Below are 72,089 nucleotides of genomic sequence, written 5' to 3'. Positions count from 1 at the left end.
GATATTAATAGAGAACAAACAATGTATTTACCTATATATATATATAACTCCGCTGTACCGGTCCCAAGCCCGGGGCCTCATTATGCAAGTGATGAGGAAGGAGGAGGGGGAGGAGTAACAACCTCGTTTAAAAAACCAGAGTTCACCTGGCCCAGGTGATAGTACTCTGTCAGGGCCCCTTGCTAGGGTTACAGCGAAGACCTCAACGGTAGTGAAGGCGGAGAGAACGAATCTCGGTACGGTGGAACTAGCGGAAGAGGCACATAATACAATAAATCCACCTTGCGTCTGACTTGTAACAAGCGGCACTGTGGTCGGCGTCTGTTCACCAGAGGTGCGGCCGTAATACAAATTCTGGAACTAACCACTCCAGTCTTAACCACTGAGCTTTTCTGAGCTCAACCCTTTGATTCTAAGTACTATTATGGAGCGTTTGAGTAATTACAAAATTACCCCAGGTGGTAACAAATCCTCCGCCATCAGTGGCGCAACTAGTCTATCGGATTCTGGGGAGACTAGGCTGAAACGCTATATCCCAAACCAGAGGAAATCGAAGTCTTTTGACCGACTCATGCCCAAGGTCGAAACATTTTTTGGCACTATCAATATTAACTCTCTCTTGACACCAGGAAAACTCTATAAATTAGGAGACACACTAAAAGAACAAAATATCAAAATTTTAGCCCTGCAAGAAACAAGGTTGCCTGATGAGAATACCATGGATTTTGGAAACTACCGATTGTTTAAAAGTAAAACAGACAAAAGAATTCTTAAAAACACTCCGCATCTGGGTGTTGCATTCGCAATTTCGCAAGACATTCTTGGCTCCGTAATCGAAGTAAATCCAGTAAACAACAGACTAATGACAATTTCCATGAAATGTGCAAATAAAATGTACTGTTTAATTAACGCACACATGCCTATCAACCAGGAGAATAAAACAAATCCAGAAAAAGTAAATAAGTCATGGGAAGTGTTAGAGAATACAGTCTCCAAAATTCCTCAAAATTATGTAAAGATTTTAATGGGTGATTTTAATGCGCAGTTAGGGAAAGAGAGAAAATTTAGAAAAACGGTCGGTGAATTCCCTGCACATAAATGGACCAATCAAAATGGAAAGAGGCTGGTAGAATTTTGCAGAAATTTCAATCTCAAAATTATGTCAAGTCATTTTAAGAAAAAACCTTCAAAACAAAAGACATGGCGATCACCTAACAAGGACATAGGTGAATTCCAAATTGACCATATTGCAATCTCGTATCCATGTCACAAAGAAATTTTAAATGTTCAAGTTCGTAAAGGCGCCAATATTGACTCAGACCATTACTTAACCCGTGTGAAACTAAAGCTAAAACCCCAAAATTTCAACAAAAGGACACCATTAATCCCCAAATTTGACACCAGTAAAATCCAACCATCATTATTAGCAGACGAATTTGACAAAACAAGTGCACAAAATTGGGAACAACTCAAACACAAGATTATCAAAACAGCTCAAGATCAAATTCCTTTACGAAAACACAAGAAACATGCTTGGTGGAATGAAAACTGTGATCATGCAATTAAAGCCAGACAAGAGGCATTTAAAGCATGGAATAGCAACAAGACAGAAGACACATATGATACATTCATGGCAACTAGAAAAGACACTTCAAAACTAATTAGACAAACAAAAAGACAATATGAGAACAGTCAACTCTTAGAAATTGAAGAAGATTTTCGGAAATACAATACCAGAAATTTTTATAAAACTTTTAAAACCAAAATAAAGGGGTACCAACCCCAGAATCTTTGCTTCAAGAAGGAAAATGGACAGTTGGCTCTTAACAACCAAGAAAATTGCAAAGAACTTTCTAAATATTTTAAGAATCTTCTAAATTGCCCCGAGCCCACAGAAAGATTTCCACCAAAAATTCCCCAACAATGCAATCCAGTTTCACTTGCACCAAATGAAGAGGAAATCATTAAAGAAATTCATAGGTTGAAAAACAACAAAGCATCTGGTGAAGATGGAATTGTTGCAGAACTTTTAAAGGCAGCTGGTCCAAAAACCGTTAAAGAAATTACTTCAATCATGCAAAACATTTGGCAAACTGAAAAAATTCCTGATGAATGGAAAACCGCCTTGATTCACCCACTTCATAAGAAGGGAGACAAAACTGATGTTAATAATTACAGAGGAATTTCTCTTCTTCCAGTCACATACAAAATCCTCTCTCAATGTCTTCTGAACCGAGCACAACAGCAACTTGAATGGAAAATTGGCGAATATCAAGCAGGTTTCAGGCCAAATAGATCTTGCACAGAACAGATTTTAGTCCTCAAACTAATTCTCAGACATCAAAAAATTTACAATAAAAAACTAGTTTGTACCTTTGTAGATTTTAGAAAGGCTTATGACTCAGTGGATCGTGAATCTCTTTTCCAAATTGTGAAAGAACAAGGCCTGGATCCTAAAACCACGGCAATTATCAGAGACACGCTAACTGGTACAAAATCAAAAGTAAAGTTCAGAGGAGAAATTTCAGAATCCTTTGAAATAAAAACAGGCGTGAGGCAAGGTGATGGACTCTCTCCGTTGCTATTTAACTGCGTTCTAGAAAAAGTAATACAAGAGTGGCGCGAACGAAAATTGGAGTTCAAAATTGACCAACCAGTGAAATTAGGACGAACAAATATTCGAATAGACTGTTTGGCCTTTGCAGACGACTTGGTTATTCTAACGCAGGACATCCAAATTGCTCAGAAACAAATAGAAATCCTTAAAGAAACAGCAGAAAGAGTAGGTCTCCAAATCTCATTTGAAAAAACACAGTATATGACTAGCAACAAACTGGCACCCAAACTTTTGGAAACTAAGTATGGAAAAATCAAAAGAGTTTCGCAATTCAAATATTTAGGTGAAACAATCTCAGAGACTGGTCTAGAAAAAATTGGAAATGAAATTCGTTGTCAAAAGATGGAGACAGCTTTTAGACTTACAAAAGACATCTACAACAAAAAATGTCTCTCGAGGTACTCTAAATTGAGACATTACAACACGGTCATAAAACCAGAGTGCCTTTATGGGGCTGAAACGCTAATTTTAAACAGAAAAAAGGACATTCAAGAAATCCAAAAAAGAGAAAGAATAGTAATCAGAAAAATTCTAGGTCCAAAATATACTGAAGAAGGAACATACAGGCTAAGAGCAAATAGTGAAATTCAACAATACACCAGCATATATTCAGATATGAAAAAACGCAGATTAAAATTTTATGGGCATATTAAAAGAATGGATGCTACCAGACTAACTAAACAAGTAGTGGAATTCTACGAAAATCGAAGTAAAGCTAAATTTGAGACAATAAAATGGATTGCTGCTATAAAAGAGGACATGAAAGAGGCAGATATAAAACAAGATGAAATTCAAGACAGAAAATTATTTAGGCAAAAAATTCATGACTGGGTAGTTGGTCAAGCTGAAAAACCAAAGAAAACTGGAACCACATGGTCTGATGAAAGGAAAAGAGCTCATTCCGAGAGAATGAAAACAATTTGGGCAGAGAGAAAGTCTAAAAGAAAATAACTGAATGCCCCGTGATTGTACTTCGCGTGGTCCAGTAGAGCCCAAACGTGAATAATGATAATATATATATATATATATATATATATATATATATATATATATATATATATATATCAGTTCATGACAAATTTCAAAACTCCGCCATCTCTCTCCCCACATCCACCACTGCTGGCGGCTCACCTCCAACTGCGCAACGCTACGCGCTGTTAACAGCCAGCTGCCGCTGCCCAACACTACAATGGCAGACAACAATGCCACAGACTGCACACAGCATAGCCAGTGATTTTCATACAGAGCGCTACATAACGTTGCCAATAAGAAAACATAAACAGCCTACTTACAAATTGTACTGGCTCGCTCAGAGTGCTGACCTGAACACAATGGGACACTTGCTGATCTAATACAATTACATTTTCCTGAAGATAGTTATGTCTCAACTTTATCTTCGATAAGTACAGAAGCTAAAGCAACGAATTAAAATTTGTGCCACAGCTGGGAGTTGAACCCAGGTCTTCCTCTTACGAGGCATATGTGCTGCCCACAACGCCACCATAGCATTCCAACCGCCATCCCTACGTGGACTACACGATTCCAACGCCCTCCCTAACACAAACTTCAGTCCATACCTTCAGTCCATTTTCCCATTTTCAAATCTTTAGTACTGCTGAGGCTCTCCAACATTTGAATAGCGGCTTTGTACGTAATGGGGAACACACGCGTGTGTCTCAGGTTAGGTGATCCATTGATCTGATAGGATTACATTTTCCTGGAGGCATAAGAGTCTCAACTTTATCATCAATAAAATGTAATTCCAGAAATGTAATTCCTGAGATACAAGCATGGTTGTCCCATTACATACAACATGGTGGTGTTATTCCAATGTTGGAGAGCATAACCAATACTGATGATTTAAGAAAGGGAAAATGACGGAAGGTGTGAACAGAGGTTTGTGTTAGGGAGGGCGCTGGACTAGTTTAGTTTGTGCCGCTGTAGTAGCCACAATGGTATGGTGTTGTTGTGCTTAGCCGGCCGCGGTGGCCGAGCGGTTCTAGGCGCTTCAGTCCGGAACCGCGCGACTGCTACGGTCGCAGGTTCGAATCTTGCCTCGGGCATGGATGTGTGTGATGTCCTTAGGTTAGTTAGGTTTAAGTAGTTCTAAGTTCTAGGGGACTGATGACCTCTGATGTTAAGTCCCATAGTGCTCAGAGCCATTTGAACATTCTTTTTTTTTTTTTTTTTTAAGTGCTTAACGCGTCTGCCTAGTATGCAGGAGATCAGGGTTCATGTCTGGGCTTTGACACAAATTTTAACTCTTTGCTTCAGCTTCTATCTTTATCGAACAATGGAACAATGGAATCACCTGGACATTAAGACACCTCATTGAAAGTGTCCCCAGCAGATTGGAAGCCATCATAAAGGCGAAGGCTGAACAGAGCTCATTTTAATGGCCATTATCAGGTGTCCAGATACTTTTGATCAGGTAGTCTAGATGATATTTATTGTCATGTAAGAAAAGTTTCCCTCTGTTTACCTGTGGCTGTGTGTCCACTGTTATTGGATCCTTACACCCCTTGACAGGTTCTCAGTTTACTTACAAAATCGTCTACACACTAAAAACTTCATTCTGCTGTAGATTTCAGGTAATTTAGCTCTCTCTCTGAATAGAGGTGAAGAACGAGTGAGCGTCGCTTTGTCGTTGCAGAGCGACTGTTGACAGCAGTGCAGCCACGCCGTGTGCGCGAGCATGCTTCGTGAGCACAGTAGCACCAGTACAAGCGACGGCCTGTACCCACTGCGCCTGCTTGTCTCAGTTGCAGTCCACACGGTCAGACTCATTTGTCCCCTCACAGCTGGTTACACTGCGGTGTGCCAGACTTGGGAACACTGTTTTTAGTTTCTATCTCTCTCTCGAAGAATGTGTTTCTTTTGAAAATTATCAATATTGGATGTTAACGTGATACCAGTTGCATTTGTTTTATGTGAGTCATAATGAAACAGTATAGTGCAAAACAGTCACACTGTACCTACACTACTGGCCATTAAAATTGCTACAGCAAGAAGAAAAGCAGATGATAAACGAATATTCATTGGACAAATATATTATACTAGAACTGACATGTGATTACATTTTCACGCAATTTGGGTGCATAGATCCTGAGAAATCAGTACACAGAACAACCACCTCTGGCTGTAATAACGACATTGATACGCCTGGGCATTGAGTCAAATAGAGCTTGGATGGTGCGTACAGGTACAGCTGCCCATGCATCTTCAACACGATACCATAGTTCATCAAGAGTAGTGATTGGCGTATTGTGACGAGCCAGTTGCTCGGCCACCATTGACCAGACATTTTCAGTTGGTGAGAGATCTGGAGAATGTGCTGGCCAGGGCAGCAGACAAACATTTTATGTATCCAGAAAGGCCCGTACAAGACCTGCAACATGCGGTCATGCATTATCCTGCTGCAATGTATGGTTTCGCAGGGATCGAATGAAGGGTAGAGCTACAGGTCGTAACACATCTGAAATGTAACGTCCACTGTTCAAAGTGCCGTCAGTGCGAACAAGAGGTGACCGAGACGTGTAACCAATGGCACCCCATACCATCACGCCGGGTGATACGTCAGTATGGCGTTGACGGATACACGCTTCCAATGTGCGTTCACCGCGATGTCGCCAAACATGGATGCGACCATCATGATTCTGTAAACAGAACCTGGATTCATCCAAAAAAATGACGTTTTGCCATTTGTGCACACAGGTTCGTCGTTATCACAGGCACCCCTGTCTTTGATGCAGCGTCAAGTGTAACCGCAGGCATGGTCTCCGAGCCGATAGTCCATGCTGCTGCAAACATCGTCGAACTGTTCGTGCAGATGATTGTAGTCTTGCAAACGTCCCCATCTGTCGACTCAAGGATCGAGACGTGGCTGCACGATCCGTTACAGCCATGCGGATAAGATGTCTGTCATATCGACTGCTGGTGATACGAGACCGTTGGGATCCAGCACGGTTTTCCGTATTACCCTCCTGAACCCATCGATTCCATATTCTGCTAACAGTCATTGGATCTCGACCAACGCGAGCAGCAATGTCGCGATACAATAAACCGCAATCGCGATAGGCTACAATCCGACCTTTATCAAAGTCGTAAACGCGATGGTACGCATTTCTCTCCTTACACGAGGCATCACAACCACGTTTCACCAGGAAACACCGGTGAACTGCTATTTGCGTATGAGAAATCGGTTGGAAACTTTCCTCATGTCAGCACTGAGCCGTGTGTACTTCCATCTTTCCACGGCTCGTTTCCTGAGCGTCGTGTTGATCCAATATTTTTGGTAATCGACAGTGTTTGGGCGCGATCGGGCTCTAGCATCTCGTTGCTGTCTTTTATTGTTTCGCTTCTATTTCGTTTTCCGCGGTTGTTCAGGGTTGATCTTTTATGAAGCTCTTTCGTTTGAACTTCCGCCCGTAGTGTACCCACTATCGATTGCGAGTTCTGTCTTTGGTGTACTTAGAAACCGTAGGTTGGTAACGCGACCGACTTACGTGTTTACTGCAGCAGTCTCTTTGGCCTGTACTATTTATAGGTGAGCGCGGTCACGCTGGAGGAGGTTGTCGCGCAGTGGCCTACGTGTCTGCTTTGGTGATGTCGATATCCTCCCTTCCGCGTACGGGTGTTGTTATCGAACCCGCACTTCTACCCGTGGAGGAACGCCGGCCTGGTTGGGCACCTCTGTTCGCTCTTCACTGGTTGTTCGCGGGAGGCGGATGGCAGTCTAATCATCGCCTGCGTCGACGAAGGCAAAGAAACAGTAACCATCATGGGGCGGTGGAGCAGCCGTTCGGCGAGGGTTGAGTCCGGGAGCAGTTCGGCTGGGTCGGTGTCTGCCGGGATGACTGGGGACTGCTCAGAATTGTGCACAGCAGTCCCGGACGAACGACGAAGTGCGCCGAGGGAAAGGAGAAAAGAAGTGTGAATGTTTCAAGTTGATCGTCCTTTGGGATTGAGTTCATCCAGTCGTCTTTCCCGCCTTGTGGCCACCGCTGTGGCAATCCTCTGTTCTGTTCACTGGTGCAATTCTGACAGTGCAGATTCCTCCACGCATCGTTGCTAATCGGTGTAGTGGTGTATTTTGGTAGTTATTTGTGTGCGTTTGCACTTCTTTGTTTTGGTAGTTCATCCTCCCGCCCTGTGGTTGCAGAATTTCGGGTGGGGAGTTAGTTTCTTGTCTCCCAAGATCTAGTGCTGTATTATTAAAGTTAATTCTAGTTCAGTCTAGTGTTCTGTTAATCCCTGGGTATAAGTGTCCGCCATACTATTTGCGCTGTATTTATTCCAAGTGAGTTGCACTGACAGTAGTTGGGGGTTCGAGTCCTGTCACGGAGCTGATAAGGGGTCACATTGGTTTCGGCTTGTCAGTTGGAGGGTGTTGCCTTAGAGGTTTGTTAACATTGGCATGTCAGCGTTGTCTAGCGCTACCTGGACCTAAAGAAGAACATTGTGCTGATTAGGGAATGTTGTTACACGTTCTTGTTTTCATTTCGATACCTGTATTTGTGAAGGTAACCGCATGAAGTAAGATCTGTTCTGAAGCTATGCTGGATCTTGTTCTCTTGGGATTTGTTTTGATCCCGACTATTTGGGTGTCAGGAATATGGAACTGTGTTGTTAATCTTTGGCTTGAACAGCGGATACGCGGCTAGTTTAGTACGTGTGTAGTGGCATGGCGTCCTCGTGAAGGCGTGCCCGCTTCTATTTGCATTAACTATCTCACCTGTCGCTTATCTGCTGAGTGATTAAGCTAATGGGAGCACCTATCCTAAAAGCAACTAGCGCACTTATGTTATGGTGGCCCTCGTGCCTATTTTGGTCTGGAAGATTGTATAAACAGGCTTACATGCTCCGTATCGAACTTCTGATGTTTTTTGAGTGATGGTGGATTATTAAAACTGATTATAGTGCAAACGTTTGTATTTTACCAACAGTGTTTATAAGTTATTAATGTGATTGGCTGGAATGTAATACGAAAGTTTTAGGATCATAGGTTGTCCAGGTAGAAATTTTGAAGCCATGCTGTGTTGTAAATTCATGTATTTATGTTTTATATTGCAATGAGAATTTAAATGTGGTAAACCCACGCTTGTGATTAATAATTAAAGATTTAAGTGCGTTCACTTAGCGCTTACTTATGTGTTGTGTTATTATTATTTTTAAAAATTATAATAGGCGTTTTAGTTTCTTAAAGCCTTTCCAATTCGAAAGTGGTGGCCCTCCCATTTTGGGCAATTGTAAGCATCGAAGCAGTGTTTACGTAGTTGGTGTTATGTATTGTATGTTATGAATAAATTATTTGTGTGTTAAATCACGTCTGATATGACAATTCCTTGGCCTCGTCCACACCTTGGTCGTAGTCTTTTAATATTAAATGATCAGACCACCGTTCCAAGCACGTTGTAGGTGTCGCCACCGGCGCCAACCTTGTGTGAATGCTCTGAAAAGCTAATCATTTGCATATCTCTGCATCTTCTTCCTGTCGGTTAAATTTCGCGTCTGTAGCACGTCATCTTCGTGGTGTAGCAATTTTAATGGCCAGTAGTGTACATTAACCGGAAAATCGGCGCTAAGTGTTGTACGGTATGTGCACCCTGGAAAGCAAGTTTGAGACAGAGGCAGCAGAATGAGTCCGTTAACTGATGCGGCACGCAGCAGTGGTGTGTAGCGATGGGACACTTTAACGTGACCCCTGTGCGGAGGAAGCTGGGAGCGATAGCTTGCGGTTGGTTGCCGGGACGCGCCCCGTCTCCTTCTTCCACGGCACGCAACTTGTATCGTACCAGTAAACCACCACTATTTTAAAGAATCGAGCTCCCATGTATAGAACAGCTTCAGACTTCTGAGTACTTTATCTGGCGTTTAGTTTGTGAGTGAGCACAAGTTTAGAAAAAGTTTGAAATTATGTGTACAATTTTTGCAAGTCGGTAAGTGCTGGCATTCTCAAGTACTGGATAAATATAACCTGAATGAAACTTCCTGGCAGATTAGAACTGTGTGCTGGACCGAGACTCGAACTAGGGAGCTTTGCCTTTCGCGAGCAAGTGCTCTACCATCTGAGCTACCCAAGCACGACTCACGCCCCGTCCTCACAGCTTCACTTCTGCCAGTACCTCGTCTCCTACATTCCAAACTTCGCAGAAGCTCTCCTGCGAGCTTTTTCACTCACCCTGTACTCCGTCCCTCCATGTGCAGAACTCACTGCAGTGCTGCCCTCTTAGGTGCACATCACAGCACAAGCTCAACAGCCGTCTTCGTACGGTGCATGCACACTAAGCCAATGCAGACCAACGAACGACAGCCAGTGGATTAGGTCGAACGTCGAACACTTTGGCGTTCCATCTCTCATCCTCATTAAACCAAGTGGTGGGAGCCAAGGAATTCAGCCATGTGGAATTGTATTTGGCTCTGATAACTTGTCGAGGTTGCTCCCATTTTGCTATTGTTATGAAGTAACATTTAGATTACAATTTCAACGGCTGATATTATGAGGGAAGAAGAGGATTTAGCAGTCGACGCATTTCCAGCGTTTATTTTACTGCAAGAAGTTACCATCAAAAATTGGAGAAGAAGAAACGACGCTGGTGGACGGCCTCTCTTTTAAGAAGTAGGCAGCATTGTGGTGGACCAAAGTCAATGTCTGAGGGACAAAATCAATGTCTGACCTTAAAGCTGAATTGGAATATGGGCTATTTCATAATTATTTCCGAATGAAATCTGTTGATATCTAATTATTTTTGAATTGTGTAGAACCTAAAATTTCCGTATACAACACATCTTTTACATGATCTGTACCTACAACAAAAAGATTAGCGATTATTCTGAGATATTTAGCTACTGCCAGTTTAATATAAGCCTTCAAAGTACCAAACAGCTCATCTGCACGAATGTTCCTGAAGTTTGTTCAGCTGTTATTCGAAGCCCAACTGTAACTGTGAACTTAACCTTGAGTGAGAAGTGTGGGCTTTGTCGTAGGTTTGCGAGTAGTAGATTATAGTGTGTGATTTGTTCAAAGTATTTTCACGGGGGAGGGGGGCGGGGAATGCAATTGGGAAGCCAGTGAGCATTCTAGTCAGATCCTCTCCTGGAATTGCAGGAGCGTAAGATCTGTGCCTTTCAGGTGCACTTGCAAAACGCAAAGGAGGGAATAGATACGATGAGGGAGAAGGGCGCTGGGGAATGGGAACTGCCAAATGGCAAGAAGGCTGCCAGGAAAAAGGATATGTTCAGGTAGTTGTATTTTGTGTGTTAGCGATATGTTTAACCAACTGTCAGTGTCAAGAGAGAGGAATCTCTTGCAGCTGTAGGTGTAGGAATCATGCAGCAGACCTCAGCAGTTCTGATAGAAAGAAGGTTCTGCTGTTAGGTAGTTCTCATAGCAGAGGTGTGGACAGCAGTTGCATGAAGTGTTGGGGAGTGAGTACCATGTCACTAGCATTGTAAAGCTTAGTGCAGGGTTGACTCAGCCGACTGTTAACATAGGGGAATTACGTAGAAATTTTACAAAAGGGAGTCATGTAATGATTGTGGCTGGAGCAGGAATAGCCTCGATATGGACAGGTGATGTGGCATAGGTGGTGACCTGGAAAAGATAGCAACTCAAACTTGTGGCACAAATGTGCATTTCGTGCAACTGTTTCAGCGTCAAGGTCGGCCTAATCTTAATACAGTTGTCAGGTGTATTGACATGAGGCTTGAAGGCACTGACTGGCAAAGCTTGTAGGTGACAGCGTAGTGGGGGATGGTGGGATCAATCATGGGAATATTGCTGTAGTAGTTGTTATTAGAGCTGCACCTTTTTTAGACTGAAGTCATCTGGTAGGTATTCCTGCTTAAAGGAAGTCTCTCTAAATAAAGGACCCACTTTCAACAAAGGTTAGGTATTCAAGTAATGAGAGAATTAGGACATTTCATCAAAATATACAAGGAATTAAAGATTATGTTAGTGAACTTATAGTGCTTTCAGATGTTGACTCTGATATCATTGGTATTTCAAAGAACTTCTTAAATAATGTAATAATTCAGAGGCTTCCTTTACCAGAGTACAAGTTAGCAGCCTTTTTTTCAAGGAGTTCTTTGCCGTGTGAGGTAGTGGCCACGCACATGAAAAACGGTATTCCATTTGAGTCCATTGATGTTTCAAAGAACTGCACGGAACAGGTATTCGAATGTGGTGCAACTGTGGTTGAATTTAGTTGAATTAAACTTCTGATAGTCGTTATTTATAGGTCCCCTGATTCTGATTTCAGAACTTTCGTGGTCAAGTCAGAGAGGGTTCTTGGTTCACTTTAAAGGAAGTACAAAAAATCTGTTGCATGTGGTGACTTCAGTATTAATTGTGTAAGCGAGTGCGAAAGAAAGAGGATGCTGACGGACTTCCTTAATTAATATCGCCCTACGCAAACTATTCTTTCCAGTGAGAATGCAGGGGAACAGTGGCACAGTCACGGACAAGATTTTTGTTCATGCTTCGTTACAAGAGGGACATTGTGTTAGCGAAAAGGTGCCTGGCCTTTCATAGCATGATGCACAAATTTTAACGCTAAAAATTGTTTGTGCCGAACTACATATTAAATACAATTATATAGAAAAGCTCATTCAGTTGCACTAGAGGCCTTTTTAAACCCCATTAAGGAACAAGAGTGGCAGATGTTTACAGTGCTGATAACGTAGACCATAAGTAAATGCTTTCTTCATCACCTTTATCATGCTCTTTGAAAGTTGCTTTCCATTAGAACATACAAAACAGGAGGCTGGCATTAACTGGCAGCCTGAGTGTATGATTAGGGGGATAACAATATCGTGTAAAACAAAGTGGGCATCATATCAAAATGTTAGGAGCAGTCGCAGTCGAGCTGCAGCAGCCCACAGCAAACCCTATTGAAAGGTGCTTAAAAGGTTATTAGGAAAGCAAAATGTATGAGTTACACAAATAGAATAGCTAATTCTCCGAATAAAATTAAAATCATATAGCCAGTCGTGAAGGAAGTGTCTGGTCATCAGCACCAGATTGAGGATATAAAGTCAGGGCACAGCAGAAATGTTTCAGTTACTAATAAGTCGGATGTATGTACAGTATTTAATAATTAGTTTCTGAATGTAATAGGTGAACTAAGCAGAAACTTAGTTCCTACAGGGAATCATTTAACTCTCTTACAAAATAGCTTTCCAATACTGTTGTCTGAAATACATTATACTGACAACGGGGAGGGTGAGTCAATAATTAAATCACTAAGGACTCTCATGGATATGACGAGGTGTCTAGCAGAATACTAAAGTACTGCTCTTTTCCTTTCGGAATGGTCAGTTTTATGACAGATTAAAGTACTCATAAGTGGAGCCACTTTATAAAAAGGAGAAAAGGAAACGTGGATAATTTGAGATATATTTCTATACGATCGGTGTTTGCTAAAGTATTGAAAAGGCTCCCTATATACAAGGGTAATTGATCATTTCGATTCACATAATTTGCTGCCAACTGTACAGCTTGGTTTTAGAAGTGGTTTGACAACTACAAATGCTATATTCCCTTTTCTCTTTGACACTGCACGGATTAATTAAAAGGTTGTGAACGCTAGACGCCTTCTTTGAGTTTACAAAGGCGTTTGATTGTATTGATCACAAAATATTACTGCAGAAGTTGGACCATTATGGAACATGGGGAGTAGCCCACAATTAGTTCACCTTTCACTTTAAGAACAGGCATCAGAAGATCATTCTCTGCAGTACTGAGATGTGGAGACCCAGAGGGCCACAGTTAAATAAATGGGTGTGCCCCAGGGTTCGGCGCTTGGGCCGCAACTGTTTCTTATTTATGTAAGTGAGATGTATTTTAGTATTACATGTAATTCTAAAATACTTCTGTTTGCTGATGACACCTGTTTGGTCGCGAAGGATGTTGTGTGCATCAAATAATGCACTTGTGTGCATCACATAATGCAGTTCAAGACATAAGATCATGGCTTGTGGAAAATAAATTGATGCTAAATCACAGCAAGACTCAGTTTTTACAGTTTCCAACACGCAGTGCAACAAAAACTGACATTTTGATTACACAGAATGGGCGCATGATCAGTGAAACTGAACAGGTCAAACTTCTAGTCGTTGATAAAGATAGTAAGCTGTCGTAGTAAGCCCATGCCAGGATCTTGTTCAAAAAGCAAATGCTGCCTTATTTACCATTAGAATAGTATGTGAAATGAGCGACAGTTCAACACGAGAAGGAGTCTACTTTGCATATTTTCATTCTATTATGACGTGTAGTATTATATTTTGGGGTACCTCTTCTGATCCAGAAAGGGTGGTTTTGGCTCATAAATAAGCCATTGGAGCATTATGTCGTGTAAGTTCATGATCCTCTTGTCGACCCTGTTCAGTATTCTGGGAATTCTGACATTGGTCTCTCAATACATATTTTCTTTAATTTCATTTGTTGGTAACAATGTCAGCTTATTTCCAAGAGTTAGCAGATTTCATTCAGTTAACACTAAGCAGAAATCCAATTTGCATTTGGAACGCACCTTCTTGACTCTTGTGTAGAAAGGCGTGTAGTATTCTTCTGCGTACATTTTCAATAAGTTACCACAAGAATTCAAAAATCTTAGTAGAAATTTATGCACTTTCAAATCTGAACTGAAGAATTTCCTCGTGGCTCACTCCTTCTATTCTGTCGAGGAATTCCTAGAAAAATTAAAAAATTAAGCCTGTTCCTATATTGTTATTGTGTTTATTTAAACTTGTGGCTTGTCCATGGAGACTTGATCCTCAGTTTGATCCTACAGAACACGACAAGTAAAATAAAATACCTTGAGGTAAGTAACAATTTTTGTAGTGTTTATTAATATTACTTTGATTCAGGTAACGGAATATACAAAAGTAAAATAAAATGTTTTCACTTACCTGTGTTCACTGTATTTTTACAGCGAATTTATCCTGCATGAAGTGCATACTGCTAAAAGCAAACTGTGCCTGCTTGTGGGTTTCATCAGCTCTACTCCCAGTTTTGTTTCTCTTCGTCGTTCATGGTGAAAAGATATCTATAAAGACTCCAATTTCCTTTCCACTTTGTGCAGATTACTTCCTAACAGCTTACTTATTTCCGTCTAAGTCTCTAAGTTTTTTGAGTTGTTTTCGTAATCGCAGTTCGTATTGTTCTACAAACATCCCCGTTCATGGTAAAACTATCAGCTTTAATGCTGTCTCCGTATTCCACTCGATACTCTAGTATTTTTAAACACAATGAATATACACCCGTTCAACAGACACAGCATATCGCTACTGAACCAACGAACATTCGAGCTGACATCCACACCAGGAGAGGACCCCAAAGACCAGTACACCGCTAACGAGGCGGAATTGCACCCGTCGGCTCTGATTTGCCACCAGTACATACCTAGCAAATCACAGCCAGTGAAGTAGTTGGTTATCATTTCTTGGCTTACGTTGGCCTAATGCATACACACCGTCTACCAGCACCAGGCCATGCCATGTCTAGTTCTTAAATTGGAACACAGCACGAGTAATTGGGAATGCTAGAAAAGTCTGTTGGGACTTTCGATGATGTGTTCTGAAGAAGACGACACCCATTCTTTGTATGACGCCTAAAAAGAAGTGCAGTTATGGATGTTACTGTGTGAAATGTGTTTAACAGTAAAGAACTGGATCTTGTGTTGATCATCAATGTACAATAAAACAGAAAATATTGTGAAGACATTCTAACTGATCATGTGGCATGTACCCAGGAAGAAGTATTTGGCATAGGAGCACTTAGTAATTTTGTATGGTTTACATGAAAATGTCAGGAAGAGAACAGTTGCACCTGTTTCTGAGGATCCTATGTCCTTCCACGTCGATATATTTATTTTTTGCGATATTACTGTAAGTTTCTCGATTACCTTCATCACAGATTACTGCAGCTACCACTGGTTTAGCTGTATCCAACATTTTAAACTAATCATTGCCCACTGCCAAAGGTTACTGATATCGTGATTGTTGTGGCTCTTCACACACAGGCAGGCAGTTGAGTTCAGTACAAGCAGTGTGTGTACTTGAGCCAGCAGTGTTTGGGTGCACTCGCTAAACGCCTTTCAGGCTAATTATTCGCAATGAATTCTGACTTTCATAAAGTTTCGATGTAAAACAACTAATGTTGTGTGGTGACATGTGGGATGTTGCTAAAACTCAATGTAGTTAAATTATTTTAAATGAGTGAAAATTTCGTTAGTAAACTATACAGTTTGTGATTCACTAACAACTGCTCTCAATCGAGTACTTCATTGTCCACTTCCTAAAAAGTAGCAGCAGAAGTTCCTGTTAGTAGAGAGATGTAAGGCAGTATCATTTAATACTTAGGTACCATACTATGAGACATCGCCTTGTTTGTTGTAAGTTAACTTTGAACGCTGATTTTAAACCTTTCCACATAAGATGCCTGTTTTCATTTCAACTTTCCACTTGGATTGGTCTCATAGCTGAGTTGCATGTCAGACTGGATGCTGTCTAGATTTTAATATTCTACTGTTTGCATTATTTTACCATAATCTCCTATTGTTCGCGACCAGTGTAATCGTAATACACAAAATGTTAAGTCACCTGCTTAGTAGAGTGTTGGTTCACCTTCAGAATGTAATACAGCAGCGATTCGGCGTGGCATGCATTCGACGAGTCCTTGGTAGGTGTCTGCATGTATATGGCTCCAGAGCTCTACATACAGGGCACGTAATTTCTGTAAATTACAGACCAGTCTCTTGTGGGCACAGAGCTGGCGCCTGACATAGCTGCACTGCCTCTCATTGGTTTCAGATCAGGGCATTTGGTATTCACGACATCAACGTGAGTTCACTGTATTGCTTCTCAAACCACTGTAACACTATTCTGGCCTTGTGACTAGGTCAGATATCCTGCCACATAAGACACCAAGCACGAAGAGTTGCAGGTAGTCCACAATAATGTTCAGTTAGTCTATAGCTCCCACGGTGCCTTAGATTACTACCAGAGGTTGCGTGGAAGCCCAGCATAAAACCACCACAACCAGCCTGCATGTTTTAAGCAAGAATTGTGATTGCTCAGACCAGATGACACTTCCGCATTGAACCATGGTCCAATCTAGATAATGCAGTGTGTTCAGTAATTGTAGCTGGCGTTGCCATCAATCGCTTTGAGAATATGTAGGGGTGATCTGCTGTAGAGTCCCATGCCCAACAACATGCACTACAATTTGTGCTCAGAAAAACTTGAGGCACCATCAACACTGAACTATCTGGTCGTATTTGCCACATATCGCCACCTGTCTTGCTTTACAGACTGGGCATGCCACCGACCTTCACGTTTTGTCATGACGTGTGGATGTGCTACACATTGTCGTCTACTTGTGGTTTTACCATCCTTCAACCATTTTACACAAATGTTCATGACTGTAGGACAAGAGCAGGAAACCAGGTTTGTCATTTTTGAGATGGTAGTACCAAGGCTCTGGGGCATGACGATCTGCCTTTCGTGAGTAGATTTTCTTGGACAATATCGTTGCTACAGCGATTGCTCAACCGTTCCTCCTCCATTTATATTCTTTCCTCGCCACGTTACGTATCTGCAACGCCACCAGATGACATAAGAGGTCAGTGGTCACAATAAGCAACGTATTCTGACTGTGTTATGAATTCTTCTAGCTGACTCCTCTGGTATTCCACAGGGCTCACAGTGACAGAGAAGGCGAGGAGCTGGCGCTCGAGTTATCTTGCGTTTTCTTGAGTGGAGTCAGGCGAGTGGAACCTTCTTAGCTATGCTTAGTGGTCGATGAGCTGACAACAAAAAAGGCAACAAGTTACAAAGGCCGAACCACACGACGTGACTGAACGTCGTCTGCATTTGTTGAGACTCAAGTATAATAACGCCATTCACTACTGAACAATAAATCGCAGCGAGATAGAGTGAATTGAATTTTATCATTTATTTATCTCAATTTAGATAAATACTGTTTATTAAGTCATAATAAAAACATGTTTAAGTTGTCAAACACAATATTCTGAAAAAACATGGCAGAATTATTGTACCTACAACAAAAGTACATGAAAACCAAATTTGATTTAAATAATAGACATTTAACTTAAACATTGCTAGATTTGAACGTTACAATACACTCACATGAGAGAAGGGAATAGTCTCACTCCCCTGAATCATCTGGCATGCATCTCACTGCGGGCGTAGATAAATTCCCAAGTAATCTATCTTTCTAATAGCAAAGATTTCGATATTCTTGAAGAGTGAATATTGGTGACCTCACCTACATAAAAGATTGTCTTTTGAATAGGAGGCTGTGTTTTGTGCACATTTTTCAACACTATTAGCCAGTAGAAAACTAACTGTTGCAGAGACTGCTCACATCACAAACCTGTAGCCTCTGACACATGTGTACTCCAGCCTTCGGCTGTTACACAAGAGATGGATTTTTTTATGTTCGCTAAATTTATACTTGTGACAAGCCAAAGACACGAACTGACAAATAAATAAATAAGCAGCTAATAAAGTGTGATTTTTTTTCTCTTGCCACTTTGCCCCACATGTTCTATGAAAGAGAAGTTGAGACCTTTCTGCCACATGTTAAACAACGCTTGTAGTTGTACGATGTATTAGACATTAGGTTTAAAGTACAGTAAGACATCGCTGTTCACTGAATTAACATTTAAATGTTACTCGAAATTTTTGTATCACATCAGTCACAAAATTTAATTCAGAATTATTTTTCAATGACAAAGACAATGCTAGGGCCACATACAGACAGTGAATATGTAATGTTGTTAAATGTATGTATCCCACATTGTAAAAATTTCGAAAATACTGCTTTCTTTGCAACTATTGGAAATGACAGCAGTCAGTTGTGGCGTCGGTTGCCGTCCAAGAATGATGATAATAATGTCACGGGGCTCCCAGTCGGGTACGAGTCTTTCGGTAGGATATCAATGGCTCATATGATGGTTTGGCTACACATTTGTTTCAGTTGACAGGAGTGTCTGCTGGAGCTCGGTGGTGTCCACTATCGGAGCACGACGGAAGCCTGACTTTATGTTTCTGGTACAGATGGGTATGTAGTATCAAAGATGAGTAACATATCGCATAGCTTTTAAGATGCCCTTCCAGACTGCTCTGCATAGCCTTAAAGGTGTAACTGTGCTCCTGTTCCTGAACACCATAGCAGTAATGGATGTGCACTCTTTTCGATTTTGTCACCTGTCCGTTGTTGATGACTTTGCAGTGCCTACACTGCTTACTGACTTAAAACAAATAAAATAAAAAATAAAATAAAAAAAATGTGATGAAGCAAAAATTGACACTCGAAAAGAAGGAATGTTTGCAAGGGTGGCTCGTAATGTAATATTGTAGAGTCCAGCATATTTTCCAGTCTGTTGTCCCTGTAACTGTAGAGGACGTTTTGCACACTGTGTGGCTGCGGCTGACTGTGTGTGGCGGCATGGCAGGGGGGTGGCTCAGGAGTAGCACTGGGGCTCCAGAGTAGCGCAGGGGCTCAGGAGTAGCACAGGGGCTCAGGTGTAGCGGAGGGATAGGAGTAGCACGGGAGCTCAGGAGTAGCGCAGGAGCTCAGGAGTAGTGCAGGGGCTCAGGTGTAGCGGAGGGACTGAGGAGTAACACTGGGGCTCAAGAGTAGCACAGGAGCTCAGGAGTAGCGGAGGGACTCAGGAGTAGCACGGGAGCTCAGGAGTAGCGCAGGAGCTCAGGAGTAGTGCAGGGGCTCAGGTGTAGCGGAGGGACTGAGGAGTAACACTGGGACTCAAGAGTAGCACAGGAGCTCAGGAGTAGCGGAGGGACTCAGGAGTAGCACGGGAGCTCAGGAGTAGCGCAGTGGCACGGCGTAGTGCGGGCCGGGCGCCTGGCTGTTGACGTAGAAGCGCCGCCCCGGGCCGCCGCCGTTGCCGCCACCGCCGCCGCCGCTGCCGAAGGGCAGCCGCCGGCCGTCGTCCTTGACGGTGAGCCGCGCGCCGATCTGCATGGACCAGGGCGCCGGCTGGCGCGGGTTGTAGCCGCGGTACGGCTCCGCCTCGTCGGGCAGCAGCGGCGCCGGCACCGCCACCTGCCCCTGCGGCACCACGCGCAGCCTCACAGCGCACTACCTAAAGCTTACGACAGCGTCAAATGTATGGCGTTAGAACAAGAAAACTCACTCACTACGACCAGAGCCGTACTAAAGTCAGCCTGCATCCCTGGCAGGACTTCCAAAGATGTGCCCAGAAGAAAACTACACTACTGGCCACTAAAATTGCTGCACCACGAATATGACGTGCTACAGACGCGAAATTTAACCGACAGGAAGAAGATACTGTGATATGCAAATGATTAGCTTTTCACAACATTCACACAAGGTTGGCGTCGGTGGCGACACCTACAACGTGCCGACATGAGGAAAGTTTCCAACCGATTTCTCATACACAAACAGCAGTTGACCGGCGTTGCCTGGTGAAACGTTTTTGTGATGTCTCGTGTAAGGAGGAGAAATGCGTACCATCACGTTTCCGACTTTGATAAAGGTCGGATTGTAGCCTATCGCGATTGTGGTTTATCGTATCGCGACATTGCTGCTCGCATTCGTCGACATCCAATGACTGTTAGCAGAATACGGAATCGGTGGGTTCAGGAGGGTAATACGGAACGCCGTGCTGGATCCCAATGGCCTCGTATCACTAGCAGTCGAGATGACAGGCATGTTATCTGCATGGCTGTAACGGATCGTGCAGCCACGTCTCGATCCCTGAGTCAACAGATGGGGACGTTTGCAAGACAACAACCATCTGCACGAACAGTTCGACGACGTTTGCAGCAGCATGGACTATCAGCTCGGGGACCACGGCTACGGTACCGTTGACGCTACATCACAGACAGGAGCGCCTGCGATGGTTTACTCAACGACGAACCTGTGTGCACGAATGGCAAAACGTCATTTTTTCGGATGAATCCAGGATCTGTTTACAGCATCATGATGGTCGCATCCGTGTTTGGCGACATCACGGTGAACGCACATTGGAAGCGTGTATTCGTCATCGCCATACTGGCGTATCACCCTGCATGATGGTATGGGGTGCCATTGGTTACACGTCTGGGTCACCTCTTGTTCGCATTGACGGCACTTTGAACGGTGTACGTTACATTTCAGATGAGTTACGACCTGTGGCTCTAACCTTCATTCGATCCCTGTGAAACCCTACATTTCAGCAGGATAATGCATGACGCATGTGGCAGGTCCTGTACGGGCCTTCCTGGATACAGAAAATGTTCCACTGCTGCTCTGGCCAGCACATTCTCCAGATCTCTCACCAATTGTAAACGTCTGGTCAATGGTGGCCGAGCAACTGGCTTCTCACAATATGCCAGTCACTAGTCTTGATGAACTGTGGTATCGTGTTGAAGCTGCATGGGCAGCTGTGCCTGTACACGCCATCCAAGCTCTGTTTGACTCAATGCCCAGGCGTATCAAGGCCGTTATTATGGCCAGAGGTGGTTGTTCTGGGTACTGATTTCTATGGATCTATGCACCAAAATTGCGTGAAAATGTAATCACATGTCAGTTCTAGTATAATATATTTGTCCGTTTATCATCTGCATTTCTTCTTGGTGCAGCAATTTTAATGGCCAGTAGTGTATATACCTGCCAATTGGTGTACAATAGGGCGATTCACCCTTTTGGTGGTGGAGTTGCCTGACTGGATCCTTGGCGATAGGTATGTAGTATGTGTATGAAGTTACACTGACAAACGACCATGTCTTGTAAGGAAGTGTATGTTCAAGACACTACCCATTCCGTTGAGCTCTTCTTTTCAGTCCATTGCTGCCTTTTAGAGAAACTCAGTGTCAGCAAACGTCAAAGGTGTTACTACTTCTTCCTAAACGTTAATACCCCTTCCAAATTTCTTCTTGGCTTTCTCTACTTGCTGCGCAGTGTTCCAATTTACTAATGTCTGGAATAGGCTGCATCTTTGTCTCACTCCCCTTTGAACTATTCCTCCAATTTCATGTCCTTCAACTCTCGTTAGAACTGGAGCGTGGTATTTGTACGAGTTTACTTGTAGCTCTGTGTGTTTCAAATCTGTTATCTTCATAATTCAGAAGAGTTTATTCTAGTCAACGCCAGTGAAAAAATTTCTCTAAGTCTATAAACTCTATAAAGGTAGGTTTGCTTCCTTAAATCTATATTCTGAGATACGTTGAAGGGCCTGTATGGCATCATGTGTGCCTACATTTCAGTGGAACCCAAACTGATCTTCCCCGAAGTTGGCTTTTACCAGGTTTTTCATTCTTCTCTTAATAACTGATGTCACTGTTCTGCAAGTATGAGTTATCAGCAGAAAAACGCACCTATCGGATCACAAAAAAAAAAAAATAATGTGAATGTGTTCCTGTTTATTTAAAAAAGACTTTGACTGAAAAGTGGGGTAGCAGCTGCCTCATTCTACCTTCCTCAGCACCTTCAAAAATTTTCCGAAAAATTTTGTCATTCGAACATATTCCCGCTTTTTTTAACATGCAGCTTACCTCAGACTAACAGTAACTCATTCCCACCCATTAACCGATCACTGTAAGTCACTCATACCCATCCACTCCCAGTCACTCTTTCTCACTCATTCTCATTATTTCTTTGTGTTTTCTGTCATTGTCTCCTATGGCACAGCCACAGTCCTATTCGTCCTGTCCTACTACTACAGTCTCCTCTCACTATCATTGTCTCCCTCTTCCTCTCTCTTACTCCTAATATCTCATTCCTTACTTCCTACTGTTACTGTCTCTTCTCACTGTCACTCACACTCACACTCTCTCTCTCTTTTCCTCATTGTCATTATCCTATACTTAGTCTCTCATTATCACTGGCTCTCAACCAATTCCACTTCCTCTTTCTCTTTATTCCTCTAACCGTGGTATTGCCTCCTTCACTCTTATCCAAGCACCATTCTGTTATCATCAACTATGTTCCACTGCCACGGTGTTCCTCTATTTCTCTCATACTGCCATTGTTTCTTTCGCTCTTTCTGTAACACAACCAGTCTACAATGTTGGAGCATTTATTACTTTTCCGTTACTTTCCCACTGCCACTGTTTCTTCTCTCTCAGCATAAACATGTTCGCATGCCAAAATTTTTGGGAATATTTTTATACGCACTCAGAAGGTAGGATGAGGTAGCTACTACACAACTTTTCAGTCTGAGAATTTTAAATAAACAGGAACGTATTCGCCTCTTTTGTGATCTGATAGGAGCATTTTTCCGCTAGCTCCCTTCTTTCCCCTGTTGCAGCAGGGGATTGTAACTCATATGAAAAGATATATACTGGTCAGTAACATTTAGACAGTTTACTTATGTGACAATGAAATAACGCAAAACTAAGTTTATATCTCAGATCGGATTTCATGTGCAAAAGAATTTAGCATGTGCTTCAGTTTGCATAATGGGGTTCCCAAATGATGGCGGATACGTTTTGCAGCATATTTCTCCATGTTATCTCACTTTATGAACTATATTTTCGCCTCACACCGTATTTTACATGCGTATCTTTCGTGTATATGCAGCGAAACTTTGAACCTCTGTATCCCAGAAATGGATAAATACGTATATGAAGAAAATCTTCAAGATTGTTCGAGGTCAAGATCTTAGGAGTACATCGTAAAAGTTTCAGCCATTTTCTGTGCACAGCCATCTTGGAAACCTTGGTTGACGTTTGATCCGCTGGTGACGGCGAAAACATAGTAAAAATGTGGGGTTTTCTGAGGATACTCCACCCCAGGAACTAATGGTGCCTCCATGGCTCCCATCAAGCCCCACGCAGATTACAAAAAGAACGAACCGATTTTCTGCAGGAGGAAGTGTGTCATATTCATACTTTGACCCTGTTGTGTAGGATAGTGACACTAAGACGATCCTTCTGTTGGATATACAAATGGTCCTTAGCGCAAGGAATTTCCAAGAAAACTTCATCCTACCTTTTTATCATCAATAGAACCTGAGGTATAAGCACTGGAAAATTCAGTTTTTATGCACAGCGTTTTGGTACCTATTAGGTACGCATGCATACCGATTGTACTGTTGATTCAATAGTATTCATGTTCGTCTTGAAGACTGAAGGTATTTCACGAGTCTTATGAATCCTAGAAACCAGGTGGAATAATTTTTTCATGGCTTGCTCTCCTGAGAATCTGAATAATTTTGAGGAGTTGTCTTCTCAGGGCACGTGTCGACTTAGGTCTTTTAGTGTGTGCCAAGTTATTCTCGCAATATCATATTGTCTCCTACATCACCTTCACTTACTTCCTTTTCTCGTTGTATAGTATTATCGAAAAGTCTGTTTTTCCTGTATAGAACTTGTATGTATTGCTTGCCTGCCTCCATAGCTGAGTGGTCAGCACAGGTGGCTGCCATACAGAGGATCTGGGTTCGATTCTCAGGACTGCCGGGGATATCTCGGTGATCAGAAGACCAGAACGGCATCCACTCAGCCTCGTGAAAGACAGTCGAGGAGCTTCTCGAAGGAGAAGTAGTTACGGTCAGATAGGAAGCTGACAGCAGCAGAGAGATGTGTTGACCCGAGGCCCTTCCGTACTGCATCCAAGTGACATGGTGGAGCCAGCCACTGTGGCTGAGCGGGCCTAGGTGCATCAGTCCGGAACGGCGCGACTGCTACAGTCGCAGGTATGAATCCTGCCTTGGGCATGGGTGTGTGTGATGTCCTTAGGTTAGTTAGGTTTAAGTAGTTCTAGGTCTAGGGGACTGATGACCTCAGATGTTAAGTCCCATAGTGCTCAGAGCCATTTGAAGCTTTTTTTGGCATGGTGGAGCTAATACATAGCTCCACCTTTCATCTTTCCCTTCTTTTTTTTTAGAACTGGCTTGCCATCTAATCTCTTGATATTCAGAGACCTGTTTCTCGTTTCTCCAAAGATTTCTTTAATTTCCCTATCGCCGTTATTTATTTTCCCCTTGTAAAGCGTCACATTGTTTGCGTAGACGTCCCTGTTATGTCATTTTACACCTCCTGTCAGTTTCATTTTTTAGATGTCTGCATTTCCTTTTGCCTGCTTCATTCGCTGCGGTTTTGTATTTTGTCCTTTCGTCAGTTAGATTCAGAGACTTGTGCTTTGTTGAAGGATTTCTACCCATCTTCCCCAAGGAACGAGAATGTGCACAGAATTCACATAACGTAAAATACGAGACAGCTTATCTTTTGCAGGTTTAAATGCAGTGAGATCCCTACCTGTGGACCACGGTAGGGGGCGCCGGGGCGTCTGTGGTCCGGTACGGGTGACAGAGGCAGCGTCCGCCGACCCTCCGTCTCTGGCCTCCCAGAGTAGGCCAACTCCGGCCTCCTGGCAGAGTAGTCTAGCTCTGGCCTCCTGGCGGAGTAGTCTAGCTCCGGCCTCCTGGCAGAGTAGTCGAGGTCGGGCCGCCTGGCGGAGTAGTCCAGGTCGGGCCTCCTGCCGGAGTAGTCCACGTCTGGCCTGCTCGAGTAGGAGTAGTAGTCCGGCCCCGGCCTCTGCTGGTAGTAGGGGGGCGGCGGGGGCGCGGGCAGGCGGCCGTAGCGCGCCTCTGGCGGCGACGGTGGAAACTCGCGCCGGCGGTCGGCCTCGGGCTGGGTGTCGGCGTCCACGATGGAGTAGCTGAGCGGCCGCTCCCAGCGCTGCCCGCGGCCGTCGCCGAAACCGCGGCCGCCCGCCTCCTGCCGGCCGAGGCGCGGGTACGGCGTCGCCGGCACCTGCACATGCGCACGCCACCGCATTTATCCACAGCCGTCAGCAGAAGACTGTACAACAGACTGCACCCATGCGTGTGCTGATGGTGCTGTCCTGTACGGGAAGGTCTCGAAGCTGAGTGAATGTAGGAGGATACAAGATGACCTCGACAAGAGTTCTCGTTGATATGACGAATGGTACCTAGCTCCAAATGTAGAAAAATGGGCGTTAAAACAGATGAGTAGCAAAAAGAAACCCATAATTTCGCATACAACATTAGCAGTCAGAATGAGATTCTCACTCTGCAGCGGAGTGTGCGCTGATATGAAACTTCCTGGCAGATCAAAACTGTGTGTCGGACCGAGACTCGAACTCGGGACCTTTGCCTTTCGCGGGCAAGTGCTCTACCATCTGAGCGCCCCAAGCAGTGCTAGTTCTGCAAGGTTCGCAGGAGAGCTTCTGTAAAGTTTGGAAGGTAGGATACGAGGTACTGGCAGGAGTTAAGCTGTGAGAACAGGGCGTGAGTCGTGCTTGGGTAGCTCAGATGGTAGAGCACTTGCCTGCGAAAGACAAAGCTCCTAAGTTGGAGCCTCGGTCCGGCACACAGTTTTGATCTGCCAGGAAGTTTCATATCAGCGCACACTCTGCTGCATAGTGAAAATCTCATTCTGGAAACATCCCCCAGGCTGTGGCTAAGCCATGTCTCCGCAATATCCTTTCTTTCAGGAGTGCTAGTTCTGAAAGGTTCGCAGGAGAGCTTCTGCAAAATTTGGAAGGTAGGAGACGAGGTACTGGCAGAAGTAAAGCTGTGAGGACGGGGTGTGAGTCGTGCTTGGGTAGCTCAGATGGTAGAGCACTTGCCCAGCGAGATTTCTTTTATGTCATGAAGGTAAATTATCTTTCGCACTGTTAATAATATATCATCCGCAGCCCGCGGCCACCTGTAAAACACATCATAAAATCTGCTGCTCTGCCCTGCAATCCCGAAAGCTGAAAGAAATAATTTTAGTTCACTATTACCTGTCCGCTTTTTTGCAGTAAGATCGGTTTCATTTAATGCAGTTTGAATGCGCCGCGGCAGCGGCTCGTTCGTTCGTAGCACAGCTGTGCACCACGAATAGTATTTAAATAGCTGAAAATGTCTTAAAAGGATGGGATAAAATACCAGGCAAGGTTATTACAAATCATAATGCAAGTTTTCACTAAGTAACCCTATTCAAAACATTTATACAGATTAAATTCTTACACTTGTAGTCATTTGAGGAATTTAGTTTCAAGTTGTTTTTATTTTTTTTATTTATTTATGTTTTTTATACGAGGATCTACAATACTGATTAGCTGAAAGCCACAGTACTGGAAGGGATACAAGCCATTTCTCAAGAAATGATGTAGAATGTAACGAGCAACTTCCTCCAACGTCTTCGGTAATGACTCGCCATGATGGAAGCCGTCTGTGTGATGTTCCTTTTCAGAAATAAACTTGTGTTTGGCTTTCCAATAATGGCAATGTATGTAGAAGAGTTATCTACGAGTGAACTTGGCTTAAATATATGCCAAAGCTCATAATAACTAAATCAAAATGTACTACTTCTTGTGGGCCATCCTGTAAATACGTTGATTCATACGAAAGGCCTGTCTACAGAATTTATTACCACTACACCAGGCCTGTTCTCCAGCTGTAGGTACTTACTGCTATCTGTGCGAGGCCACTAATGGGCTGCTATTTAGTGGAACTGGGTTATCACTAGTAGTATAGCTAGCAGAGAAGGAGCAAGAGTGCATTGTTGCCAAGTTCCTCCCACCTTTTACATACGCCAATAGCCCTAGGTATAAAGTGACAGGAAATTCCAACAAATGTGGGAGATTTAAATTGGCCAATAGGTCACACATATACCATTGTGCACCGTGTTATATAAGATTATTTTGAACTGAATTCAATTAAAATATCAGGAACTGTCTTGCCTAGAGCTTAAAAATGTTGCTAACCCAGCTGACCAAAATTTGCACAATTGTTGAAATTTTTAAAAACATAGTCAGCGATCTTAAAATTTGTTAAAATTAAAATTTAAAACATTCTTGATCGTAGTGTTGTTAAAATATTTTTTTATTGGAGTCAGTGACTGGTTTCGACTCTAGACTCCAGAGCGGTGGATGGACACTGCTAGATGAGTTCCGTCGACACTGAGTTTGAAGTTAAAACAATCCCCCCCCCCCCCCGACATCATAGTTGAAACAATCATCACCGCTCCCCCTTATGCGCACCCGGAACTCCCCTTAACTCAAGTGAAGGTGACTCATCCGCGCCATTGCCGCCACTGGAGACCCACCACATGGAGTTACCGCCAACTGCTGCCTGGAGAAAATCGCACGACAATTCAATAGCCTAATGCAAACTGTTTAATATTTGTCCCGATTTCGCAACTAGTATGTTGTTAGCGATGGCGCAACAGTCACAGGCCATGTGACTCGAGTTAAAGTGAAGGGGAAATTTGCAAATGCAAGCAACGCACGTACACTTAACCCATATCGAAAAATCGTTGGAAATTCAAAATAACCAGTAGCTCACAAAGACATTCCGTAGGAAAAGTAAGATATTTACAGAGGAGCATTTGTCTTGTTGGGGGAAGACTTGCGCGGTGGCTCAGAAGCCAGGAGGACCAAATGCAATGGCTCAGAAGCCAAAAAAAGGAAATACGGTGTTTATTCTAAATTAAAAACGGGAACATAATGTCTGGTGCCTATTAAACATAGATAAACAATAGTTCGGCCAATATAAACTCTTCATTATTATATGCAACAGTCATGTATCGAGCACATTTGAGGTTGAAACACGTTTATTCTTGTTTACAAGTCGAGTCCGAACGAACAAGTCAAGCGGTCCAGCCAAGCTCCGGAAGCTGGCCTGTTACTTGCGTAGTGTAGCCGTGTTCCGGCCAGAGTCTGGTGGAGCTGCCAGCCGACCTTTGAGAAATATACATGTTTTTGAGATACGCTGTAGTTCTGGAGTTCTCTATAGAAAATTTGAATAGTTCTTAAGAATTTCGCATAAAAAACAATACACGGTCTGGCTCCATTAGGTCTTACGCTGGGTATGTCGTCTCTCTATCCTGTAGTTTTTCAACTTTTCGTTTTGCAACAAGTTTCGGAACTTTGTCCTTCCCCTTATCCTTTCCCAGCAAACATACTCTCAAAATTATCCTTACGAGAATAGCGCAAGCAGCACAATCATCCACAACATTTCGACAAGTACTCTCACTTGTTCCTTCCACTGTAGTGCTCATTACAGACTGAATTCCCTTTGAAATGCTTGGTTTTCTAGAACTCCGGCTTAGCCGAAACATCTTTCTGGTGCCTGGCGACACTAACCATGCGAGTTACGCCTCAATGTATCTGTATATCGTTTAACTAGTTTCTCTCGTACGTAGAAGCACCTTACGACAGCTCTACACTGGCATCAGCTTTCTGTCGTCGAAGGTTAACTTTTGCGTGATGTTCAGTCAGAACGTTTCCCTTGGGGTTCGCATTGCATCCTTCACCCACTTTATACATCAGATTGTGGCTGCGTTGTGAACAGCTCGCTGCGCACGTCAGCTGCTTGCCCTGGGAGGTTGTGACACAGTACTTGTGCTCGCGCTACATTCTGAATCTCCGGCAGCCACTCTTCAACAGATTTAGCCCTGTCAACTTGGCCATCCACTCTACAAACTCGCCTCCTCTTCCTTTTCCTCCGTTCACCTTGATTCTGAGGAAATATATGTGCCTGTGCCTCTGTGTCACGACATCTGCAACACAACTATCAACAATTTCTTGTGCATTCCCTGAAGTATCTCAAATACCATCAGCTGCAGTTCCAATTTGCACTGTGCAAAATCCACCGGCACATCCACTTCTCTTTGCATCTGGCCCAGACTCTCCGACCTCAACACAACACACATTATCACCAAAAGGAGCAGATACTACTGCTCTTAAATCAGCCATGTTGCTATCCACAGACTTGTTCACTTCTGTACAGCCCATAATCATTCCTTCTGTCGCAACAGTTATCTCATACTCTCCAGTTCCACATGACATTGGAGCTGATACTTCCATGTTACTTTTCCTAACATCCACTTCGTTACTATTTTCAGGAATTTGTACATTTGACCACTTCCAGTCATTGTCTTACTTCTCCTACTTAGTATATTGTCTACTCCGTTGCTAAGTTCCGCCCTACACCTCACAAGATTTACAGGCTTAACTACACCAATGGTACTTATTGGCAGATTAAAATTGTGTGCCGGACCGAGACTCGAACTCGGGACCTTTGCCTTTCACGGGCTCTGGTAGAGCACTTGCCCGCGAAAGGCAAAGGTCCCGAGTTCGAGTCTCGGTCCGGCACACAGTTTTAATCTGCCAGGAAGTTTCATATCAGCGCACACTCCGCTGCAAAGTGAAAATTTCATTCTACACCAATGGTAATTGGACGACCTACAATAACAGGAAAACTAGACACAAGCCTGTTCCTTTGCTAGCCCCAATCGCTTCCATTCTCCTGTAGCCTATCTACTTTGGCACCTAAAATTTTTAACACATCGCTCGTGTTAGGCGCTTGTGGTATTAAAACTTTCGCTCCCTGTTGCACTGACTACGACATGATTACCTGTTATCAATTATCCACATGCAAACGAAAAAGATGCTGAAACATACCACTTTCCGAACACTTCGCACTACTTCACATGCTCACGTACCGACCCATATTACTTGGTCTGCCCAAAATGAAATAAAATTACGAGAACACTTAACCATAACACTATCATATTACTCCTTACTATCACTTAGTCGCTGTTGCCTGAGTTGCTGCTCATAGCTACCACTTCACATCGAACCAAGGACTAAATATAGCCTCACCTCCCGAATCGTTACTCATGCTTAACAGCTTCTATACTACTAGACAACAAGCCACACCTTTTCCTCGTGACTCCCGAATTGCTCATATCAACCAGGTGAAAAGCAACACTTATACACTGAAGTACCAAAGAAGCTGGTATAGGCATGCGTATTCAAATACAGAGGAATGTAAACAGGCAGAATACGGCGCTGCGGTCGGCAAAGCGTATATAACACAAGTATCTGGCACAGTTGTTAGATCGGTTACTGGTGCTGCGATAGCAGGTTATCAAGACTTAAGTGAACATGATGTTATAATCGGCGCACGAGCGATGGGACACAGCGTCTCCGAGGTAGCGATGAAGTGGGGACTTCCCCTTACGACCATTTCGCGAGTGTACCGTGAATATCAGGAATCGGGTAAAACATCAAATCTCCGACATCGCTGCGGCCGGAAAAAGATCCTGCAAGAACGAGATCAACGACAACTGAAGATAAACGTGACAGCAAGCAACTCTTCCGCAAATTGCTGCAGATTCCAATGCTCGGCCATTAACAAGTGTCAGCGTGCGAACTGTTTAACTAAACATCATCGATATGTGCTTTCGGAGCCGACGGCCCACACGTGTACCCTTGACAACTGTACGACACAAAGCATTATGCCTCACCTGGGCACCGGCCTCTGTGGCCGAGCGGTTCTATGCGCTTCAGTCCGGAACCGCGCGACTGATACGGTCGCAGGTTCGAATCCTGCCACGGGCATGGATGTATGTGATGTCCTTAGGTCAGTTAGGTTTAAGTAGTTCTAAGTCTAGGGGACTGATGACCTCAGATGTTAAGTCCCATAGTGCTTAGAGCCATTTGAACCATTTGAGCCTCGCCTGGGCCCGTCAACAACGATATTGGACTGTTGATGTCTGGAGACATGTTGCCTGGTCGGCCGAGTCTCGTTTCAGATTGTATCAAGCGGATGTACATGTACGGATATGGAGACAATCTCATGAATCCGTAGACTCTGTATGTCAGCAGGGGAGTGTTCAAGCTGGTGGAGGCTCTGTAATGGTGTGGGGCGTGTGCAGTTGCAGTGATATGGGACCTCTGATATGTCTAGATACGACTCTGACAGGCGACAACTACGTATGAATCCTGTCTGATCACCTGCAACCATTCATGACCATTGTGAATTTCGGCGGACTTGGGCAATTCCAGCAGGACAATGCGACACCCCACACGTCCAGAGTTGCTACAGAGTGGCTCCAGGAACACTCTTCTGAGTTTAAACACTTCCGCTGGCCATCAAACTCGCCAAACATGAACATTATTGAACATATCTGAGATGCCTTACAAAAGAGATCGCCACCTCCTGGTACTCTTACAGATTTATGTGCAGCCGTGCAGGATTCATGGTGTCAGTTCCCTCCAGCACTTCTTCAGACATTAGTCGAGTCCATGCCATGTCGTGTTAAAGCACTTCTGCGTGTACGCGCAGGCCCTACACGATATTAGGCAGGTGTACCAGTTTCTTTGGCTCTTCAGTGAATTTACGCCTTCTCAAATTACTGTCTACGTTCACCTGTTACGTGCTGAACTTAACCCACGGCAGAACCCAGTGAATTTCTATGACATTCGCAGTCAAAAGAAAAACAAAACAGAAAGACTGCACTCACCCCACCATGTACCGACAAAACTACACCCCTGCACCATCGAGTCATCTTCTTCACACAGGTGGTAATTGTGGACTTTAGAGTCCCTGCACTGTCATCAAACAGAGTAGTGATGGGTTCTATGATACCTCTTCTGACACAAACTATAGCGCCCCCTGGTGCAGGTTGGGGCAGCAATGACCCAGAATGTTGTGACAGTGTCGTGGAGGCGAAGTGGGGAGCCCAGGAAACTCAAGAGAAAGGCAGCTGCAAACATGACAAGTTCTTTCATCGGCGCACCTGCTCTGCTTGATACCATGGATCATTGGTCGGCCAGCCTCTAAATTTTGCTGGGCTTGATGCCTGCACGCCCCGTTACGCTGACGATGGACTCTGCACCACGCCGGCAGCCTCATTTCATAAGCCAGCCACGTGGTCTCCAGTGACAGGCGTATTCGACCTTGTTATATCTGCACCGTCCCAGGTGACATCTATACTACTGGCCATTAAAATTGCTGCACCAAGAAGAAATGCAGATGTTAAGCGGGTATTCATTGGACAAATATATTATACTAGAACTGACATGTGATTACATTTTCACGTAATTTGGGTGCATAGATCCTGAGAAATCAGTACCCAGAACAACCACCTCTGGCCGTAATAAAGGCGTTGATACGCCTGGGCATTGAGTCAAACAGAGCTTGGATGGCGTGTACAGGTACAGCTGCCCATGCAGCTTCAACACGATACCACAGTTCATCAAGAGTAATGACTGGCGTATTGTGACGAGCCAGCTGCTCGGCCACCATTGACCACACGTTTTCAGTTGGTGAGAGATCTGGAGAATGTGCTGGCCAGGGCAGCAGTCCAACATTTTCCGTGTCGTCGAACTGTTCGTGCAAATGGTTGTTGTCTTGCAAACGTCCCCATCTGTTGACTCAGGGATCGAGACGTGGCTGCAAGATCCGTTACAGCCAGCGGATAAGATGCCTGTCATCTCGACTGCTAGTGATACGAGGCCGTTGGTATCCAGCACGGCGTTCCGTATTACCCTCCTGAAACTACCGATTCCATATTCTGCTAACAGTCATTAGATCTCGACCAACACAAGCAGCAATGTCGCGATACGATAAACCGCAATCGCGATAGGCTACAATCCGACCTTTATCAAAGTCGGAAACGTGATGATACGCATTTCTTCTTCTTACACGTTTCACCAGGCAACGCCGGTCAACTGCTGTTTGTGTATGAGAAATCGTTTGGAAACTTTGCTCATGTGAGTACGTCGTAGGTGTCGCCACCGGCGCCAACCTTGTGTGAATGCTCTGAAAAGCTAATCATTTGCATATCACAGCATCTTCTTCCTGTCGGTTAAATTTCGCGTCTGTAGCACGTCACCTTCGTGATGTAGCAATTTTAATGGCCAGTAGTGTAGCTGCGTCAAGGCGGTGGATGCCTTCGATACAGAGACACCTGCCCAACGGTGGTGGGTGGCGGCTGGTGCGCATGGGGTGTAACACGCTGCCCTCTGGGCAGGACTTGGCCGTGCTGCTGGAGATGACCTGTTGTGGCCAGCGGCGAAGTGACACAAAGTCCGTGAAGGGACTTAATGCAGAGAGCCGTTGCCCTGCCATGGCCACGAAATGGGTCTACTGTCAGGTCCATGTGGCTTCCCCGTCCGGCACAGCCTCGTCGTCTTGGTTAGGCTGCAAGACTCGAAAACTACCGGTACTTACAGTCGCCAGTGGTACGCTTGTTGCGCATATGCGCCACTGCCAGCCCTTTACCCTAAAACACCACTGCCGCGCGCGATTAGCCGAGCGGTCTCAGGCGCTGCAGTCATGGACTGTGTGGCTGGTCCCGGCGGAGGTTCGAGTCCTCCCTCGGGCATGGGTGTATGTGTTTGTTCTTAGGATAATTTAGGTTAAGTAGTGTGTAAGCATAGGGACTGATGACCTCAGCATACGACCATCATTTATTATGGAATCATGTTGATGTTCTATATCACCCGCCCCCCCCCCCCCACCCCCCACCCCGCCACTCGTCCCATGGATTGGACAAGCCCTACATAGGCTGAAAGGTAATGAAACGTTTGATTTTTAACCAGAAAGCCATCCGTAATCGAAATATATTCATATTGAATCAATGTGTGCACACAAGACAAGAATGCAGAACTCACAATACGCGCGAGACGATAATTTAACACCATCCAGCAGACATTAGGTACACATTTTAAATTAAAAACCAACGGAGCAATACTGTATAGGCCCCTGGAGGAGCACTTACACAGCTCAATAGACACAAGACGTTTTCCTCACGACATGGATGAAGCTGTTTGATACGGAACACATAACGTATGAAAGCGCACGATGGTTCTCCTATCGCTCCATTTGCGAGTGGAACAGGAAAGGGAGCGACTAGAAGTGATATACTCTAAGATGTGCTGTAGGAAGGCCTGTCGCTTTTGTAAGGTTTGTAGCTGAGCAGAAGCAGTGTGAAAGTTTTTGGCTTGCAACAATACGATGATTTCATATGTTTAGTGGTACATTAAACTCCATGCATCCCTCCTATAAACAGAAAGCGATCTACAATTCAGGCTAGCATCGTAACTTTTAAGCGATTCCAGACATAAATTATAAATGTTTTAAGTTGTAGATAGGACATTCAACATCTCCAGGTTTAATATGGGGTGGAGCTGTGAGCCATTCAGCTCACCGTCATCGGAAGATGAACATATACACTTTACAGACACACCTCGGCATTGTCTTGCTTAGGACATGGTCGTAACATCCCACGCACATACAGGAGAGAGAGCGAGTGGCAAGGGAAATGTCCTTTGTCTCTGTTGGACTAGCCACCAACCATGAAAAATTCGCCCACACACGACAGATAGCAGCCAGCAAGAACTGGGTGGCAGAGCATCAGTCAAGCGGACTCAGCCCCAGTCAGCTGCCATTCATCAAAACACGAGCTGTATTAACTGCTCTGCTACCTCTTTATTACACTACTGGCCATTAAAATTGCTGCACCAAGAAGAAATGCAGGTGATAAACGGGTATTCATTGGACAAATATATTATACTAGAACAGACATGTGATTACATTTTCACGCAATTTGGGTGCATAGATCCTGAGAAATCAGTACCCAGAACAACCACCTCTGGCCGTAATAACGGCCTTGATACGCCTGGGCATTGAGTCAAACAGAGCTGTACAGGTACAGCTGCCCATGCAGCTTCAACGTGATACCGCAGTTCATCAAGAGTAGTGACTGGCGTATTGTGACGAGCCAGTTGCTCGGCCACCATTGACCAGACGTTTGTGAGAGATCTGGAGAATGTGCTGGCCAGAGCAGCAGTCGAACATTTTCTGCATCCAGAAAGGCCCGTACAGGACCTGCAACATGCAGTCGTGCATTATCCTGCTGAAATGTAGAGTTTCGCAGGGATCGAATGAAGGGTAGAACCACAGGTCGTAACACATCTGAAATGTAACGTCCACTGTTCAAAGTGCCGTGTGACCAATGTGACATGTAACCAATGGCACCCCACACCATCACGCCAGGTGATACGCCAGTATGGCGATGAAGAATTCACGCTTCCAATGCGAGTTCACCGCGAGGTCGCCAAACACGGATGCGACCATCATGATGCTGTAAACACAACCTGGATTCATCCGAAAAAATGACGTTTTGCCATTCGTGCACACATGTTCGTCGTTGAGTATACCATCGCAGGCGCTCCTGTCTGTGATGCAGCGTCAAGGCGAACCGCAGCCATGGTCGCCGAGCTGATAACCTATGCTGCTGCAAACGTCGTCGAACTGTTCTTGAAAACGTCCCCATCTGTTGACTCAGGGATCGAGACGAGGCTGCACGATCCGTTACAGCCATGCGGAGAAGATGCCTGTCATCTCGACGGATAATGATACGATGCCGTTCGGATCCAGCACTGCGTTCCGTATTACCCTCCTGAACCCACAGATTCCATATTCTGCTAACAGTCATTCGATCTCGACCAACGCGAGCAGCAATGTCGCGATACGATAAACCGCAATGGCGATAGGCTACAATCCGACCTTTATCAAAGTCGGAAACGTGATGGAACGCATTTTTCCCCCTTACACGAGGCATCACAACAACGTTTCACCAGGCAACGCCGGTCAACTGCTGTTTGTGTATGAGAAATCGGTTGGAAACTTTCCTCATGTCAGCACGTTGTAGGTGTCGCCACCGGCGCCAACCTTGTGTGAATGCCCTGAAAAGCTAATCATTTGCATATCACAGCAGCTTCTTTCTGTCGGTTAAATTTCACGTCTGTAGCACGTCATCTTCGTGGTGTAGCAATTTTAATGGCCAGTAGTGAACATCTCTGTCTTCATCTGACAATATTTCCATGAATGAGTTGTTATTAAAATCATCACATCACAAGAGGCCAATCGTAAATCAGTATACTATTCCGTCGTTATTTTCCTAAAAATGATTCCACAACTACGAAATTGATGGGTTCCTCTTATTTCCGCCATGACAGCCAAAAACCGCTATAGATCCTTCTGCTTCGTTGAAGCGTGAATTTATAAACTGCCGTCTGCTTCACATCTCCTGTGCAGCAACCTACGTAAATTTAAGTATTAACTGTGTTTTTCTTGCTTGTAACTTCTTTTTCCGTGTGTTTTTGCTTTTCTAGCTTTATTTTACGAGTACTAGGAATAGTGTTCCATAGATTTCGTGTTTGTTTTGAATACAGTCCAGAGACAGTTAGTGCTTATTTTTGTTGTTTCCGACAAGAAGAGTCTAGTAACCACAGTTTAGTCAGCTATCAACCGCCTTTACAGAATTAGGACTCTAGTTAAATGTGGATTACTTAACTCTCTACAGTAAAGTGTTGATTACTTAGGATGGATACGATGTGTGACTGCTGTGTACTGACGCAGGAGGAGCTGGCCACTGTTCGCGAATAGCTGAACGAGCTGATGGCCGCGGTCAGCCGTCTTCAGGTTGCTGCCTCGGAGTGTAGCGGCAATGGGGAGTCTGGTGCGTCGCATGGTACACCCCAGGTGTTACATGCTTCACCCACGGTCCCTGCTGTAGAGAGACATCTTCGCGGGTACCGGGCGCGGTTCGGCCATCCTCTCCCCAAGGGGAGTGGCGGGTTCAGCGGCTTTCGCATTGCACGAGGCGGAGGGTCAATGTGGATGCTGGACGTGTGCTTAAGGAAATAGCGGAAAGGTCGGGGAAGAAGGCCAGTGTTCACTCTGTCTGCTTGCCGGGGGCTCTCATCCGAGATGTGGAGGAAGCCCTGCCGGCGGCGATAGAGAGCACTGGGTGCACCCAACTGCAAATTGTTGCTCATGTCGGCACCAATGACTCCTGCCGTCTGGGTTCAGAGGTCATCCTCAGTTCGTACAGGCGGTTGGCGGAATTGGTGAAGGCGGAAAGCCTCGCTCGCGGGGTGGAATCAGAACTATCTATTTGTAGTATCGTTCCCAGAACCGATCGCGGTCCTCTGGTTTGGAGCCGAGTGGAAAGCTTAAACCAGAAGCTCAGATAATTCTGCGGAGTTCTGGGGCGCACATTTCTCGACCTCCGCTATCGGACGCAGAAATGTAGGGTCCCTCTGAATAGGTCAGGCGTGCACTACACGCAGGAAGCGGCTACAAGGGTAGCGGAGCACGTGTGGAGTTCACATGTGGGTTTTTTAGAGAATTCCCTTCCTAAACGCGACAAGACGCCTCCTGAGACGCAATAAGGTAGCAGTAGGCAAAACGCAACAGGGAATGACAATATTAATGTGGTAATAGTAAACTGCAGGAGCGTCTATAGAAAGGTCCCAGAACTGCTCTCATTAATAAACGGTCACAATGCCCACATAGTGCTGGGGACAGAAAGTTGGCTGAAACCAGACGTAAACAGTAATGAAATTATAGATTGGAATGTATACCGCAGAGACAGGCTGGACAGTGAAGGGGGAGGCGTGTTTATAGCGATAAAAAATGCAATAGTATCGAAGGAAATTGACGGAGATCCGAAATGTGAAATAATTTGGGTGAAGGTTAGAGCAGGCTCAGACATGGTAATTGGATGTCTCTATAGGCCCCTCTGGCTCAGGAGCTGTTGTTGCAGAACACCTGAAGGAAAATTTCGAAAATATTTCGAGTAGATTTCCCGACCATGTTATAGTTTTGTGTGGAGATTTTAATTTTCCAGATACAGACTGGGGGACTCAAACGTTTATAACGGGTAGCAGGGACAAAGAATCCAGTGAAATTTTTTTATGTTCATTATCTGAAAACTACCTTCAGCAGTTAAACAGAGAACCGACTCATGGCGATAACATATTAGACCTTCTGGTGACAAACAGACCCGAACTATTTGAAACAGTTAACGCAGAACAGGGAATCAGCGATCATAAAGCGGTATAGCATCGGTGATTTCAGCCGTAAATAGAAATATTAGAAAAGGTAGGTAGATTTTTCTGTTTAGAAAAAGTGACAAAATGCAGGTTTCAGAGTACTTGACGGAAGTTCATAACCATCGTACAATATGCATTAGATGAGTATGTGCCAAGCAAGATCGTAAGACATGGAAAAGAGCCATCGTGGTACAACAACCGAGTTAGAAAACTGGTACGGAAGCAAAGGGAACTTCACATAAACATAGCGAAAGCCTTGCAGACAAACAAAAATTACACGAAGCGAAATGTAGTGTGAGGAGGGCTATGCGAGAGGCGTTCAACGAATTCTAAAGTAAAGTTCTATGTCCTGACTTGGCATAAAATCCTAAGAAATTTTGGTCTTATGTCAAAGCGGTAGGTGTATCAGAACAAAATGTCCAAACACTCTGTGACCAAAATGGTACTGAAACAGAGGATGACAAACTAAAGCCCGAAATACTAAATGTCTTTTTCCAAAGCTGTTTCACAGAGGAAGACTGCACTGTAGTTCCTTCTCTAGATTGTCGCACAGATGACAAAATGGTAGATATCGAAACAGATAACAGAGGGATAGAAAAACAATTAAAATCGCTCAAAAGAAGAAAGGCCGCTGGACCTGATGGGATACCAGTTCGATTTTACACAGAGTACGCGAAGGAACTTGCCCCCCTTCTTGCAGCGGTGTACCGCAGGTATCTAGAAAAGCGTAACGTTCCAAAAGATTGCAAAAGGGCACAGGTCATCTCCGTTTTCAAGAAGGGACGTCGAAGAGGTGTGCAGAACTATAGACCTATATCTCTAACGTCGATCAGCTGTAGAATTTTGGAACACGTATTATGTTCGAGTATAATGACTTTTCTTGAGACTAGAAATCTACTCTGTAGGAATGAGCATGGGTTTCGAAAAAGACGAACGTGTGAAACCCAGCTCGCGCTATTTGTCCACGAGACTCAGAGGGCCATAGACACGGGTTCCCAGGTAGATGCCGTGTTTCTTGACTTCCGCAAGGCGTTTGATACAGTTCCCTATAGTCGTTCAATGAACAAAGTAAGAGCGTATGGACTAACAGACCAATTGTGCGATTGGATTGAAGAGTTCCTAGATAACAGAACGCAGCATGTCATTCTCAATGGAGAGAAGTCTTCCGAAGTAAGAGTGATTTCAGGTGTGCCGCAGGGGAGCGTCGTAGGACAGTTGCTACTCACAATATATATAAATGACCTTCTGGATAACATCGGAATATCACTGAGGCTTTTTGCGGATGATGCTGTAGTACATCGAGAGTTTGTAACAATGGAAAATTGTACTGAAATGCAGGAAGATCTGCAACGAATTGACGCATGGTTCAGGAAATGGCAATTGAAACTCAATGTAGACAAGTGCAATGTGCTGCGAATACATAGAAAGACAGATCCTTTATCATTTACCTACAACATAGCAAGTCAGCAACTGGAAGCAGTTAATTCCATAAATTATCTGGGAGTAGGAGTGATTTAAAATGGAATGGCCAAATAAAATTAATCGTCGGTAAAGCAGATACCAGACTGAGATTCATTGGAAGAATCCTAAGGAAATGCAGTCCGAAAACAAAGGAAGTAGGTTACAGTACACTTGTTCACCCACTGCTTGAATACTGCTCACTGGTGTGGGATCCGTACCAGATAGGGTTGATAGTGGAGAAGATCCAACGGAGAGCAGCGCGCTTCGTTACAGGATCATTTAGTAATCGCGAAAGCGTTACGGAGATGATAGATAAACTCCAGTGAAAGACTCTGCAAGAGAGACGCTCAGTAGCTCGGTACGGGCTTCGTTGAAGTTTCGAGAACGTACCTTCACCGAGGAGTCAAGCAGTATATTGCTCCCTCCTACATATATATATATCTCGAAGAGACCATGAGGATAAAATCAAAGAGATTAGAGCCTACACAGAGGCATACCGACAATCTTTCTGTCACACGAACAATACGAGACTGGAATAGAAGGGAGGACCGATAGAGGTACTCAAAGTACCCTCCGCCACAAACCGTGAGGTGGCTTGTGGATTGTGGGTGTAGATGTAGATGTAGTTTCTTTTGTCTTGGATGCTGTAAATGCTTTGACGTCGATATAAATTAATTTGTTGGTGTTTATTTGTTTATTTCTTCGACTGTGGTAAATTTAAAACTTACCCACTTCTGAAGACCTGTAACTTTGCGGCAATCCACTGTTCGGTGTACGGCTGTGTCAACCATACCACACTGCTGGTAGTACGGCGACTTGTTTTGTGGGGAAGCTTTGCTGTCGGGATTAAATCATTTATAAATTTGTATGTCGCTGAGCATGTCTGTGAGCTGGTGGACACACCCATACTGTCTTTATGTTTAATCTGGTTTGGAGGATTCTTCTGAATGTTTCTGATTAACGTGTTTGATGTATAATACCTTTTATTAGGAATCTTCTCTAATACATGTGTTGTGACTTCTAAGAATGGAGGTATAGTTGCTGACAACCTTCTGTAATGTACGTTTTCTGCTGTTATATCCCACACCGTCATTAGTAAACCTGGCCGTGTTGCAGGCGCTTTCATTGTATCTATTAGATTTTTCACTGCAATGATTGAACATTATCTCTCACTGTCTCACAATCTGTTAAATCTAGGCCGCCTTTTGCAGGTGATCTGTGGCTACACGAAACAACATACCTTTCCAAACGATCCGACCTATGTATTTTTTATTTGTGCTATATATTTTCTGTCAGTGGGTATGAATTGTGCAATAAACCACAGTTTGATCAGGGTCAGTGCGTTGATGTGTTCAATCCTTTGAGTGACATTAAATTTCTTTGTATTATTCGCTAGCAGAGCACCATTTACTCCCTTTAAATAATTCGTTGGAAATGGCGTTAGTTAGTATACGGTATTCTTCCTTAGTTCCACACCCAACTCTTCCATTTCAGCACATTCTAAAAATGGATGTAGTGTGGGATATGCGCTTTCATTAAACCATATGAGTAGTGTTTTGTCATTTTTCATAGTTGCACTTCTCCTTCCTGTTAACGCCCATTATGGACGAGATTTTCACGATGTCCTGGGGTTCCATAGTATTGTGGTAACATCATAAGAGTTGGCATTGATGGTGAACCGTTGTGCATCAACGTGTAGTCCTATATTGGTGCTAATCGTATGCGTTAATGACCAACAGCGCCATTGATGAAGGGCGACTCTTTCTGATTGGGATGCTTCTGTAAGACGTACATTTATTTGCACTTTGGAAACCATTTGTTATTGATTTAGTAGCAGTAAATCTGTTGTTGCATGTGGAAACCTGAAATGCTGTAACACACTCCTTAGGTAGTGATGGTTGACTTTATATGTGGCTTTTCTCTAATCGATGTTTAATAGCCGTGGTGTTTCTTCCTGATGATTCAGTGAGAAAAGTGATGTGTCTCTTATGGAACAAATACCACCTACAATACTTTTGTTTGACACACTAGACGCTGTTCCGGATCGAGAAAGTGTGGAAGGGCTTGCTTCAATCAGGCCGCTGTATGATATGATTTTAGGAGTCTGCGCATAACAACGTTATCGGTCTGATATCCGTTATTTTTTGTAGTTTCTTTTTTTGGGAACGAGTACATTTATTATATGTTTTTCTTCAGTATAAAGTGTCCGTCGCGATGTTTCTCACACGCCACATCCGTAAACCCTTTCCTGATGATCAGTCAGAAAGTTTTATGATTCTAGGGGATACCGTCTACTTTGGGGTTCCTATGTTTTAGCATGACTTTTATTATGTCTTCTACATTATGTTTTCTATTTCCTTTTCGGATGTGAGTTCTGACAAGTAGTAATACTTTCGCGTGATAGACAGACGTAAAATCTTGTAACAGCTATGCTGTTTAGGAGATATGATGTCATAAATACAGAGATGCTTGAAAAACTGCCGCATCATGCAAGAAGGTAGTATTCTATGTTCGTTCTGGAACACTTTGAAGACGTATACAGGGTGAGTCACCTAACGTTACCGCTGGATATATTTCGTAAACCACATCAAATACTGACGAACCGATTCCACAGACCGAACGTGAGGAGAGGGGCTAGTGTAATTGTTTAATACAAACCATACAAAAATGCACGGAAGTATGTTTTTTAACACAAACCTACGTTTTTTTAAATGGAACCACGTTAGTTTTGTTGGCACATCTGAACATATAAACAAATACGTAATCAGTGCCGTTTGTTGCATTGTAAAATGTTAATTACATCCGGAGATATTGTAACCTAAAGTTGACGCTTGAAACCTCCGACATTCAGTTGCGTGTTGTAACAAACACGGGCCACGGGCGTTTCATAGGACGTGGAGGACGCATAAATTAGCCAGCCCGTTCTCCTGATCTTACACCTCTGGACTTCTTTCTGTGGGGTACGTTAAAGGAGAATGTGTACCGTGATGTGCCTACAACCCCAGAGGATATGAAACAACGTATTGTGGCAGCCTGCGGCGACATTACACCAGATGTACTGCGGCGTGTACGACATTCATTACGCCACAGATTGCAATTGTGTGCAGCAAATGATGGCCACCACATTGAACATCTATTGGCCTGACATGTCGGGACACACTCTATTCCACTCCGTAATTGAAAACGGAAACCACATGTGTACGTGTACCTCACCCCTCATGGTAATGTACATGTGCGTCAGTGAAAAAGACCAATAAAAAGGTGTTAGCATGTAGACGTAATGTGCTGTTCCAGTCTCTTCTGTAACTAAGGTCCATCACCGTTCCCTTTGGATCCCTACGTAATTCGGTGCTCTCCGATACACACGATCGAACAGCGGAGGAGTGCTACTCAAGCGTCAACTTTAAGTTACAATATCTCCGGATGTAATTACAATGCAACAAACGGCATTGATTATGTATTTGTTTATATGTTCAGATGTGCTAACAAAACTAACGGGGTTCCATTTAAAAAACGTAGGTTTGTGTTAAAAAACATACTTCCGTGCGTTTTTTTATGGTTTGTTTTAACTAGTTACACTAGCCCCTCTCCTCACGTTCTGTCTGTGGAATCGATTCGTCAGTATTTGATGTGGTTTACGAAATATATCGAGCGGTAATGTTAGGTGACTCACCCTGTATACGCACCGATTACGCGTACGCTACGGCACCGTACCCATCTGAGTCATCGCGCCCTGGCCGTTGCGCAAGGTCGGGGCAGCCGTCCAGATGAGTCGGTTACGTACACACACACACACACACACACACACACACACACACGATGTTTACAATTACAGTTTGCTTTGTGATCAAATATACTTTGATTTGTTTCTTTAAAGGTCTTTAAAGGACGCACACACACACACACACACACACACACACACACACACACAAATACATACACAATGTTTACAATTACAGTTTTCTCTGTGTGTGGGTAAAAGAGGTTAAAATTTGCATAATTTAATATGGGAATGTTGAGTACTTCCCTTTCTTACGAATTATCAGTTCAAGTATTAAAAGGGTCGGTTTAGGCCGGTTGAGGTGGAAAAAAAACCTGCGTGTGTCGTTTTTCCAGTGTGTTGTGCAAGTGTAGGCTAGTTCGATTTGTGTACCACGGAAATAGGTCGATCGGTCAACCACTAACAAAGTTCGGTTTAAGTACCACGGAGATAGTTCGTTCTGTGTACCACGTCCTGTGTACCACGATTGATCAAATCTGTCGCTGTCCTTCGACTTTACCAGAAGAGTGGCGGCGGCAATGAGAACTCGAGCGAAATGTAACAGCCAAGATTCCTCACCCCTTGCAGTAATTGGAACTAAACCAAAAAGGTAGCAGGTAAGAGCTCGCCTGCGAGCTCGCAAATTTTGGAAATGGAAGACGTACCACCAATATCTGCTTCTGAGAAACTGCACTTTACGTATTCTGAAATTTCCGTTGACCAGTTTGCTGTGTATCCTTTGCCAAAGACTGTCTTCTGTTTGTTAATACTGCATTAACGCCAATTTTAAGTTTCGAAGGACGTGGATCGATCATTTTGATTTTATTATACACCTCCGCTGGCTCCATTTTAATTGTCCTGTGTTTCGTGTGATTATATTGCTTTACGAATCCTTGTACAGTATTAACCAATTTGTAGGAGCCCTGAGCAGTAAATTTGCTGAACATAAGACTCTTGAGAGTTCTGCTGAAACGTTCAACTACGGAAGCTTTCATATTTGAAAAAGTGGACTAATGATTAATTCTGAGATGTTGCATTAACTTTTTGAAACTAGTATTGTAGAATTATTTCCCAAGATCAGTTTGTAAGTGTACTGGAACCCGCCTGCTATCTGTGTAAATTTTTTTAAGCGCGTTTGCAACTGCAACACCGCCTTTAGTCTTCAGATCAGCAACCCATGCGTATTTGGAATAAACATCAACCACTGTTAATAAATATTTACATCCAGAATTCCATTTCGAATATGTAATCATGTCAATTAAGTATGCTTGATGGACGTTGCCAAATCCTTTTGTGATAACTGCCCACCTAGTATACGTTCAACGGGCAGGATGATGAAGCTCATCAGCAATCGCAGTTTGCATCTCTCTTTAACTTGATGCTTATTGAATACATCTGCCCAAGCCTAGTTCAACGCCGTTGGCTACTCAACAAAAGGGGACCACTACTGTTAGTAATAACGTCTCTACTCAGATATTAGGGGAAATGGAATTAATGATGGACGACGAAATGAAAGAATCGCAAAGGCAATTACAATCTGTTCGGGAGGAAAACAAAGAAATGTGGGAGGAAAACAAAGAAATTCAGGAGAAAATCAAAACTAAATTGAACACGTTAACAGATACTGACAATAATTTGCGATCCGAGCTTACTGAGATGTTCGATGAAAAACATGATCAGCTCAGAGATGCATGTAAAGTCAAACGCGAAGAAATCGAAACGGAAACCCAAGAATTTCGGACCCACGTTGACAAAAAAAGCAAGAAAATAATTGAACTGGTTAGTAAAGCTCTTGAGAAAACACAGGCGGAAAATGATGAGATCATTAAAATCAATAATACAAGCAAGAAGGACAAAAATCGATGAGTATAATGGATAACGGCGTACGGATCTAGTGCAACGAACTGAACAATGAAGTAGACAAAATCCGTAACATAACTACTGGCAGTGACGAAAAGTCAGTCGCATTTAGTAAAGAGAATTTGCGTAACGAAATTAATGCTGTGAGTTCAAAACTCACAGAAGTTACGACTTTATATCACAAATTTAATTGAAATATTTACAACTAGTGACAGAGGACTACACAACAATAAGGTCAAACAGTACGAAAATTGTCAAGAAAAAAATTCGGAATATGAAAACGTGCTTATTTTTCGTAAGTCAAGTTAAAGTGCCACCTCCAGCATGTGACCAGATGAGAAGAAACGCCGGTACCAAGAACTATCCCACTGAAGATGCATTAAAGTAAAGTGCAAGACACGTCTAAAGGAAATAAAATACACTGCAGTAACAAAAGACACTTTTTGCTTATAAAACGAATATCTCTTCGCAATGTTCGCTCGAAAACTCGTTGAAACGGGTCTGCGTTCACTGACAACAGAAATTCCTGTCAATTTTAGAGCTTCGTAGGCACGCTGAACATTCCGCGTTGATATACCAACAAATCTATCTTCTATGATACTGCTGTACATTGAGCAAACAGTATAGGCAAAAAAGGAGACAATTGAAAAGGGAATTAAACTTCAAAGAGAAAAAATGAAAACTTTCGAGTTAGCCAGATTAGCATTTTTCAAAACACAAAATTTGCGTACATCGAATATGAATTAAAGTGCTACGAATTCATTTCACAGTTCAGACAAGGAGAGAATATTTGAACAATAGTGTTACAGAAAGAATGTTATATACGTGGAAGAGACCTGGAGACACTGGAAGGTTTCAGATTGATTATATAATAGTAAGACAGAGATTTCGGAACCAGGTTTTAAATTGTAAGGCATTTCCAGGGACAGATGTGGACTCTGACCACATTTTATTGGTTATGAACTGCAGATTAAAAGCGAAGAAACTGCAAAAAGGCTGGAATTTAACAAGGTAGGACCTGGATAAACTAAAAGAACCAGAGGTTGTACAGAGTTTCAGAGGGAGCGTTAGGGAACGACTGACAAGAACAGAGGAAATGAATACAGTAGAAGAAGAATGCGTGGCTTTGAGAAACGAAATAGTGAAGGCAACGGGGGACCAAGTACGTAAAAAGATGAGGGCTAGTAGAAGTTCATGACTAACACAAGAGATATTGAATTTAATCGATGAAAGGAGAAAATATTAAAAAATGCAATAAATGAGGCAGGTGAAAGGGAATACAAACGTCTCAATGAGATCGACAGGAAATGCAAAATGACTAAGCAGGAATGGCTAGAGGCCAAATGTAAGGATGTAGAGGCGTATATTACTAGTGGTAAGACAGATGCTGAATAAAGGAAACTTAAAGAGACCTTCGGAGGAAAGAGAACCACTTGTATGATTATCAAGAGCTCAGATGGAAAACCGGTCCTAAGCAAGGAAGGGAAAGCAGAAATTTGGAAGGAATATATAGTGAGTGTATACAACGCTGATGTACTTGAAGGCAATATTATGGAAATGGAAGAGGACGTAGATGAAGATGAAATGGGAGATATGACACTGCGTGAAGAATTTGACAGAGCACTAAAAGACCTAAGTCGAAACAAGGTCCCGGGAGTAGACAATATTCCGTTAGAACTATTGATAGCCTTGGGTGAGCCAGTTATGACAAAAATCTTTCATCGGGCGGGCAAGACGTATGAGACAGGGAAAATACCTTCAGACTTCAAGAAGAATATAATAATTCCAATCCCAAAGAAAGCAGGCGTTGACAGGTGTGGTAGAAGATAGGTTAAGGAAAGTTAAAACCTACGGCCGGCCGCGGTGGTCTAGCGGTTCTAGGCGCGCAGTCCGGAACCGCGCGACTGCTACGGTCGCAGGTTCGAATCCTGCCTCAGGCATGGATGTGTGTGATGTCCTTAGGTTAGTTAGGTTTAAGTAGTTCTAAGTTCTAGGGGACTGATGACCACAGATGTTAAGTCCCATAGTGCTCAGAGCCATTTGAACCATTTTTGAAAACCTACGTTTACAGCATTTGTAGACTTAGAGAAAGCTTTTGACAATGTTGACTGGAATACTCTCTTTCAAATTCTAAGTGTTGTAAGGGTAAAATACAGGGAGCAAGAGGGTATTTACAATTTGTTCAGAAACCAGAAGGCCGTTATAAGAGTCGAGGGGCACTAAAGGGGAGCAGTGGTTGAGAAGGGAGTGTGTCAGCGTTGTAGCCTGTCCCCGATGTTATTCAAAATGTATAATAAGCAAGCTGTAAACAAAACAAAAGAAAAATTTGGAGCAGTAATTAAAGTTCAGGGAGAAGAAATTAAAACTTTGAGGTTTGCCAGTGACTGCAATTTTCGCAGAGACAGCAAAGGACTTGCAAGAGCAGTTGAATAGAACGGACAGTGTCTTGAAGGGAGGATATAGGATGAACATCAACAAAGGCAAAACAAGGATAATGGAATGTAGTCGAATTAAATCAGGTGATGCTGAGGGAATTAGATTAGGAAATGAAGCACTTAAAGTAGCAAATGAGTTTTGCTATTTGGGAAGCAAGATAACTGATGATGGTCGAAGTAGGGAGGATATAAAATGTAGACTGGCAATAGCAAGAAAAGTGTTTCTGAAGAAGAAAAATTTGTTAACATCGAATACACATTTAAGTCTCAGTAAGTCCTTTCTGAAAGTAATAGTCTGAAGTGTAGCCATGTGTGGATTTGGAACGTGGACGATAAACAGTTTAAACAAAAAGGGAATAGATGTTTTTGAGATGTGGTGCTACAGTAGAGTGCTGAAGGTTAGATGGGTAGATCATGTAACTAATGAGGAAGTACTGTACAGAACTGAGGAGAAGAGATATTTGTTTGGTTTGGTTTGTGGGGAAGAGATATTTGTGTTACAACCTGACCAAAAGAAGGGATCAGTTGGTGGGACGCATTCCAAAGCATCAAGGGATCACTAATTTAGTACTGGAGAGAAGTGTGGGGAGTGAAAATCGTAGAAGGAGACCAAGTGATGTATACAGTAAGCAGATTTAGAAGGATGTAGGCTGCAGTAGTTACTCGGAGATGAAGAGATTTGCACAAAATAGAGTACCATGGAGAGCTGAATCAAACCAGTCTTTGGACTGAAGACCACAACAACACAATGACAGTTTTATAGAAGAAGGCTATAGGTTATACAGGTACATTCGATAACCAACGAAGAGTTTTTAACTTGTATTGCTGAGAAAAGAAAATTACGACATAATTTCGTTGGAAGAAGAAATCAGCTGGTAATCCCATCCTGAGGTATCACAGAAATGTCAGTTTGGTAATTATGGTAAGTTTCAGGAGTAAAAATTGAAGAGGGAAACCGAGACTTGCCTAAATTAAGCATGTTCAACTGGGTGCAAACTGCGTTGTTACAGAGAAGAAGAGTTTCGGACAGGATATACTAGCGTGAACACGTGCGTCTTCATTCCAAAGACCACAACAATGTACTTTCCAGTCACATTAATGTGACCTCCTGTCAAAAGCCTTAATAATCACCTTTTGCAGTGCAGACCATTGCGAGAAAATACACAGCAAGAGAGTCAACTAGGTTTTGGAAGGTACTGACTGGGATGTGAAGTCATGCCGACTCCAGTGCTGTGGTCAGCTGCGCTAGATTTCTCCGTTCAGAGTCCATGACGCGAACTCCCTGATCGAGGTGGTTCCATAGACCTCAATTGGGTTTAAAATCTGGGAGTTTGGTGGCCATGGGAGTACGCTAAACAAATCCTGGTGCTCTTCAAACCACGCACGTACAATGCGAGCTGTGTGACACGTTGCATTGTCCTACTCTAGATGTCATCATGCCTAGGAAAAACAAACTGCCTTTAGGATAGGACATGGTCCCCCAGGGATAGATGCGCACTTTTGTTGATCCATTACGCCTTCCAGAATGACGAGATCACCCAAGGTATGCCACAAAAACATTCCCCCAGAGAATAAAGCTCCCTCCTCCAGCCTGAAAGTGTTGCTCTCAGACGTATCTCGCCGTACACGCCCACGGCTATCTGTCCGATGTAACATGATTCATCTGCAAAGACCACCTATCGCCACTCAGTACGGAATACTAAATTGTACTTATATTTCGGAAATGTAGGGGTAGTGCGGCCTCCAGACCAGATGAGAGGAAATGCAGATCACAGCAAACTGTAATTACCTACGAACATTTTCGGAAATACAGGGATAGTCGACCTCCAGACCATATGAGAGGAAACGCTCTTGGTTGGCAATAAGAATTCCACTATTGTGAGAGACGGAACATCATACACGTTTCCATACGTCTTACAGAATAATTACTAATAGAGTTTCAACGGCACCACAACTATTATACATGGCAATGTCCAAAATACATGAACCAGTGACAATAATGTGACCACCGGCTACGTTCGACGCCAACGTGCAATAACCACTCACAGACGGCAGGTGGGAGCACTAGCAGTGGAGGGTATATAAAGCGGAAAACAGTGCAGTCGTTGGCATAATGCGGAAACGGAATGATTTATCTGACGTCCAGGGGGGTTACATCATTGGCTTCTGGGCCAAGGGTGGAAGCATTATCGAAACGGCTGAGTTTGCTTACTGCCATGGTTAAAGTATATCGTGCGCGGCAAAAAGGCACTACCCAAAAACGGCGACGAAGAAGCTGTAGTGCATTACGGGCCATAAATGACGGAGGTGAATGACAGCTGTGAAGATGTGTACAGGCGATTAGACGTGCAGCTGTGGAGCAGCTGACCGACCAGATGAACCAAGGGGCTGATATGTGTACCAACAGTGCTTCTTCGACGATCATTCAGAAAATGCTACCAAATATCAGCCCCTTGATTCAAGGAGAGACAGTAAGGGGGAAGGAGGGGATGGACACAAATAGGGAGAGGAGGAGATGGTCACAGGGGGAGGTAGGGAGTGCCAGGCCCTCTGATGTCGCCAGTTCACATCTCTTGTGTTATCCTAACAGCATGTTTCTTAAATTTCATGTGTGTTTTTCTATTAGTTTTAATCTAACGTTTTTAACTGTAAGTGTAAATTCAGGCAATCTGTGGCGCATTTTTAATTTCTTCTTAACAACCAGCTACACAGCTCATTACACATCAGCGTCCATTGGTGATACATCAGGAGTGTAGTAAGTTCCATATATAGGTTTATGTCTGCTTTGATAGTTTACTTCTTCAGTTAGGCTTGCTAGCTCGTTTAGGAAGTGTTCGTGCAGTGTGCGGACACAGGAGGAGCGGGTTACAGTTCGCATACAGCTATGGCTGCTGCCTCAGGGTGTAGCGTTGACGGAGAATCTGTCGCGTTGCTCGGGGCACCTCAGGTATCGCTTGTTTCGCACACAGGCTCTGCTGCTGACACACCTCCTAGTGTATCCGACGCGGTAGATCCGCCCTCACAGCAGAGTGAGTGGTGGGTGGTAACACGTTCGTGCCCATCGAGGTGGAGGGCCAATATGGAGGCTGACCATATGGCCTCGCCTATTCACCCAGTGAGTGAACAGATGGCCGTTCCTTCAGCAAGCTTCGAGCAGATACACGTGGGAATTGACAGTTTATGGTTGGAGACCAGCTATTTTGGTCACTGATGCATCGTATATATGGATCGTGAAAACCTCTTCAGCATCAACTAAGGCCTGAAGATGGTGCAATGAAGCACCGAAAGTGGTAGCTACACGATAAATAACATCGTAAGGACAGCTGTAGGTGTTCCGTTTTCCTACACGTGGGAAGAGGTCTGCTAGTTATTGGGAGCTCCAAAGTTATGCGCGTTATGGAGCCCGTTAGGTAGATAGTATTCAGGACTGGAAAGAAAGCCAATGTGCTCTCAGTATGTCTACTGGGGTGCCCCATCCCAGAGCTGCAGATGGCCTTGCCTGCGACTATCGAACATGCAGGGTGCAGTCGTCTGCAACTTGTTGGTCATGTCGGCACCAATGACGCCTATTGCATGCATTCTGAGACCATGTAGGTGGTTGAAGGAGGTGGTGAAAGCTGATAACTTCGTGTATGGGGTGCAAGCCAAGCTCGTACTTTGCAGCATTGTTCCTTTGGTTTGGAGCCGAGTGGGCAGTCTCAACATCAAAGGCTTCTTCGACTCGTACACTAGTATTCATCTAAGATGTTATTTGATTAAATAATTAGAGAGTTGTTCCTGAATTATGTATTCTGAAGCCTCGGACACTTCTGGTAGAATGCAAATGGACCTGTAGTCGGAGGACTGTCTCGCAGATTCCTTCTTGGGTAACGGGTTTATGAGTCCCTCCTTCCAGGCTGTTGAAAATATGCTGGCGGTAGACAATGGTTAAAAATGTTCGTTATTTTGGGCAGTAAAAGTTCGACCAGACGACTGATTATTTGGACTTTTATACTATCGCGCCCTGCAGCTGCAGAACAAAATTGTGCAATTGACCTCCAGATGCAGAAAAAGTTTTTCGTTTGTACCACCCACTGAACTTTAACGGAATCGATAGTTTGTGTCCTTATGTGTTGATCAAGTAAGGATGTCGGCGTGTTGAAATACTCATTTGGATCCTTAATAAGAACTAGAGGTTCAGCTGAAGATTTCGGTTTGGCTATACATAGACCTCGTAGATTTTTCCAAATGGCTGGTTTGTGAAAGTCCTTATTTAGCAAATGGGAATTCCTGATCTTAACATTTCTCACAGATCGACTAATTCGACTGCGTACTTGCTGGTGGGTAAGACAACTATCAAAGGTCAGCTACCATTTGTACGTCCCGTTGCTGCAACTCTGACACTCAGAAGGTGTCTTAGGTGGTCTGTAAGCCATGGTGTTTGTTTCCTCCCTACTCTTACTGTTTCAGAGGTGCGTATTTGTCGTATACATTATTAAGTCTCTTAGTGAAGTTGGATACTTCATTGTTTATGTCAAAGTTATTTCCTGTCTTTGTCTGCCAAGAAATACCACAGGCGTCAGCTGTAAGCTCAGACACATTGATGCGGTTAAAATCTCTAAAAGCTGCCACTTATGGTTTGTTCTTGGCCATTGAAAAGAGTACGTCATGAATATAACACCATGAGCACACAAGCCAGGTGAAGAAATCAGGTCGTTGAGAATTAATCTATTTGGAGAGTTGGTTGCGAATATATGGATAAACGTATCAGTGAGGATGTAGCGAGGCGCCATGCAGCAGCGATCCCTTGCAGCGGGAGAACTCTGCTCTCGGCTACAAGCTGCTGACCTGCGAGCCACCTACTGGCAATGGACATGCAATGACCTTCGCATCAGCACTGCTGCACAAGCGTCGTCACTCTGAATGCCCAGTGACAGTCCAGAATCGTCAAGTTGGGTATTATCCCCAAAGAACTTTTTTTGTCCAGAAGCAAAAGTAAAAACTGTGTTGAGCAAATGTTTTTAGCTACCTGGATCACAGTCTATCAGCATGGTTGCCTTATATGTAACTGTGTTTATAACAATCATATGAACAGCAATACGACTTTTTTAAGTAGCACCCAGTATTTTTTATGCGATAACCCGTGTCCACTGTTCAACACCTGTTGAAAAACGTCTTGCAGTGAACCGTTCACGTTCATATGACGTTATTAAAAACGTAACACAAAATGCACTTTTGTCATTCGGGAGGACGACGCTTCAGACCCCCCTCCCAATTTAGGTTTTCCGTGTGTTTCCTAGATCGGTTAAGACAAATGACGGGATGGTTCCTTCGATAGGGCACGGCCAATTTGCTTCTCCATCATTCCCAATCCGAGCTTGTGATCCGTCTCTAATGACCTCGTTGTCGACGGGACGTTAAACACTAATCCCCCCCACCTCTCTCTCACACTACTCATTCAGGCGACCGTGGGGAAGGTGCAGGTACCCTGGGTAACGACATGCGTCCAGTTGCTGGTGCCGACGGTAAACAAAAAGAAACTGCACGGTGGTCGTTCAGTGAACCGTCAGTAAGGTGAACTCCTGTCGGCTGTGGAGCACCTTTGCCTGAGTAGCATTGCGGTTCCCTGCAGCTGCAATAAAACAAAAGTAATGCCGATGCAGTTTCCAGTGAACTACGTGAACTACTTACCTTTAGTGAACCAAGTACATCGTTCAAAAGCACTACAATACTGTGATACGTGTACGCATATTGCAGACAGGGAAAAATGATTGCAAACCATTCTCCTCACCTTATGCCTCCATAGATGAGTAGCTTTTGTACTTCTCTCCGTCATTGTACTCACAGAAACTTTAAACTGAAGACAGTTGACTGAACGCTCGGTGTGCATTGTGACTGCGTTTCTATTTGTTTAGTTTCAACTCCTGCAACTGGACCAGTTACTTTGTCCGGGTATGTGCGCTTTCCTGACGGTTGACTGTATGACCGGTGTCCAATCTGTGTTACGTTTCTAGCAGCGTCGTGCTTATGTGAATCGTACACTACGAACCGTTTCTGAATAGTTCCTTAGTACAGGAAAATGATTAATGACAAGGGGAGGCCACGACGTTTGGAACGCGGATTTACTTCAGACTTTGTACACTCGTAGTACTCTATTAGGACAATGTGTAAGCAGTAGCGCGTACTTCTCAAGCGTTATTGAGAAAATCGCAAGATAAATTCGGTCGTCAAATATATACCTGTGCGTGGCCGTTTTTGCCGTGAAGCGGCGGCGGCCGAGTGGGTAGCGTCCAAGCCTCGTAATCGCTGGATCGAGTCCCGTTCGTCAGTTTTTCTTTTTTACACTACTGGCCATTAAAATTGCTACACCACGTAGATGCCGTGCTACAGACGCGAAATTTAACCGACAGGAAGAAGATGCTGTGATATGCAAACGATTAGATTTTCAGAGCATTCACACAAGGTTCGCGCCGGTGGCGACACCTACAACTTGCTGACATGAGAATAGTTTCCAACCGATTTCTCATACACAAACAGCAGTTGACCGGCGTTGCCTCGTGAAACGTTGTTGTATGCCTCGTGTAAGGAGGAGAAATGCGTACCATCACGTTTCCGACTTTGATAAAGGTCGGATTGTGGCCTATCGCGATTGCGGTTTATCGTATCGCGACATTGCTGCTCGCGTTGCTTGACATCCAATGACTGTTAGCAGAATATGGAATCGGTGGGTTCAGGAACGCCGTGCTGGATCCCAATGGCCTCGTATCACCAGCAGTCGAGAGACAGGCATCTTATCCGCATGGCTGTAACGGATCGTGCAGCCACGTCTCGATCCCTGAGTCAACAGATGAGGACGTTTGCAAGACAACAACCATCTGCACGAACAGTTCGACAACGTTTGCAGCAGCACGGACTATCAGCTCGGAGACCATGGCTGCGGTTTCCTTGACGCTGCATGACAGAGAGGAGCGCCTGCGATGGTGTACTCAACGACGAACCTGGGTGCACGAATGGTAAAACGTCATTTGTTCGGATGAATCCAGGTTCTCTTTACAGCATCATGATGGTCGCATCTGTGTTTGGCGACATCGCGGTGAACGCACACTGGAGGCGTGTATTCGTTATCACCATACGGGCGTATCACCCGGCGTGATGGTATGGGGTGCCATTGGTTACACGTTTCGGTCACCTCTTGTTCGCATTGACGGCACTTTGAACAGTGGACGTTACATTTCAGACGTGTTACGACCCGTGGCTCTACCCCTCATTCGATCCCTGTGAAACCCTACATTTCAGCAGGCTAATGCACAACCGCATGTTGCAGGTGCTGTACGGGCCTTTCTGGATACAGAAAATGTTCGACTGCTGTCCTGGCCAGCACATTCTCCAGATCTCTCACCAATTGAAAACGTGTGGTCAATGGTGGCCGAGCAACTGGCCGTCACAATACGCCAGTCACTACTCTTGATGAACTGTGGTATCGTGTTGAAGCTCCATGGGCAGCTGTACCTGTTCACGGCATGCAAGCTGTGTTTGACTCACTGTCCAGGCGTATGAAGGCCGTTATTACGGCCAGAGGTGGTTGTTCTGGGTACCGATTCTCGGGATCTATGCGCCCAAACTGCGTGAAAATGTAATCACATGTCATTTCTAGTATAATATACTTGTCCAATGAATACCCGTTTATCATCTGCATATGTTCTTGGTGTAGCAATTTTAATGGCCAGTAGTGTATTTGTAACACAGTCATTTTCTTTACTATTTATATTACAATTGATATAATGGGAAAATACGTTAATCGGATGAACTTTTATTAAATTTACAATGTAATTTGACATTATACAAATTTTATTATCACAAATAATATAATTTTCATAACTATCGACTAGTAAACGACCCAACGCATAAAGTGATACTGAAAATGTCTTTTTGTCCGTGTCTTCAAAATTGTTCGTATTTAATCGAAAAAGAACGAGAAATTGCTTCTCGTTAAGACGCTGTTAAAATGCACTCGATACTGTATGATCAATTATCAGCGCCGATATTTGAGGAACTGCTGCTTTATTCATGGTTTGCTTCCATATTATCGGCTGAAAGAAAGGTTTTTTAAATGTCAACGAGGTTTGTTTTTCAACGGAAAACCTCAAAAGTCCTTGCGTACGCGGAAACAGTATTTATTCAATGTAGCTGGTGCCGTTTAACTTGATGTTTTCCATGTTTTTACGAAAAATACCGTCCTGCCATTGTACTCGTAATGTCTAAAGCGACGATTAATTGCACATCTTTCGAAAGCCGAAAATTTGGAGGTAACAAGTAGTTTCGGGCTCCTTCCAGGTATAAGGGATTTCTCAAATCACGGACAAGCATATATTTTCAGTATCACTTAATGCGTTTGGTCGTTTACTAGTCGATAGTTATGAAAATTATATTATTTGTGATAATAAAAATTTGTAACTGTCAAATAACATTGTAAATTTAATAAAAGTTCATCCGATTACACGTATTATTCCCATTATATCAATTGTAATATAAATAGTTAAGAAAATGACTGTGTTACAAATACACTACTGGCCATTAAAATTGCTACACCAAGAACGAATGCAGATGATAAACGGGTATTCATTGGACGAATATATTATACTAGAAATGACATGTGATTACATTTTCACGCAGTTTGGGCGCATAGATCCTTATTTGTGATAGAAAAAATTTGTAAACTGCCAAATAACATCGTAAATTTAATAAACGCTCATCCGATTACACGTATTTTTCCCATTATATCAATTGTAACATAAATAGTAAAAAAATGACTGTGTTAAAAATAAAAAACCTGGCGAACGGGACTCGATCCAGCGATCCAGCAATTACGGGGCTTGAACACTACCCATTTTTTTTTTTTTTTTTTTTTTTACCCCACTCGACAGCCGCCGCTTCGTGGCAAAAACGGCCACGCACAGGTATATATTTGACGATCGAAATTATCTTGCGATTTTCTCAATAACGCTTGAGAAGTACGCTCTACTGCTTACACATTTTGTTGTCCTAATGGAGTACTACGAGTGCACGAAGTTTGAAGTAAATCCGCGTTCCAAACGTCGTGGCCTCCCCTTGTGAGTGAACAATACTGAGAGTTATTTAAGGAGATGTTAATGTTCCGACGGCAGCAAACCAACAGTTGCTCGGTACACTTTCTATATTTTGCTTCTGGACAAAAGTTACTTGGCTGTCGAGGATTCATAGAACACTCAGTGCAGTTGTTTTTCCGTTACAGAATAACGCAGCCTAAAGCCGAAAATGGTTTAGTCAATTTAATCAGACTGCCCGGGCGACGGTTTAAACCTGGTTCCACGGGCGTGTGTATCGGGACTGTTGCGGCAGTGTCGAGGTACTCACGTCGGGTAGGTCCGCGTAGTAGACGAGTCGGCGGGGGGCGGATCTGCGGCGCGCGTCGCGGCTCGAGTCTCCGCCGTAGCCGTAGCCGCCGCGGCTGCCCGTCACGAAGGGAGCGGCGCGCTCCTCGTGAGGGGGCGGAGCGTGCCACGCTGCGGGGGCGGCGGCGGCGGCGGCGGGGGCGGCGGCGGGGGCGGCGGCCGCAGCGCAGCCGGTGGCCACAGCCGCTGCTGCGCACACTGCCAGCAGCGTGCGGGCGTACATCTTCGAGCGGCTGCCGTGTCGGTCTGCAACACAGTCACACAGTAGCTGCCTTATCCGAGCAGATTCGAAAAGAAACAACGAAAAAAATGAAATCTAAATTGTAAACAGTGCACTATTTTTCGTACCCATACGCTATTTAAGACACGATCTACGTCTACATCTACATCCATACTCCGCAAGCCACCTAATGGTGTGTGGCGGAGGATACCTTGAGTACCTCTATCGGTTCTCCTTTCTATTCTAGTCTCGTATTGTTCGTGGAAAGAAAGATTGTCGGTATGCATCTGTGTGGGCTCTAATCTCTCTGACTTTATCCTCATGGTCTCTTCACGAGATATACGTAGGAGGGAGCAATATACTGCTTGACTCCTCGGTGAAGGTATATTCTCGAAACTTCAACAAAAGCCCGTACCGAGCTACTGACCGTCTCTCTTGCAGAGTCTTCCACTGGAGTCTACCTACCATCTCCGTAACGCTTTCGCGATTACTAAATGATCCTGTAACGAAGCGCGCTGCTCTCCCTTGGATTTTCTCTATCTCTTCTACATACCTATCTGGTACGGATCCCACACTGGTGAGCAGTATTCCTTTGTTTTCGGACTGCATTTCCTTAGGATTCTTCCAATGAATCTCAGTCTGGCATATGCTTTACCGACGATTAATTTTATATGGTCATTCTACCATATGCCTACTCCCAGATAATTTATGGAATTAATTGCTTCCAGTTGCTGACCTGCTATTCTGTAGCTAAATGAGAAAGGAGATTTCTTTCTATGTATTCGCAGCACTTTACACTTGTCTACATTGAGACTTAATTGCCATTCCCTGCACTATGCATCAATTCGTTGCAGATCCTCCCGCATTTCAGTACAATTTTCAATTCTTACCACCTCTCGATGTACTACAGCATCATCCGCAAAAAGCCTCAGTGAACTTCCGATGTTATCCACAAGGTCAGTTATATATATTGTGAGTAGCAACGGTCCTACGACGCTCCCCTGCGGCACACCTGAAATCACTCTTATTTCGGAAGACTTCTCTCCATTGGCAATGACATGCTCCTTTCTGTTATCTAGGAACTCTTCAATCCCTGTTGCGGTTTGCCTACTGCTACCTTGTCGCGTCTCAGGAGGCGTCTTGTCGGGCCTAGGGAGGGAATTCTCTAACCTAAAAAAACCCACATGTGCACTCCACACGTGCTCCACTACCCTTGTAGCCGCTTCCTGCGTGTAGTGCACGCCTGACCTATTCAGGGGGTCCCTACATTTCTCCACCTGATAGCGGAGGTCGAGATATTTGCACCCCAGATCTCCGCAGAATCGTCTGAGGCTCTGGTTTAAGCCTTCCACTCGGCTCCAAACCAGAGGACCGCCATCAGTTCTGGGAACGACACTACAAATTGTTAGATTCCACCCCGCAAGAAAGGCTTTCCGCCTTCACCAACTCCGCCAACCGCCTGTACGAACTGAGGATGACCTCTGAACCCAGATGGCAGGAATCATTGGTGCCGACATGAGCAACAATCTGCAGTCGGGTGCACCCAGTGCTCTCTATCGCCGCCAGCAGGGCCTCCTACACATCTCGGATGAGGCCCCCCGGCAAGCAGACAGAGTGAACATTGGCCTTCTTCCCCGACCTTTCCGCTATCTCCCTAAGGGGCTCCATCGCCAGCCTAACGTTGGAGCTCCCAATCACTAATAAACCCCTCCCCCCCCCGTGTGCCTGCTCGGATCTTGTTGAAGGAACGGCCACATGTCCACTCACAGGCAGAGCGGGCGATGCCACACGGCCAGCCTCCACATTGACCCTCCGCCTCGTGCAACGCGAACGCCGTTGAACCCGCCACTCCCCTTGGGGAGAGGGTGGCCCAACCGCACCCGGTACCCACGAAGATGTCTCGACAGCAGGGACAGTGGGTGAAGCATGTAACACCTGGGGTGTACCATGCGACGCACCAGGCTCCCCACTGCCGCTACACTCCGAGGCAGCAGCCTGAAGACGGCTGACCGTGGCCATCAGCACGTTCAGCTGTTTGCGAACAGTGGCCAGCTGCTCCTGCGTACGTACACAGCAGTCACACATCCTATGCATCCTAAGAAATCAACACTTTACTGCAGAGAGTTAAGTAATCAACTTTTAACTAGACTGCTAATTCACTAAAGGCGGCTGATACCTGACTAAACTGTGGTTACTAGATATTTCTTGTTGGAAACAATGACAATAAGCACTAACTGTCTCTGGACTGTATTCAAAATAAACACGAAATCTATGGAACACTATTACTAGTACTCGGAAATTAAAGCTTCCTAAAAGCAAAACACACGGAAAAGAAGTGAAAAGTAAGAAAAACACAGTTAATACTTAAATTTATGTAGCTTGCTGCACAGGAGATGTGAAGCAGACGGCAGTTATGACGACACTGGCAGTACTGGCACAACAGCTGTCCTTTGCAGAATAGGTCTCTTACCACGCAGATCTTACTGGGCCGTTGGTAGAGCAGCGAGATTCCCACTAGAGAAAACCTGCGAGTAGCTCAGTGCATATGGGGTTATTCGTAAAATGTTTTGCTTTTCATAGTACTGCCACATGACACCCACGATAGAAAAGGAGTGACAGCATCGGCTACAACCGAGACTGCGCGACTTGCCGAGGGGCATGCAGACCCGGCCTGACAAAACCCCTCAACTGCGTGCTGAAGTAATGCCGGCTAGCATTCTCCGACACGGTCGTTTACTGCTGCGGTGTGCCAGGCTTCTCGGTGCCGCAGCATGACGTGCTCTGGCAGCTGTCTACGCGCCAGAAAGCGGGAAGCAGGATTGCATCACATACATCACACCAGAGCCCAGCGGGTAATACTAAGTGCCCACACCCTCCCAACCCCCCCCCCCTCCCTCCACCACTTCTGACCTCCGCTGGCCAGTTTCCAGCAGGGCGTGTCCTCGAGCCACTACGACATCACCTAGGTGCGTCAAGAACTGCCGTATCCCTGGGTGTCATTCCACCCAGAGTTTTGGGGTCCTGAGATCGACGTGGAGCGTTTTCTCGCCCTCACCGGCTGCCCACAGTGCCGGGCATAACATGGCCACCGAGCTGACTTGGTCTCACGTCTAGTTTACGCGAGGCTGGGCGTAACATGGCCACTGAGCTGACTCGGTCTCGTGACCAGCGTATGTGAGGCCGGGCTTAACATGGCCACCGAGCTGACTCGGTGTCGCGCCCTGCCTACTGTGTCGTTTTTTACATAGCACACTACCACCACTGCCGCCACCCTGGCGTCCTCATCTGCGCCTACATCCTGCGCAGAGACGTCGATATCTCGTAGAAAAGCCAGGCTCAATACTCATTGTCGTTACCTAGTCAGCATTTTCGACTCCGCACTCGCCGCGGTACTCCCCACCCTCAGATCCCACACCGACTCTCTAGGTCGCCGTTACCAGTGACGCTGACTTCAGCGCCATCAAGCCATTATGCTCGAAGGACTCCCTGCCCAAACTGTATTACCATGGACAGTATGATTGTCGATAATCTTCTCAACAAGGGTGACTTTCTCTAAATTTATCATCATGGTCGCTATGGATGTGCATTATGGAGTCCTGTTGGAACTTTGCCTTTCTGAGTGCCGGCACAACGTCTTTCTCGTCACGTCTCAAACAGCATCAGGGTCAGTGTTTTCTCACACTGAAGAAATAAACCTGTGCCAAATGTGCAGTTCTTCCTCGAGTCTTCTCTGCTTCCCAGTTTTCAAGCTGGTCAGTCACAGATCGACGAATAATACCCAAGAATTGGTCTAGAGAGGCTCTGGGAGAGTTGGACCACTTTTTTCCTTCAGCATAAACTTTGTCAAATTTCGGCATTTTCTGACTCTGGCAGCTTGTCTGTGTAGTGTGGCATATAAACGTAAGTACAACGTGTTACTGAGGCACTACCGCTTAAAATACGAAAGATATGTTAAAATGAAAACGTATGTGAGTGGTCCACCACACCCATAGGTGTACGGTGAGATGGACCAGTGTAATGGGAGAGATGGATTGTATAAAAATGGCTACACCTGAATAAAAGAGTCAGTTAAAATTAAATAATTTTATTTGGAATACGTTGTAATGAATATGGAATTATGCTATTAAATATTTTAATCCAAAACAATTTTATCAGTTTCTTACAAATCTGAAACGTCCCCTTCATAACAATTATACAAGACTGTGCTTAAACTGACACACAATATTTTTAGCGCAACGCAATCTGACTTTCAAAAATCCCTACAAAAAAAATGGCCCTGACTAACATTAACCTATGCGTTTCACAAATCGCTTACCTCACAAAAATCTTTGTTACTCGAACCACTGCAATAAAGCAAGCGCCACTACTGCCAGCTAAATAAAAGATTCAAACTACGGAAGGCACTAACTACTGATAGGCATAGTTAGGAAATGAAAGATATTAATAGAGAACAAACAATGTATTTACCCTAATAATGTTGAAAACTCATAATATACATATCAGTTCATGACATCCAGTTATAAAAATTTCAAAACTCCGCCATCTCTCTCCCCACATCCACCACTGCTGGCGGCTCACCTCCAACTGCGCAACGCTACGCGCTGTTCACAGCCAGCTGCCTAACACTACAATGGCGAGTATTACAACAATGCAAAGCAGCCACAGACTGCACACAGCACAGCCAGTGATTTTCATACAGAGGTGGCGTTACCAATAAAAAACCTAAACAGCCTAATTACATAGCCCCCATGCTACCCACAAAAAATTTTACAAATTTTTTTGGGCACTGGCCAATACATATTTGTTAAAATTTTTTTCACAATTGCAATAACAAAGAAATCAAATGCACACACTTATTGATACAATGTTGGTCAAAAGCTAAAATTTTCTCACAGTCCATAAAGACAGTCCTGATCGTTGATCACAGTAAAATTGCCGTGTTTTTCACAAAGTCTGAGCAGTAAAAGACAATGCACATAGACGTAGTGGATTTCCATGCAGTCTTGAAGAAGTAGTGTTGTCCTTCCAACGGAAAGACAGTGCTGACTCGACATGCAGACAGGTCATGGGCCACAACAGAGCAAACCCACAGCGGAGTCAATCGAAGTTTTGAAGAGTATTGGTGGGTAGGTCATCACACAGCAGACCCACTGTAGTCCTGGTAGAGATTACGGTATTGGTGGGCCGCCAGAGGTGCAGACCCACTGCAGTCCTTGTAGAAATAATGGTATTGATGGATCATCAAAGATGAAGACCCACTGTAGTCCTTGTAGAGATAATGGTACTGGTGGGTCATCAAAGATGCAGACCCACTGTAGTCCTTGTAGAGATGGCCAGCAGCCATCTGTTGTGACTGTGCAGGTGCACAATCACCATTGAAGAGTCTTGCGGATAATATAGCAAGTCCATAACCACCACTTGTGCACTCACAAAGTTTTTGGAATTGTCCTTAGAACCAGCAATGCTGTTATCCAGTCCCTTGCTGAATTATTAACACACGTGCAAACACTAACAGTCCCTACTTCTCACATATTGTCCATATACTATGACCAACAGAAACATGTGCAGTGAAATGTAACTTACAAGTTAATAATATGATGAGCTGGTGTCAATTACAATTTTATAACATAAGAATACAATTACAAAGGTACAAAATACATCATTAAAGAACATAACAATACAGATAACATTTGTAGTAATACAGGCTTTACAAAAGAATAAAAATATATACATCAGTGTCACAAAAATAATGACATAAGTAAATAAAAGATCAGAATAATTATTGAAACATCAACTTCACACATGAGCATTAAAACAAAACAGAAGAAATAATGTCTAAGCATATTTACAAGGTAAATAACATATTATTAATGCCAATTATATTTGAGGATAACAGTATTCCTCATCATAGTGAATGTAGCTTAGTATTAGAAAAATTCTACAACATAAGTCTTATCAGATAAACATATAAATACAGGAAAAACATAAATACACAAGGGTACACAAACATATAGCGGAATAATACAAGGAAAGGACAGGATTTGTTTTACAGCAGTATTTTGCAAACTAAACTTTCTTTACTTCTCGGAGATCTCCTTTCGTTCTTCATTATTTCCAAAAAGTCCCATCTATACCTGCTTTCTATACCTTTTTCGTATAACTTCTCAATGCATTTCTTCCAATGAATCGCAATTCATTCTCTTATATAGTCTACCCCCTCTTAAGCTAACTTAAATCTACTGAGCTCAGATGCTAAACTAAGGGACGAGGCAATGCAGCAGCACAAAACAATTAACACAAACAGCAATGACAAAATGTTCAAATGGCAAAGCAAGCTACAGTAAATGTAAATTACCAAGCAATGCAACATTACCACTAATATGAGCCAATGTGCAGCAACAAGAAAAATAAATCAGTAGTAAAACTAGCTTAGCAGAGTAATACAAAGTTAAATTCAGTAACACTATGCCTGGCAAACAGCAGCAGCAAATAAAATTTAAACCTAGACCTCAAGCAGAAAAAAATATTACACTAAAAATGGCCATGTCTAATACCCATATCACATCTTAACACTAGAGTGATGCATCACGATTTATTCTACAAAAGAAATTACCAAGTACTTGAAAAGAAAATTATGATTGCAGTTCCTGTAAAGGTAAATGTCTTTTTGTGCTCCCTCATTTTTTTGAAAAAAATTATTATTTACTCGATCTGTAGACAGAAAATATTTATATTAGTACATCTATAAAATTTTATTTTAACCAATGCTGCAGTGCAGCTAGAAACTAGATATTAAACGAAATGAGCAAATATATACATAAAGCAAGCCATATGGCATTTCTCTCAACTAGCAAGACAATAGATGTAAAAATGTTCCTCATCATTTCATTAGGCAATTTAGTAAATATCATAAATGAAGAGCTCCACAGTGTAATCATATGTTTTCAAGTTCGATCGTGTCGTTTTTGCGATGCTTTCTACAAAGGAACGTCAATAGCGAGGATAATGGCCTCCCTTTTCTTTTTTCTACCTGTGCCACTGAAAGGCACACGGTAATGGCTTTTTTTCGGGTGACTGTCACCCAGCTGGGTGCCCACGACGCATTACGTGCAGGTGGTCACTTAACTTTCTTACCGAAATATTTACGACACCAATTTCCGCTACAGTGACAGTCTCATATAAAAAATTTCACAGGTCAAGAATTAGCGTTACAAATCTGTAGAAACAAAATCTTATTGATATAACAGTGTCCAAAAAAATTTTCGTCGGCATTGTGATACATTCACGCATTTACACACATTTCATAACTCTTAAAGTACAATTCTTGGTTTCCAACATCCTTTTTTCACAAATCAGAGTCCCTAACCACTACTCATTATTCCTTACCTTATTACACACACACACACACACACACACACACACACACACACACACACACACACACATATATATATATATATATATATATATATATATATATATATATATATATATATATATATATATATATATATATATATATATTCGTCGACACGTCAATCTTGCGACGACACTTCAATATTTCATCATAATAAATACATAGCATAATCAAATTCCTCATATAGCATCAGCTTATTGATCATAAACATACCGCAACAGTATAATACACATAGTCATCGTAAAATAACATCATAACACCTCAGTCAACTCTCAAAATCGTCGTAGCTTCCTCCAATAATTTCAAAACCTAAAAAAAATTCTCTGCTCATGTCAAAAGTGTCATCTGCCTCAAACGTACTTTAAAAAATCGTGATCCCATTCCAAATATATCATTCAAAGCTCTCATAATATCACAATGGTTCCGAAAAGTATGAAGAGTTCACAAAGTACATACAAAATACAATTTCATAAATGTGAAGTTACCCAACTGTGTAATTGCGTAAACATGTGTCACTGATGTAGTAAAAAAAAATGTTTATCTCTCAGTTAAATGATCAGATAGCTGTGTAATTCTGTGTTAGAGAAATAAGGCACCGATGTGTAAAGATGTATAAGCAAATACCATATTAGCTAGGGCTCCTTGTGCTTGCCAAACACATGGTACACAAAGTAACCGTGTATCCCCCTGAGGATAAATGAATAATACCCTCAGGTATTACAGATTACAGCAATGGAATGAAATGTATCACGGAATACCTTTGTATCATTGTACTTCAAATATCTTTAAAAATAAATGTTTTAAGTACAAAATTAATCACTCAAATACGTGTACTGTAGCGCAAAACTGTGCGTCTTGTTGCAACATAATCTCTGTGGAAGTGTCGTAGTTGTCGTCCTCCGAAAGCTAAGTTCTGCAGAAGTCAGTGTACTTACCTCATGATAAACAAAAGTGAAATGCTTTGCGTATAGATATCTTAGTTATTACGCTTATTGCCGTGATGAAGAAAGTACTGTGCTGTAACATATTGTTGTGCTACGGAAAAGGCTGTCTCATTGTAGCTATACCACAAAAGTTACTACTAAAACATGTTTTACTTTCCAGAAGAATTCAGAAAAATTGTGCAGATATAAAACAGATACACCGCAAAAGCAACAATGTAAATTGTCACTCATTAGTAGCGTCGTGATAAAACCGTGTAGTTGTCACCTAAACTAACCACTGTGTCGTCTGGTATCTCACAGAAAGTACTTTAAATCCAGAATGTATTTTCAAGTAAACCAAAATGATGCATTCAAATCTCATTAGCAGTATATGTTCTAAGTATATAAGCCTTATAGTCGTTACGTAATCGAGCAACTAACAAGCAAGAATTTACACACACAATAACACCGTGTCGTCTGTTCACAATAACAATGTATTCGTAATTTCTGTTTAAAAATGTTCCCTAGGTTCTAGACTGGATATTTAACTTCAAACATTGTTGCATGTTAACAGTTTCTCAGTGTGACAAGCATACTAGTAATGTAAAGTGAAAAGTTATGTGGCCAAGACTAAGTTAAAAAGCAGATTATCTTTCAATAAACGGTTTTACATGTGAAATGTGGTATAAACCTTTACTCTTCCCAGTACGCAGACTTTCAACTGCAAAGCAATTGTCATGTTTTATACGTCGTTGAGGAATGCTAAATCTTTTCTCAAGGTTAGCGTCTGTGTTATTTTTCTCTGAGCCAGCTGGCGCAGGTGGCTGCCTGCGGTGCGGGTCATTGTCTGTTTCTTTGTTGGCGCGCGTCGTTATTGGGATTAGGAGACCGAACTTCTACAAATTCCCCTTGACGAGAAGGCCCTGCCCTGTTTGAATCCCGCCAGTTCTGATGCAATTCAGGTCTGTCGTTACGAATATATCGTCTGTCATCATGTCGGTAGATTCCGTAGTTTCTTCCTTGTCCGTCACGTGGTGGAGAATTTCTCCCTGAATCGTAACTGTGCGCCGAACTGTTGCGTCTGAAGTTATTCTGCCTCCCTTGATAATAATACAGGGTGTTTCAAAAATGACCGCTATATTTGAAACGGCAATAAAAACTAAACGAGCAGCGATAGAAATACACTGTTTGTTGCAATATGCTTGGGACAACAGTACATTTTCAGGCGGACAAACTTTCGAAATTACAGTAGTTACAATTTTCAACAACAGATGGCGCTGCAAGTGATGTGAAAGATATAGAAGACATCGCAGTCTGTGGGTGCGCCATTCTGTACGTCGTCTTTCTGCTGTAAGCGTGTGCTGTTCACAACGTGCAAGTGTGCTGTAGACAACATGGTTTATTCCTTAGAACAGAGGTTTTTTCTGGTGTTGGAATTCCACCGCCTAGAACACAGTGTTCTTGCAACAAGACGAAGTTTTCAACGGAGGTTTAATGTAACCAAAGGACCGAAAAGCGATACAATAAAGGATCTGTTTGAAAAATTTCAACGGACTGGGAACGTGACGGATGAACATGCTGGAAAGGTAGGGCGACCGCGTACGGCAACCACAGAGGGCAACGCGCAGCTAGTGCAGCAGGTGATCCAACAGTGGCCTCGGGTTTCCGTTCGCCGTGTTGCAGCTGCGGTCCAAATGACGCCAATGTCCACGTATCGTCTCATGCGCCAGAGTTTACACCTCTATCCATACAAAATTCAAACGCGGCAACCCCTCAGCGCCGCTACCATTGCTGCACGAGAGACATTCGCTAACGATATAGTGCACAGGATTGATGACGGCGATGTGCATGTGGGCAGCATTTGGTTTACTGACGAAGCTTATTTTTACCTGGACGGCTTCGTCAATAAACAGAACTGGCGCATATGGGGAACCGAAAAGCCCCATGTTGCAGTCCCATCGTCCCTGCATCCTCAAAAGGTACTGGTCTGGGCCGCCATTTCTTCCAAAGGAATCATTGGCCCATTTTTCAGATCTGAAACGATTACTGCATCACGCTATTTGGACATTCTTCGTGAATTTGTGGCGGTACAAACTGCCTTAGACGACACTGCGAACACCTCGTGGTTTATGCAAGATGGTGCCCGGCCACATCGCACGGCCGACGTCTTTAATTTCCTGAATGAATATTTCGATGATCGTGTGATTGCTTTGGGCTATCCGAAACATACAGGAGGCGGCGTGGATTGGCCTCCCTATTCGCCAGACATGAACCCCTGTGACTTCTTTCTGTGGGGACACTTGAAAGACCAGGTGTACCGCCAGAATCCAGAAACAATTGAACAGCTGAAGCAGTACATCTCATCTGCATGTGAAGCCATTCCGCCAAACACGTTGTCAAAGGTTTCGGGTAATTTCATTCAGAGACTACGCCATATTATTGCTACGCATGGTGGATATGTGGAAAATATCGTACTATAGAGTTTCCCAGACCGCAGCGCCATCTGTTGTTGAAAATGGTAACTACTGTAATTTCGAAAGTTTGTCTGCCTGAAAATGTACTGTTGTCCCAAGCATATTGCAACAAACGGTGTATTTCTATCGCTACTCGTTTAGTTTTTATTGCCGTTTCAAATATACCGGTCATTTTTGAAACACCCTGTAGTTCTGGTTACCATATTGTCTGTTTCTCTGATTGTCTCTGTGATAGTCATTACTACGGAAATGCGATCTTTCTCTGTAACTATTATTACTCTGCCAGTGGTTGTCATATGGGTGGTGTCTGTTTTGGTCACGATTTGCGTTGTAAGAATAGACTTGTCGTGTCCAGTTATTGTTTCTGTCGTCACGGAATTGTGACGGATGTGACCTGTAGTGATTGTTTTCCTGTTTTCGCATCCCGCGACTGTCTGTGTCAATTCCTAATTCTTGTAACAGTCCCTGAAAAGCTTCAATGTCATCTTTGCAACGTCCTGCTAAAATAATATGTCGTAAATGTTCAGGCAATTTGATTAAGCAAATGCGGATGAGTTCTGAGGGGCTGTATGGGTTTGACAGGTACTGATTCTTGTGCAACATGTCTTCAAAATATTTCACAAGACTGGAAAATTCAGATTGTTCGAAATGTTTCATCATTATGATGCTATGTTTTACTCGGTCTTGTGTAGCTTGAGACCAATATGCTGAGAGGAAGGCATGGTAAAATTCTCCTTCACTGTGACAATCGTGAATGACTGATCGCATTTTTACAGCTGGTTCATTCTCTAAATAGCCACACATAAATTCTAATCTGTGCTCTAATGACCAGTTGGGAGGAAAACAATGAGAGAATTGATGAAGCCACGCTTGTGGATGAATGTCGTTGCCGGAATTCTTAAATGTTTTGAATTTACGTGTAGTAATGAACAGCTTATAGTCAAAATCATCATGTCGGCGAGTCGCATGTCGGTCATTATTACGTCGTTTCGGCGGTTCCATCTCAAAATTCGGTGTGCCTTGCCAATTTCTTTCATAATTTCCGAAGTGTCCTGTGTTATTATTTTGTGGTTGTTCCGTATTTCTAAGTCCCTCTTCCCGTGGCCTCTGAAATACGTAATTCTTGTATTACCTGAGTCAGCTGATCTTGTACTTCCCGGATTTCTCTTTGGTGTTGCGTATTAACTTGATTCTGATTTTGTTTGAATTTCCTAATTTGTTCGCACTCTTCTGTGTCATTAAAGACTACCGGTTTTGTGTCGTTCAGATTATCATCTACCTTCGTAGATAAGTTAGTGAACTGATCCGAAAGTTCGGCTACTTTCTCCGATAGTGAACACATTTCCTCAGTGTGTTTTTCTGAACCAAGTTTCAGAGTGTCCATTTGTGTTGAAATCGAATCTACTGTGTCCTTTAAGTTTTCTTGAGTTTTTGCAAGTTGCGTAACCGAATCGGTGGATGCAACTGAGTCAATTTTAGCCGACAAGGTCTCATGATTTTCATGAACAATGGTTTGCAGTTCTTTTATGGCTGCTTCATGATTCTGTAATGCATTTTCATGACGCGAAAAAATAGGTTGGAAATGCTCACAAATTTGTGTTTTTACGTCATTACATACTTTTTGACATTTCGATTCGATTTTATGTAACTCAGTAGTTAAATCTTCACGTGTTTGTTCAAGTGTGGTGTCTAACTTTTGAAGCTTTTGCTGTGTTTGTCTCTGGTTTTGTTCCATTGTGTCTAACTTTTGAAGATTTTGTTCCATTGTGTCTAACTGTTGCTGTGTTTGTCTCTGGTGTTGTTCCATTGTGTCTAACTTTTGAAGCTTTTGTCCCATTTGTTGCATTAACTGTAATAACAGTGCACTGGTGTCTGAAACATGTTCCTCATTGCTTTTCGGCAGTGAATTTGCACCGGCAATATTCGCAGTTTGACAAGCGGAAAATGTGTCTTGACTCATTTGAGAAAACGGTGAGAACCCAAAACCTGAGTCTACAGTATTTGCAATATTGTGTTCTGTCATTCCCGATTCCTGAGGCGAGCTGTTACCGACCGATCGATCGATAATGCTTCCCTGTTCACTACCTGTTTCACTGTCTACACCATTATTTGACGCCCGCTCCATTTCCCTATGCACAGTTACCAAATTACTACTTTGAATGTCTGTTACTTCATTACACAGTGGTGCTGATAAGCTACGCTCGTCGTCACTATTATTTCTCAGTTTACTTTGGAGCCTAGTGTTACGTTTTTCACACGCCATTATTGTCACAATATTTCACACGATAACACAGAAAAGCACAATTTGAAGAGCAAAATAAGAAAACACATTAACATAGCACTGAAAATAATATGTAGTTAATTGCAGCTGCGAAGTACTTGGTGCAAATCTACATGCATGCCACAACTGTTTTACTGTACAACAATGAAAGACTGCAACTACAAAGGAAATTCTCTCTATAATTACGCGCTAGCAATAAACAATAGCTACACTAATTACACAAACTACAAGAAAAAATCAGAAGATTCCAGTGAGGTATCCTCGGCTAAGGGTCGACATATGAAACGTCCCCTTCATAACAATTATACAAGACTGTGCTTAAACTGACACACAATATTTTTAGCGCAACGCAATCTGACTTTCAAAAATCCCTACAAAAAAAATGGCCCTGACTAACATTAACCTATGCGTTTCACAAATCGCTTACCTCACAAAAATCTTGGTTACTCGAACTACTGCAATACAGCAAGCGCCACTACTGCCAGCTAAATAAAAGATTCAAACTACGGAAGGCACTAACTACTGATAGGCATAGTTAGGAAATGAAAGATATTAATAGAGAACAAACAATGTATTTACCTTAATAATGTTGAAAACTCATAATATACATATCAGTTCATGACATCCAGTTATAAAAATTTCAAAACTCCGCCATCTCTCTCCCCACATCCACCACTGCTGGCGGCTCACCTCCAACTGCGCAACGCTACGCGCTGTTCACAGCCAGCTGCCTAACACTACAATGGCGAGTATTACAACAATGCAAAGCAGCCACAGACTGCACACAGCACAGCCAGTGATTTTCATACAGAGGTGGCGTTACCAATAAAAAAACCTAAACAGCCTACTTACAAATCTTGACTGAACATTGGCTTTTCTGATGAGTTGTTGGTTTTGTTCGAGCATTAGCCTGTCTTTCTCAACAACATTCGTATGGCCATCGTGGATAGGAAACACACTTAATCCACTCATCATTTCTATTACTTTCGTAATACATTTCACCACACCCAATACGTCCATATTCATACCACTTATTAAAGTTATTTTCGTACTCCTCTAGAATGTGCAATGTCGGCATTGTCATGCTGTTAGCAAAGGCACTCACGTCGCTCGTGTGCTGCCATAGCCCATTAACGTCAAATTTCGCCACGAAGTCCTAACGGAGGCGTTCGTCATACGAGTATGTACTCCATTGATCTCCGCTGTTATTTCGCGAATGTTGCTTGTCTGTAAGCACTGACAACTCTACGCAAACGTTGCTGCTCTCGGTCGTTAAGTTAAGGTCGTCGGCCGCTGCGTATCCGTGGTGAAAGGTAATGCCTGAAATTTGGTGTTCTCCGCACACTACTGACATTGTGGATCTCTGAGTATTGAACTCCTTAAGGGAATGTCCCATTCGTCTGGCTCCAATCACCATTCCACGTTCAAAATCTGTTATTCCCTGTCGTGCGGCCATAATCACGTCGGAAACGTTTTCACATTCCCCTTTGTATCTTGTCAACACGATACTACCGTCATCTGTATATGTGCATATCGCTATCCCATGACTTTTTTCACCTCAGTGTATATATGAAGACTCAGCCCAGG

The 72,089-nt window shown here is 43.5% G+C and overlaps 1 protein-coding gene across 1 annotated transcript; it reads right to left on the bottom strand.

Moving 5' to 3' along the window:
- Positions 1-17,549: 17,549 nt before the first annotated feature.
- Positions 17,550-60,975, bottom strand: LOC126199438 (translation initiation factor IF-2-like). Its single transcript, XM_049936355.1, has 4 exons — positions 60,912-60,975; positions 57,150-57,433; positions 24,869-25,366; positions 17,550-19,715 (listed from the first exon to the last, which is right to left on the bottom strand). Exons 1-4 carry the CDS (start codon positions 60,973-60,975, stop codon positions 19,467-19,469), a joined length of 1,095 nt encoding a protein of 364 aa, XP_049792312.1. The 3' UTR covers positions 17,550-19,466.
- Between the last annotated feature and the right edge of the window lie 11,114 nt (positions 60,976-72,089).

This window comes from Schistocerca nitens, chromosome 8, assembly GCF_023898315.1.
Source record: "Schistocerca nitens isolate TAMUIC-IGC-003100 chromosome 8, iqSchNite1.1, whole genome shotgun sequence".
Classification (NCBI taxonomy): domain Eukaryota; kingdom Metazoa; phylum Arthropoda; class Insecta; order Orthoptera; family Acrididae; genus Schistocerca; species Schistocerca nitens.
This window is presented reverse-complemented; position numbering and strand designations above follow the sequence as displayed.

What these genes read in the sequence shown, in the direction of transcription:
- LOC126199438 (XM_049936355.1), bottom strand. Translation starts at nt 60,975, where the DNA reads ATGATGATAAATTTAGAGAAAGTCACCCTTGTTGAGAAGATTATCGAC. An exon ending in CGACAATCATACTGTCCATG is followed by an intron (nt 57,434 to 60,911) that starts GTAATACAGTTT and finishes ACTGTGTTGCAG; the next exon opens with ACCGACACGGCAGCCGCTCG. An exon ending in ACTACGCGGACCTACCCGAC is followed by an intron (nt 25,367 to 57,149) that starts GTGAGTACCTCG and finishes GCGCATGTGCAG; the next exon opens with GTGCCGGCGACGCCGTACCC.